The following is a 72,089-nucleotide window of genomic DNA, read 5'->3' on the forward strand; positions in this document are numbered from 1 at the left end:
CTAGGAAGTTTTACCTCCTAGCCCCTCAACAAGCTGACTCCATTTTAGTTTCTTTGGAAAAAGATACAAATGAGTCTTGCGAAAGTGTGTTTAAACGCAGCCGTCGAGCCATCAGCATCAATAGAAAGTCAGCTGTTCCCAGTGCCATGCGCCCAGCGCCCATGACAGACAAGGGCTTGCATTCACATCCCCGCTTTATGTAAATGCTGACACACTGGTCACCCAGGACATGCTCAGGTAATGCTTTCACGGTCAGACTCCCAGGTGGCCTGTCACTTATTTTTGTAAGTTCGATCCGGTAGCACTACAAAAGCAGTAGAGTCATTGATATAAAGTAGAAGTAACAGAATCCAAAAATAAGAAAGACTCCCCCAAGTAGACAGGGTCAATCAGCAATAGAAGGTTTCTAATGCCAGCCTTAATAATGCAACTGTGTCCAGGTTGCCTTAAATTGGTTTTCCCTTCTCAATAATTAGCAAATGAAGAAAAACAGCTTATTGCCATCCTAACAGAAAGTTTTAATCTGTAAACTTTACCAGCAACGACTCATTAGTAACCTATTAGGAGCCAAAAGACTTGCCTAAAATATAATATAAATGGAATTTCCAATGAAGGTATAAACATTCTTCAACTAAACTCGAAGTCCCAAACCTCTGCATGGACGTTTATTCTTCAGAGCACAGTCATGAAGGTGGGACCCATCCAGCAATGGCCTGCCCTGAGCCAGCTGTTTCAGTGTAAGGTTTCTAAAGCTAAAATACAGATTAAGGAACAATCTCGTTGCTGCAAAGAGTTGCGGGAGACTCAAGTGTTCAGACAGGCCCCCCAGGAAGGCACTTGGGCTCTTGAGCAAAGAGCCCAAAGCACTGAAGTAATTCTGAAGGTTAACTACGTGTCTGAAAATTATCTAAAGGCCCCGCAGAGCAACACAAGGGACTTTGAAAGAATGTGCTTTCTTATGAAATCTGAATTTCTTTTCTTAGAGAAAGTAAAATGATCTATTTTCTACTTTTAGTCTGATTGCACTTCAAAGGTCAAAAGTATCAGCAAGAATAAAAGTTCCTGGGAACAAACTGCTCCCTCAGTTTAAGAACCTCAGCAAAACCCGTGTCAGAGCCGGGACCTAGAATTCGGCAAAAGCGTGGGCTTCTTTGTCTTCTGCACAGTCCCTTCCTCAGACGCCCACATCTCTTAGCTCTACCCCTCCGCCCCCTGCCAGGTGCCCCTCCCACTCCCCTCGTCCTTTCCCAGCCCTGGCTCAGATCCCTGGGTCTCCCCATCTAGATGGCCACGTCCCCACTCTGTCCTGCCCTCTGCCCCTGGCTGCCCTCTGTGCCGTCATGCATGGGAAGTCACTTCCCGCCTTTGGCCTGAGGCCGCTCCTCTCTGGAGTGGAGGCACTCAGGTCCCGTAGAAGGTTTCTCTCAGCATCAGGATTTATGAGTCTGTCCGTGGGCTATGAGACCTGTGATTCCATCTTCTCCTCTCAGACGGGCACTTTGGGTTCCATTCATTCTTGATGACTCCTCTGTGGCCTGCACTCCACACTTTGCTCTCACTCTGTCCATCGACAGAAGGCCGCCTTCTCCCCACTCCCACCTCCAACCACAAAACCCTCTGTGCTTGGAGGCTGTTCTCAGGTGACCCCTTCTCTTATCCGACGACATTTCCACCCATCTCTTTTCCTCTAAACCAACGTGACACTTCATCATTGTCTCCCTTATGAAATATACATTCTGTCTTGCCTATGTTAGGCTTGTCCTATACCCCGAAGTAGACTGTAAGCTTCTTGAAGGCTATGTCTCTCTCCTCTCTCTACGTATCTCCTCCTAAACCAGCAATGCCTTCAAGGCAGTAAGCACTGAGGGAGTATTTGTTGAATTGGTTTCGTTTAATTCAGTTTTTAACTGAATCAAGCAAAGGGTGTCACAAGCTTGCTTTTATAACTAAAGAAAGCACAGTTGTGCCACTGTCGACGGTCTCTGGGGCTTGCAGGGAGTACACAGGGAGAATCCTCAGAAGCCAGCTGACTGTTGGTCAGACCAGGTGCAAGTTGGGAAAAATTCTATCGTGAATGAGGAAAATAAAATGCACAGTGGAAAAGAATACCAACATTCTTGCAAGTGAATCTTAAAGTATTATTTTTACAAAGAAAACAAGGATTATTTCTGTTCCCTTGTTGACTAGTTTGTATGTTCTTCCTACAGATACTTTCAGAAAAAGACCTATTGTTTGTTTTTCTCCGTGCTGACACAGTATCCATTGTTTATAACTGTAATCATAGCACACATAGTTGAAAATGTGGGATTGGGGACAAGCTGTATTTCCCCCTCTGGTTCTTTAGACAGTGAATGCTGTGTTATCTCTTATCATAGCTCTTTTGTCAAACATTGAGTGATTATTCTCCCCAGACAAATTTGTAGTTTGTTATCAACTGTAAAAATGTCTTTTTTGCCTTGTTTTTAAACATTTAAACTTTGGTATGTATGTCTCAAGATGGGCGTGAATTAAGGTGTTTATTTCATTTCAAATACTTTTTTATAACGGCATATAAAGCTAGATTTCTCCAGCATGTATGGATTATACGGAGCTATACTGAGATTTGATGAAAATGTATTTTATTTTAGTGTGTTGGTACCTTTTTAGGAAAATGGTTATGCCTGTCGGTTCCCAGGTCAGGTGTGTTGAGAATATTTGTCAAGAGGTAGACAGGCTCAAACATCTGTAACTTTCTGCAGCAGGTGGCTGTCTCTAGATTTCCTGCTGCACAAAGGACCTGACACACTTCCTCCCTCCTGGGATCCGCATTTTTCCAAATGCCCAAGACTACTTCCTATTCTATAATGCACAAACCTGATCCCAAAGCCTGGGAGAAAGAAAACATCTTTTTTTTCACATAATCAAGAGGAGCTCTTTGTTTTTCCTAGTTTAAAAACTTACAGTGTTGCTTGATATGACATTTGAATGCTTTAATTCAAATGAATACTTATAACAATGCAATAAAATATATTTCCAGCACATTTGGCATGGAGCTTCGGGGCAATTTAAAAATATTCATTTTTTAAGTTGGTTGTGGGATCTACACAAAGTCTTAATGTGCCGCTTTAGATTTTTATGAATATCAAATTATAGCATATATTATGCCGCTCTAGCCATTTCCACAAAGCTTCGCTTAGATTGAGGGTATAAAAAACGATTGTCAGTCTTTCAAATGCCTGAGGAAAACGCTCCTGTTTTGTCCTCGATTTGTTTATGAGGACTGATTTGAACTTCTGAGACAATGTGAGGAGTCAGGGTCGAAGTCCATACTTTTACCTTTTTCAACGTGGATTGCTCTAAATTCTCATACAAAGTGTGGAAAACTCTTGACAAGGCAGTTCTCCCCAGGGATTCGGAGACAGACAATGCTTAGGAATCTAGATATTGTGCCCAAAACGTGCAAAATGAAGTTGTCCTTGAGAACCAGAAGGAAAACTCCAAAGAGGGATGCGGACGCACGGGCTTTTGGCTGAGGAATTTCAGTTTTTTTACTTTGTATTATTTAATTTGATGACTTTTCCTCAAAGATAATTTTTAAAAATTGTGCCAGCACATCATATTTTGAAAGCATTCCTACAATATTTCAAATTAAAATGTATTTTAAATGTTGTGCGTATTCTAAACATGTTCGAAAAAATCAGAGACTTTCTCAAATCCACTTTGGATAAGGAGACTGTTTCTTTTTTTTTTTTAAACATCTTTATTGGAGTATAATTGCTTCACAATGTTGTGTTAGTTTCTGCTTTATAACAAAGTGAATCAGTTATACATATACATATATCCCCATATCTCCTCCCTCTTGCGTCTCCCTCCCACCCTCCCAGGTGGTCACAAAGCACCGAGATGATCTCCCTGTGCTATGCAGCTGCTTCCCACTAGCTATCTGTTTTACATGTGGTAGTTTATATATGTCCATGCCACTCTCTCACTTCATCCCAGCTTAACCTGCCCCCTCCCCGTGTCCTCAAGTCCATTCTCTAAGTCTGCATCTTTATTCCTGTCGTGCCCCTAGGTTCATCAGAACCATTTTTTTTTTTTTAAGATTCCATATATACGTGTTAGCATACGGTATTTGTCTTTCTCTTTCTGACTTACTTCACTCTGTAGGACAGACTCTAGGTCCATCCACCTCACTACAAATAACTCAATTTCGTTTCTTTTTATGGCGGAATAATACTCCATTGTATATATGTAGCAGAGTTGCTTAATACTAGTCAGATTGGACAACAGATCAGGCCACCTGCGGTTGGGATTCTGCCTCCAGCTTCACTTTCCCTTAAGGTGTCAGATTAGCCTTCTTTCTGTATAGACAGATTCCATGGTTGGTGTCCATAGTGAGCTGCGTTTTTCCTTTTGGTGTCCCAAAACTTGGGTTTCTAGTATCTAGCTCTCTCTCCCTCTCTCCCTCTCTTCTTCTCTCCCTCCCTTCATGTCTTTGTCTTTATTTCAGTCTTTCTTTCCCACAGCAGGGCCCCCAGGGACTCCCAGACACCTCCAGGCTGGTGGTTCTCCGGTTTTGGGGTCCTCTCAGCCACATGCTGCCTGCCCATCACGTGGTCATTGCTGACGGTTGTTCTTTGGCCTGGACGGAGGGCAGCCTGAGTTTGCACAATGTTTGGTTGTCATAGAGGCATACCTATACTGAAGAGGCTGGTGGGTTTTTTTAGGCCATGTTTGCTTCGCTCATCCAAAGAGCCTATTTGTAAAGACATCAATGTCCAAGTAGTCTGGAGTTACTAAAATGAGTCATGGGAATTAAGATGCGCATATGCCTACGTGGCCACTGGGAGCTAGGCTGACTATTCAGAATCAAGCACGCCCTGCCTCACTTTTAGTCTCCTTGTTCTTTACTCTGCTTCTCTCCTCTCTCTCTTTTTTTTTCTTTTTTTTTTGCGGTACGCGGGCCTCTCACTGCTATGGCCTCTCCCATTGCGGAGCACAGGCTCCGGACGCGCAGGCTCAGCGGCCATGGCTCACGGGCCCAGCCGCTCCGCGGCATGTGGGATCTTCCCGGATTGGGGCACGAACCCGTGTCCACTGCATCGGCAGGCGGACTCGCAACCACTGCGCCACCAGGGAAGCCCTCTCCTCCCTTTTTACCTCCTTCATCCCTCCCTCCTCTCTCCATACCTACACTTCATTGTCCTCAATGCACATTGTAGGCGTTGGAGATATTTCAAGTGTTTGTCCTCTAAATTAATGCCTGCTGGCTGCTGAACCATGTCCCCACCATGAGCCTTCTCTCCTGAGACTGGTCCTCTCCAACTCACGTCTTGATAGGGAGTCGACCTCCAGAGGGAGTCCACTTCTACTCCCCCTCAGCCCTCACTGTGTTCAAAATGAGGCAACGTTTCAAAGGTAACAATCAAAGCACAATAAAGACGGTATTCAAGAATGCGTTGGTCCCCTCAACCCCACACAGATGACTGAATGACATTTGATTGTTTTCATATTTCCCTGTAGTCAGCTACAAGTTGTGTTGGCTAACTGTTGCTTTGCTTTGTAATTCCTTAAGTCTCAACACAACCTTGAAGCCATTCAATCCAAAGAGAGTGCTGCTAAAGAAAATTTTAACTGCATACACCACTCTACCCACATTCGTGAGGCTGTCCCTTGAGTCTGGCTGTGCTTGCGTCACAGACTTAACCACGAAATCTATTTAGACATGTGACCAATGAAGAAAGGCATTGAACGGCCCTCCTCTGCCCGCCTTTCCGTGCCCTTACTACACAGTCTCTTCAATGCCGTGAAACTTCCTTCTTCTGGTCCACAAAATATTTCCCCCCTATTTCCTGGAAGTATACTTTAGAAACAATTTTATGGTGAGCAGGAATAATAGGGGACTCCTATTATTAGACCAGTGCTACATGTAGCTCAACAGCTGAGGAGAATTATTTTAAGAAAAACCTGACTATCAAAAACCCTGAGGCCTGCACTCCCTTCCCTCTGTTCTACACTTCCCTTTGCCGCCATTTTGACCTTATTATATTTCTTTAAATGATAGAGACAGATGATAGATAGATAGATAGATAGATACAGATAGGTGACAGGCAGGCATATAGATAGGCAGACAGATATTCAGACAGGTTGATAGATAGACAGAAAGGTGGTTTGGAAAATGGTAGAAAATATAAATGGGAAAGATGAGAAAGGGAGAAAACTGAAGTAGATAAAAATAAATTGAATTTGTGGTTATTTTACTGAAACCTTAAAAAACTTGAACCTAAAATCATCAACAGTTTCCTTTCCACCAGAAAAAAGAAATACATATCTAATTAGTGGGTATTTAATCTTTTTCACAGTAAGAAACTTTTCCTTCAAATACAGTTGTAACCGCTTTTCCGTTAGCGCTAATCAATTCCCATCTATGTGAAAATTTTTGGTGCTTTCAGCTGTACAAATCTATTTTGAAATCACCTTTGGCTATAAAGGAGAAAAAAATACCATCTGTAAATGCTTTTGTCCAGAGGTGTATCATCAAAATAGAGTTCCAGTCACCTCTGTCCTTATGACACTGGTGGCTATTTTCTATTCTTATTTTAAATTTCTTCTCCTAATCTTCCATTTTAAGGGAGCAGTTCAGAGCAAGGGCTATCTTATCTTTCAAAGGAACATAGAACTAGCCACATCCAAATGAAATTTAAAAGAATAGCTCTCCAGTCCATGTGAGATGCACAAATCAAAAAATGCAAAGTTGTGTGTCATATAAAGCATTTCGAAACTTACAATACACAGCATAAGGATGTAAGGCTTTATTATTATTGCAGGGGAAGAGGTTTCTAGATATGGATTTTCTGTACGACTTTCTTCTTTTCCATGCTAATATGTGCTAATATCTTGAGGGAAATTGGAATTAATGGAAATTTTTTTATCCAGTAATATACCTTCCTCATTGAAATAGCCATTTGAAGCTGGTCTTTCAATGTAGCACATGTTTTAACCAAATGAGAGGAATTACTTATTCATGAAAATGATTTTCAGATTTTTAGTATAATTCACACTACCTGTTTTGATTGTGAAAAATGTTGTTTTGCTAGTATAGTGAGTCAAGATAGCTCAGTAGTTAGAAAATATTATCTTCAGAGTTAGGTCATTCGTTAATCATTCATTCAAAACACAGTATCAAATACCTAGATGGTCATAAAAAAATAAATCAGAGTACCATCTTCACAGTGCTTAGCATGCACCAGGCACTTGCTCTGAGCTTCCTTCCTCTTTTTACATTTATTTGATTTATATGATTTATCGCATAATCTTCACAGCTCTATGAAGGGGATAGCATTGCTATCCTCACTTTACAAATGATGAAAGTAAGGCCCAGAGATGTTAAGTAACTTGCCCAAGGTCACACATCTAGGCAGCCTGGCACCAGAGTCCCCGTTCTTAATCATTTTACTGCAGGAATTGTGTGACTTGCCCACTAGTGAATCCCAGCATCTGCCACACTGGACGGCAGTAAGAAGGGCTTAATAACCCTGTGTTGAAGGAATAAATAAATCCACACCAATAATGTTAAATACATTCGGTTCTGAGCGCTTAAAGAATAAGAGTGATGAGATGTTCCCTGCCCTCAACTAAATTGCAGTCTGGTCCTGGCAGTTGGAACCAGCAATTCTAATTCACTGTCATCAGGCTTTCAACTGGAGCAAAGGCTCCAAAGCCACATTCTAAGTGAAAAGCAGTATTGTTTCCATTCCTTCATGGCTCATCACAACCTTATGATGGAAATGATGAGGAAACTGAGGCATCGGGCGATTAAAGATCTAGGTCATGGTCACACAGGGAGAAAGTGGCAGGTCCAAGATTCAAACCCAAGCAGTGTAGCCCGAAAGGCCTCACCTTGAACCGTCAAGCCTGGGGCCGCTCTGGCACCTAATACCATCTTGGGGAAGAGAAGTGCAGTGTGGAGAGCAGTGGGATAAAGAAGGTGGCCAGACTGAAACGTCACTGCGGAAGGATGCAGGAGGTGCAGTTCTCGTCCCCTGAACTCCTCCCAGAACTCATCTCCTCTTTGGCCCCCGAGCTGATCACCGTTCCGTGTGATTCTTCAGCTTGTCATGTACGTTCGTCATGTACGTTCATATGTATATACGTATATTCACACACAGAGATATAGAGACATATCTATATGCACATATAAAGTTAGGGATACATATGGATTAGAGGTAACGTATATCTATATTACTATATTCCTGTATATAGTAATATTTATACGTTTCAAATGTTATTAAGTGGCATTATAGTATGTGCATCTTTCTGAGAGACTTGCCTAAGGACACAAAACATTTGGCCATTAAAGAATAGATAATGACAGTGATCATTTTTTAACATTAATATGTTATCAGAGATATTGATGCTTGGAAGAGCAGAAAGAGAAGAAATTTGCGTTGATAAAGACTAAGAACCAGAGGAATCTTCTGCTCATCTGCCTCTGTTTCCAGTTCTGAGTCTGCATATAATTTTTATTTTTAAAAAATGGAAAAAAAATGAGACAACTATTTTTTTCCTACTATGGAGAAGGAAAAGTCCCAGGCCTGCTAGCTCCCTAGAACCTCTGGCATCACCTGAGAAGGGAGTTTCTCTCCCAGAGCAAAACCACACTCTGGGGCAGAGGCACCTCCTCAGGATGAGACCCCCCAGGACTCGCACATGCACCTGTCCGCGTGTCCACGTGATGTGTGATCCCGTGATCTATAACGTTTGCTTGACCTCACTCTAAGGCAAACAGCATTAACCTTGGACTTGAAACGCCAAGGGTATGAACGTGGGCACGTGTCACATACTTCCAAGTTCATGCATACTTTCCGAACAACACACAGCCATGAGTAGGAGAGGGAAAAGGATTGAATTTCATGAGCAGCATTCCAGATGTATTGATAGAACTGCAGCAAGAATCTTTTCTCTAAGCAACGTCAAATTTTAACCTTTTAGTGCTCAAAGTGAGGACGCCTGATAAACCAATGACAACTAAACACCTCCATGGTTTTAACATTCTTTTATGATCCTTGTTTTGAATAGCTCTTTAATAGGGTGGCCAACCATCCCAGTTTGCTCAGGACTGAGAAGTTTCCCAGGACACAGGCCTTTCATGGCTAAACTTGGGATGGATGGTCCGCCCGTTCTTATATTTCATTGCCCTGGGATGCCCTTCTTCACCTGCTCTCCTGAGCGACCTGACACCGAAACTGGCCCACTCCCAGCTCCCAGAACCCAGGGTCTGGGATGAATCAGCAGAATGTGGGCCCCGCCTCTCAGCGGTTTCCTGTCCTCTGGGTTCTCTCTGGACTTTTCTAACCCTCCTGTAAGCAGGCTTTCGTATGTTTTGTAGAGTATGCATTTTCTATAAATGATATTTATTATTTTTACCTTATAATTTGTAATAATTATAAGGAAAGTTAAAGAGACAAAAACGTATGGGAAGATACTTTTAAAGCAGCATTAAGAAAATATGAATACTTTAATAAAATTAGTGAAAACTTTAAACTTACAAAAAGGATTTTTCACAAACTCATGTTCCACGTCGTTAGAGTACATATATTTTATTAATTCTTAGTAGTACATAGAAATTTTAAAAGGAATCAGGAAATCTAGCCTATCGATAGTTTCACAACTGGGTCTTTCTTAGTCGTATGGTCTACAGACATTCATTTATGTCCCAATCTCTTAAAGAAATGGAATTGTAGAGGATACAGTGGAGTAGAACCCCCCCTCAGCTCCTCATTGGGAGCCGCATGGGGGTCTAGCTGTGTAGGGAGGCTCTCCCCTTGACCTTCAGGCCTGGGGTGGGATTAGACCACTCAGCTCACTAACTCCTTTCTTGTCCACCTCCTTCCCCAGTTCAACTCAACAAACATTTACTGGCTGCTACAGGTCCTTGGGGAGACAGGAACTCCTTTCTTGTCCACCTCCTTCCCCAGTTCAACTCAACAAACATTTACTGGCTGCTACAGGTCCTTGGGGAGACAGGAACAAGCCAAGGCCTCACACTTGGGCACAGTGCCTGAGCTTGCGGGGCCCACTTGCCAGACTCAGCCCTATCATGCCACCTGTGTAACCTGGGACCAGTTAATCTATCTGTTCTGTTTTCACATTTGTAAGATGGGATGTTAACCTACCTCGAGGGGGCTCTACAGGGGTCAAATGTCTGCAAAGGCCCCTATGGACCCAAATCATGTTACAACTGTTAGTCGCTATTTCTACTCTTTTCTAATTAAGGAGCCTCTGGTTCACTGGGGGAGGCAGATGTGCCTACGAAACTACGCAGGGGGCAAGCCAGAAGCACTGGAGTCTGGTGGTAACTGGGAGTCCTAACTGGGAGGCTTCCCAGAGGTGGGATTAAGGCTGGACTTTGCGGGACAGGAAGAGTTAGAATAGCCAGCAAAAGGAGAGGCATCCAGGCGAGGGAACGAACCTCGTGAGCAGATGTGGGGATTTCAGCCAGCCTGCGAGGAGGCTGGGAGGCAGCTGGACAGATGGGTCTGTAGCTCAGAAGACAGGCGTGGACGAGGGAGACGGTGAGGAACGCTGTCTGCGTGGACCCCACGCCAGGGCTCAGGTGGGAGGTGCGTAAGGAGAGAAGCGGGAGGCGAGAGCTCCGAGCGCCCGCTGCCTGACAGTTAGACGTAACTAGTAACTAAGGAATAAGAATCAAGTCTGTCTGCATGGGCAGCCTCATGCGGTGTACGATCGGAGTCCCTCTCCAGCCCCAATGCGCTGCCATTTATGTCCTCCACTGCTGTTAAAAAGCTATATGAATATATATGTGTATATGTGTATGTACATTATAGATTCAGTTTCATTCCTATGTTTTCCCACATTCTGCCAGCAGTAATAGAACAAGTTACATAAATTGCCACCAACTGTCAAATTTTCAGAATTCTCCATTCTCAGAGTTCAAAGAGAAGTAGTTGTAATGATGGTTTTCATATTGAAATGAGAAAGAGTAAGCTAAGCTAACCTAGAGAGGCTTCTAGCAAGTAAAGCTTGGATTGACTCCCAGCCTGCAATTTAAGCAATTCATATCAAAAAATGAAATACAAATATGCAACTTTGCCTAAATCTCATGAATAATTGAGAAAAGGCCTCGGTAAGTACTTTTGTCTGGGGCTGTGAATAAAGAATCCTAAAGGAGTGGTTAAGAGGCCAGGATCCCAAATCCGACTGCGAGAGTTCATCCATGGGCACCTTTTCATCTCTCGTCTGTTTGATGGGCTGTGGAGTGAAATCTCCAAATGGAAGAATCTGGGGAGTCACAAAGTCTTGGGGTGCCCATGGGGATAAGCACCTTCTGACGCCTGTTTGCCACAACTGGGAACCCCAGGGTGGGTGGGTAACTGTCATTCCTCGTCTCCCTCTGCCCCTCCCTCCTGCCGACCCAGGATTGTCACTCGCTCAAAACCAGTTGATTAAACAACAATTTGAGATGAAGGAAACACCCTCACTGTGGATCAAACGCATCTTTTCTGAAGATTTATTTTGATGAGGAAAGAAACTGTTTGCCTCAGGTCTTTGGTTGATGCTTTTCCTCCTGCATTTCATTAGCTCATATGACAACTGTTTCAGTGTCCATCGCACTTCCAGGGCCTAAAGGAGAAGTTAGTTCTGTTCCTTCTGAAACCGTAGGGCAGTTCTGTTCCTTCTGAAACCGAGTGGCAGACTCTGGGCTCACGAACATACTTGTGTCACCAACTTGTCAGAAAGGGCCGCAGGTGGTATACCAACACTGCTGTGGTCCTGGAGCTTCATAAGACTAATTATTTTGAAAATAAAATGAAGAAAAGTTACCTGTCCATTAGGTGCTGCGTGCAAGAGCTCTTCCTTGTTAATGCAGGTCGCTTCAAATGACGGGGTGCACACCTTCTGCAGTGCTCACCAGTCATATTGGGATGCGGTTGTTTGCGGCGTTTCATACCTGAGTGAGGTGTGATCATGTTTTAATTAGTCCCTGTAAGGCGAAAATAGACTGCATGTGCAAATAGTTAAAAACAAATGTCTGTGTTCATGATAAATAGTGATTTCTAAGAAAAATGATGATTAAGTTTTAAGCGAACTAAAATTATGGAGTGGTATCTAATTTGAATTCTGTGATAGCTTGGGGAGTTTCCCATCCCTAAAGGGTAGTTTCGTTTTTGTGGTTTCATTCGTAGGCACTCGGGAGCACAGGCAATAACTGTGTTTGCATGTATTTGTAAAAAGTTGTGACATAGGACTGTTAACATTAGGTTGGCCTCAAGATAATAATCCTCTAGAAGAATTTATATATTTTAATAGATAATTGATAGATTATTGGTGTTTCAAGTTCTTTTATTATAAATTCTGATCCACCTTTGTGTTATCATAGTATTCAATTTTCCCTAAGATTATATGTATCAATACAAAAATTCTCATCTTTTCCCCTTGGATTAACATTTTCTGCATGTGCATTTTTTTATATGTATAGGTGAAAATGTTGACAGAGATGAAATACCCCATCTGTGAACCACACCCTCTTTTCTTCTTCCTTGCCCCTACCAATCACATGTGGGACACTAGGAACCTGGGGCAGTAATGCATGAAACATCTAGGAACCAGGAGATACTGAACCAGGTGATAGGAAGATCCTAAAGCCAAAAAACCGTGGCAGGCTATTAGTAGTTAAAAAAGGAGGAAGAAGAAGATTATTAACATGCCAAAGAGGAGGAGAGAAAAGAGGGATGGAGGGATTTATAAAGAGGAGGGATATATAAGGAAAACACAATGTTTTTTCAGACCCTTGGAGAGGTGTATAATTGAGGGAATGTACCAAAGGAAAAAGTTATGTTTTTCCTGTCCCTTAAGTTTTCCAAAAAGAAGCTATGTCACAAGTAATTTCAAATCCAGATCTGGTTGAATTCCTATGCAGAGAAAGAAATGCAAAATAAATTCTTAACTTAGGAAGTTACACTGAGAGAAGGTGCTAATATCTACTTTTGTTATTTCCGATTTGTGAAATGTCACACTCATTTTTTTTTTTAACTAATGTTATTATGCATATTCAGTTTACTGTCAGCTCGTTTGGGTTTGTGTCGAATGTTTCTCCAGGATTTTATGCTTTTCTTTCACAAATTGTAAATATTTGTCAACGTATCAATGTTCTGACTGTTTAAAAAAAAAAAGCTTTGTAAAAAGTGAGAAATTTCTTTAAATGAAAAAAATTTTTTACCAACGTAAGAACACACATTTCCTATAAACTATTGTCTAAATAGTATTTATTGCCGACTAAGAAAGCAGGTTGTCCTTTTTAAAAAGCATTCTGTGCTCTCATCCTTTTATTTATAATTTAGAATAAGGTTAGTCTCTCAGCTGAAATGAAAATAATGACCACTGCCTATTGTCTTTGCTAGATGAAACAGGTGATGCCCAGGGTTTCAAAAAATCTGAAAACAACAAATGTTCAATGAGCAAAGAAATGAATGTGTAAGACCTAAAATTTGCAACATGTGAATAAACCTCAAGAAATACTAAAATCCATTGTCATTCTGGAAAAAAATCCTTTGTTTACATTTTCGCTCATTGTATATCTGACACTTCCTCTAAATTCCAACTCCCTTCTGTTTACACATCGAAACAATCACATAGAAGCCCAGTTATACATTTTTTTCTTATTTTCTGACTCCCCACTACCTAATGCATAGATGGTAGCCTGATCCATTTTTATATTAGATTAAAATGCATGCAACTAATTTTTCTACAAAATTAAAATATAAGACTGTCAGGATCCATAACTGTCTCTTTGAATAAGGTGGAATAACCTAGTACCCATAGCCTTACTTTTGCAATAAAATTATGAATCATTGTTCACAAATATTCGGTGCAATAGAATACCAAGTGAGACTTGACTGTCTTAGAAAAGGCAAGCCTCTCAATCTGTGGATACCATATGGATGTCGCTGAGAAGGAGTTGGGGCTTGGGCTGCAAAGCTGTCAGGCATTGGAGAGCATATGGAAGTGGCCTGTTTGGGGCCACAGACTGTCGATGGTGCTTCCTTTTCTCTTCACAGTTGTGTAACATATTGCCACTGTCTACATAGCATAACTTAATAGCCAATTTGAATTGCATTGTAGTTAAACTGGTGTTATCCTGATCGTAAGCTAGCTTATATCGCATAATTTAGTCCAAAGTTTATTTCTGCTTTATTTACTCAATAAAGCAAATACTCTAAAGAATTGAAATAACTTCTATTCATAGGCTATTTCTGAGCTTTTTTTTTTTCTTTTCTAATCTTTTCTTTTCCTAAGGCATAATATGGTCCATTCCATCAAGACAGTATGAAGGTGATGGTGATAGTGGTGGTTTTTCACAGTATATAAATTAAAAAAAGAAAACAGCAGAGAACAAAACTGAAGCTAAATGTTTCTTTTTAAAAAGAATGTTAGAAAGACAAATATCATATGATATCAATTATATGTGGAATCTAAAAAAATGATACAAATGAAATTATTTACAAAACAGAAACAGACTCACAGACTTAGAAAACAAACTTAGGGTTACCAAAGCGGAAAGGTGGGGGGAGGGATAATTAGGAGTTTGGGATTAACATATACACACTACTATAAGTAGAATAGATAATCAACAAGGACCTACTGTGTAGCACAGGGAACTCTACTCAATACTCTGTAATAACCTATATGGGAAAAGAATCTGAAAAAGAATAGATATATGTGTATGTATAACTAAATCACTTTGCTGTATACCTGAAACTAACACATTGTAAATCAACTATACTCCGATATAAAATAAAAATTTAAAAATAAAATGTTGGAAAACCAAAAATAAATAAATTTTAAAAATTACCTGTTTATATAAAAAATAAAATAAATTTAGCTTCAAAAATAAAAATAAATAAATAAAATAAAAAATAAATAAAAAGAATGTTAGAGTATGTTAAACATTAGAATCCTCTCTATATTAATTAATAAGTTGGGTCAAAAAACAAACAAATCGTACATTTTATTTAGCTAATTTTGGCATGCTGTTGGCTTCTAAACTGTTTGGGCTGATCATACCCTTGGATTTCATCTTTTTGATATAGATTCCTAGGTTTTTATTGCATTGACTCCCAAAAAGAATACTACACTATTACGTATAATCCAAAAATATATATATCCTCTTTGTGTGGAATAAAATGTGAACTAACTTGGAGAAAGGAACGGTTCTAGACATGTATTTCATTAATATAAATATCCACCTCACACTGTGTGAACTAGCACCTCTTAGAATTGATGTTACAACGTTAGTAGGAGAAAAAGAAGAAAAATCACCTTTGTATTAAAAATATTTGTCTAATGTTAAATAAAAGCACCTTAACTAATGTGAGAGGATATTTTTCTCCTAATTTATTACAATTTTCCCCTTTTGTACTACACTTCCTTTTAAAGATCTAATAGGAGTGGCTAGGCAAGCTGTATTTGAGAGGAGCTACAAATAGAAGCACAAGTCAAAGTAGTCTATAGCCTAGCACCCAAATTCATTTACTAAATAAGGTTGTGAGCAATATTAGGTACATTTTTTTGACACCTTTCCCTGTTGACAAGGAGCTGGGTATACGTAGTAAAGGAAGTACACAGAGAACTATTGTTAGCATTTATCAGCAAATGTGATGAGTGGCCCTGAAATAGAGCATCTTATCAGTATTAATGTGACAACCACCTCACTGTGAAAGTGGAACTTTGAGAGGAACCAGAAGATGGATTTTGGTGGGCAAGGTTGAAAGTAGTTGTAAGTTGATCTAGCATTTTGTATTTCATTAATCAATTCCTAAATCTGTAAAAAAAAAAAAAAAAAAAAAACTACAGTGAGTGGGTGGGTATAAAGTAGAGGTTGAATGGTACAAACAACAAATAACTGTTAATATTGACAGGTTATGGTACAGGGATTACCTAATTTCACAGATGAGGATAGCACAAAATGAGATAACTACTACATAATGTTTATTCTAAAGGAATATTATGACTTTACTGAGTTTTTCAATTTCCTTCATATTGATTTTTTTCATAATGTGTGAAATAAACATGGATAAACCTAGTTAATACTTGAACAAGGTTCCAATACATTCAAACTATAATTTGATATGAAGCATATGACACAAAGGAAATATCGTATTTTAAATTAACAACTGAAAACTGTCTGAGGCTATTTCATATGTCTAAAAAACATAAACCTTCACATTCGTTATTTTTCTTGAAAAAGCCACTGTGACTCAGCAGTAAACCAAGTCTAAGACAGTCTGTTAAAATCAACACTCCATTCCACAGCCAATGCATGCAGTCCTTGGTCCAAGCCACCTAAAATTCTCGAAGAACATCAGACTGTTTCTGTTGGGAGACCTATTCTCGGCCAGATGCTTTGTTTTTTGTTTGTTTTTTTAAGTTATTAATTAATTTATTTATTTTTGGCTGTGTTGGGTCGTCGTTTCTGTGTGAGGGCTTTCTCTAGTTGCAGCAAGTGGGGGCCACTCTCCATCGCGGTGCGCGGGCCTCTCACTGTCGCGGCCTCTCTTGTTGCGGAGCGCAGGCTCAGTAGTTGTGGCTCACGGGCCCAGCTGCTCTGCGGCATGTGGGATCTTCCCAGACCAGGGCTCAAACCCGTGTCCCCTGCATTGGCAGGCAGATTCTCAGCCACTGCGCCACCAGGGAAGCCCCAGATGCTTTGTTAATGTAACTACTGGCAATGTCTCCACTGTGAAATGTGCTTGTGATGCCCATGAGTCATAGCTAATTCTTCCATATTTAAAAAAAAAGATACTATTAAAGATAACAGAGCAGTCAGATGAGTCAACAGACAATTATGATGAGACTGTAAAGGAAGGCCAGCATAATGTATTAATTTGCTGTTCTTAATGGACTTTCTCTGGGACCCACATATATTTTTCTCAAGTATTTATAGAAGAACTATTGAAGAAGTTTAAATATTTTTATACCAAAGTCCTATTCATTCCATAATGTACAATATCATTCTAGAAGGTAATATAATGCCAAGTACTCAGTGGTCTACAATAACTACTGAACATGAGGACGGAAAATATCCACTGGAGAGTCTTCATTAAAAATATCTCCACCAAGAATAAAGGAGAGACCACCAGAGCCCTAGACATGGACTTGGAAGGTCTGGCCCCCAGCTGAGTGAATCCATTTCTGAAGGCTGAGGGCAGTAAACTCCAAGCATTAGTTTCCCTGTCTGCATCACGTGGATGAAATCTACTGCAGAGGTATGTTGAGGGGATTAAATTGGTTAGTGTATATTAAAGTAGCCATTAAATGACTGGATTCAAGAGTAGATTCTCAGTGAAATATGTATCTGTTGCCTTTACTTATGCTGAGTATAAGACAATATCAGTTCATGGTGCACCCAGTTTGTTATACTGAGGGTCACAACCCTGAATTTTTAAAAAAGAATTTCCTCCTTAGAATAACGCCAAATGTAAAACATATTAAATAAGAAACGGCAGGCTGTTTAAGTCAGTGAACCATGTCTGGGGGGAAAAGAAGGTGTTTCATTTCAGGAGTCCAAATGCTAACCCTGTCACCTCTTCTGACCCTGGGCAGTTCTATGCCTTATTTAATCAGACTGTAAACAGCCCTCAAGCTGCTTACGATGTAACAATGTCTTCCTTCAAGTAACACTGACTTAATAAAAGTCTTTATTACTTCATTGGAGCCTTGTTTGATGATACTAAGTTTTTTCTCTTAGGCTTGCATGATAGGTTCTAATCGCAGACCTTTCTCTCTTTAAAAAAATCCCTTTGGCTGTTAACAGTGTCATTATGACAGCAACACTTAAAGCTGACCTTTTTGTGACAGAGGTAGAAATTCTTCTCCAGGCAACGTGGTGATTCTTAAATGCTTATGTGCGAATTGTCCAACCACCTCGCCTTTTGCAGGAACATTTCATAACCCTGTGTGTACTCTTCTATCGTTGGTTTAATGAAAACATTAATGCTTGGTTTCAGTAATATTTTCCACATAGTAGAGTCCATTTTATAGATTAGATGAACAGACACCTAAGGTCAATTGTTTTAAAACTTACCATGATGATCAAAATGTTTTTCCTTATCCTATCCACCAGTAACACAGACATGTAAGGCTTACATTCACAGGTAACTTTTATTCATGAGAATTTACACTTTTACCATATTTGATTGATTATTTTCATAACTTAAATCTAGGCATTATGTCTATATAATGGAACTTAAAAGAAAAGTCTTTGGACAAGAACAAATTTGCCGTGATTTTCAGTATTTAAATCAGTTGCACGTAATAAAATAACTCATGAAAACATTTTACTTAATATGGCTATCTATTACAATAAAAGGTGGTTTCCTAGCTCCTTCCCCCAGGAAACAGTTACTATGTATGAGCAGTTGAAATGGCTGAGCCTCTTGGCTTTGCAGTCCTCTCAAGTTTGCTTGGGAAATAGGGAAATAAGCAAACAGGAGCTGCAGGACGAGAGAGTATTTCCTCTTCCAATGATTCCGTCCAAGCCACTAGGTAAGGCCCAGCACAGTCAGCATCCACCTGCTCTGGGAGGAGCCATGGTCCAGAGAGAGGTGTCGGAGCCCGAGAAGAGTGGGAAGGACACCCACATGGTGGGAAACAATGCCAATGGCCCTGCAAAGGGGATTGGAACACAGAGTGACAAGAAGGGTATTGTGCCAAAGGAGCAGTGGGGTGCAGGGCAAGGGTGGCAGTGGAGACTGGTTACATGCAGGGGTGGAGCAAATAGGTAAATACAAAAAGGTCAGGGCTTCCCTGGTGGCACAGTGGTTGAGAGTCCACCTGCCAATGCCGGAGACACGGGTTCGTGCCCCGGTCCGGGAAGATCCCACATGCCGCGGAGCGGCTGGGCCCGTGAGCCATGGCCGCTGAGCCTGCGCGTCCGGAGCCTGTGCTCCGCAACGGGAGAGGCCACAGCAGTGAGAGGCCCGCGTACCGCAAAAAAAAAAAAAAGGGCAGTGGGAGCAGAGGAAGGTAAAAAAAAATGGAAAGATAGACAATTAGAATGTACCCTGTGCTGTTGGATTAGATTTAGAGATAGTGGTGTGAACTCAGATTTTTCAATATACATAAAGATAGATATAGAAATAAATGTGGTTGTAGCGATGTGGGTGTGCCTATAGCACTGGCCACTGAGAGGCCTGGGGGTAGTGGCACCGCAAAAGCAGTGAGCACAACTAGTACCTAGATTTTGGATTTTAAATACCGTTTTCCCCAAAAAGGAAGCAATGCTCCTTAGAGTAATGGCTGGAGTAACGGCTGATTCCAGGACTAAGGCAGGGAAAGTACAAGATGAGTAATAAAGAGAGAGAGAGAGAAGGAAGGAGGCAGGAACAGAGAGAGGGAAGGAGGGAGAAAGAAACAGAAGAAGGAGCTTAAGGAAAAACGGAACATGTGCAAGGGACCCAGATGCCTGCTTGAAAGGGCCCTCACTTGCCAACCTAGGAACAAATAGAGCATCAAAATAAATAATGGTATTAAAATGAAGTATAGCCCAATGGGAAAAAATAGGAATTAATGAATTTATACTAATATACATAAATACGTGAATAAAAGTTTGACAAGGATCTGTATTTTACATAATCTCAAGAATCTCCCCACAAAATACCACCAAAGAGAAGAAGAGTAACTTTACCATGGAGATGCTTGGCAGGCACTACCTTAATCAAAGTTAACATGACCCTAAGGGGACAAATCAAAGTCATATGCCACCTGATAGAAGGCAGTGTGGTAGCCTTGCCAAAATGTAAAGTCTGAATCTAATCATTAGGAAATATTAGACAAACCCAAATTGAGGAACATTTTACAAAGTAGCTCGTCTGTAATCTTTATAAATGTCAAGGTCATGAACGTCAGGGAAAACCGAAGAACTCTTCCAGGCTGAAGGAGAATAAGGAGACATCAAAATTAAATACAACATGTGATTCTGCATTGGATCATTTGTTATAAGGAATGTCATTGGGACAACTGGAAACATTTAAATGGAGTTGAGGATTAGATGGTATTAATGTTTCAAGGTAGTTTCCTGATTTCGGTGCGTTATTGTGGTTATGTAGGAGAATGTTCTTGTTTAGGAATATACACTAAAATATCAATATTTGGGGGTATTTCTTTTGTGGTGAGTGGGGTTGAGTATCTCTTCATATGATTACTGGCCACGTGTATTTATTTTCTTATAGAGTCGCTGTTTACACTCTTTGCTCATTTTTTAAAATTGTTTTGGTTGTCTCTTATTGATAGGTATGAGCTTTTTGTAAATTAAGAAAATTAGCCCTTTGTCAGTTATATGCATTGCATATATCCACACTTCAAATTTACAGATAAATTCACTCATCCTTTCTTCTAGAACATTAAGGGGGTTTGCTTAGTTTTGTTTTTACATTTAAATCTTTGTTCTACCTGGAATGTATGTGGATGTAAACAAAGAGATTAAGACCCAGCTGTGTGTTTTATCAAATGGTAAGTCAATTGACCCAACATCATATAAAAAATAGCCTCTCTTTTCTTCACCTTTGAAACACAGCCTTTATCACAATCTATAAATTCCCACCTTATTTGGATCTAGTTTTGGGCTCAATTCTTTTCTTAACTGTTACCTCTTGAGTACTAAACTGTTTTCATTATTAAAGCTTAGTAATATGTTTAATAGAGCATGATCCTCTCTTTGCTCTGTCCAGTACAGTAGCAACTCACCACACTGAGTCCTTGAAATGTGGCTTGTGTGACTGGGAGTGGAATTTTTATTTTTTGCATTTTAATTAATTTATATTTCAAAAAATCCCTTGTGGCTACTGGCTACCATATTGGATGGCCAAGTTTTAATATCATATAAGGCTAGTCCCTAGTTACTAACCTTCTTTCCAGAATTTGCTAGGCTATTCTCACATGTTTATTTTTCCTTATCTTTTTCCTCTCATAAGAAAAATAGATTTTCTGGTTGTCCAGAAAAAGTCACATTAAATTTATAAGACATTTCAAGTAGAATTGTTAGACTTAGGGTATTATATCATCAAGCCTTCCTTTTCAGTCCTTCAGCAGAGTTTTAAAGTTTTCTTTATATAATATTTAAGTTCTCACTTAAGTCATTCATAGGTGTTTTCTCTTATTTTGTTTGGTTGTTTTGTTCTGTTTTGTTCTGTTTCATTTGTTTGCTTTCTTCCATTTCTTTTACTGTATTTTCTCATTGATAATTATTTATACATAGTACACTTGCTGTATGTATATTTGTAGTCTGATAGAATTATCTTATTTATAATAGTTTTGGGGTGATTTGCTTTGTATTTTCTGGTTATTAATCATAAAATTTGCAAATGGTAGCAATAACTCTTCCTTCCAGTATTTATACTTTTTACTTATTTCTCTCATTTAACATCATTGGCTACTATTTCAATAACAGTTTTAAACAGTTGTAGCAACGGTCAGCATCCTTGTCTTGTTTCAGATTCTTAATAGGAATATGTTTAGTGTTTTATCTTTAAACTGAATGCTGGCTTAAGAAACTATCAATTCTTACCTAACCAACAGTTTTTAACATCAGACATGGATATTGATGTTTTCAAAATTCCTCGTTTGGTATCTCCTATATAATTTATATTATTTCCCTCCTTTACCTTTTAATATACTACTATAAATTAATTAGACCCATTTATAATTTTCTTATTGTTCCACCCATACATTCAGGAAATAAATACCACTTAGCTGAGGTGTATTTTTCTTTCAGTGAACTGCTATATCTCTTTAATAATTACTTTAAGATTTTGTAATATTTTGAATAATTATCTAATTTAGAGCTATTTCTATCAAGGTTTTTTTTTAATTTAATTTAATATTTTTACATAGAAGATTCTTATTAGTCATCAATTTTACATACATCAGTGTATACATGTCAATCCCAATCACCCAATTCATCCCACCACCACCAACCCCTGCCCCTCTCCCCACCCCCCCCGCTTTTCCCCCTTGGTGTCCATACGTTTGTTCTCTACATCTGTGTCTCTATTTCTGCCCTGCAAACCAGTTCATCTGTACAATTTTTCTAGGTTCCACATATATGCGTTAATATACAATATTTGGTTTTCTCTTTCTGACTTACTTCACTCTTTATGACAGTCTCTAGATCCATCCACGTCTCAACAAATGACCCAATTTCATTCTTTTTTATGGCTGAGTAATATTCCATTTTATATATATGAACCACATCTTTATCCATTCGTCTGTCAATGGGCATCTAGTTTGCTTCCATGACCTGGCTATTGTAAATAGTGCTGCAATGAACATTGGGGTGCATGTGTCTCTTTGAATTATGGTTTTCTCTGGGTATATGCCCAGTAGTGGGATTGCTGGATCATATGGTAACTCTACTTTTAGTTTTATAAGGAACCTCCATACTCTTCTCCATAGTGGCTGTATCAATTTACATTCCCACCAACAGTGCCAGAGGGTTCCCTTTTCTCCACACCCTCTCCAGCATTTGTTGTTTGTAGATTTTCTGCTGATGGCCATTCTAACTGGTGTGAGGTGATACCTCATTGTAGTTTTGATTTGCATTTCTCTAATGATTAGTGATGCTGAGGAGCTTTTTATGTGCTTCTTGGCCATCTGTATGTCTTCTTTGGAGAAATGTCTATTTAGGTCTTCTGCCTATTTTTGGATGGGGTTGTTTGTTTTTTTAATATTGAGCTGCATGAGCTATTTATATATTTTGGAGATTAATCCTTTGTCACTTGATTCGTTTGCAAACTTTTTCTCCCATTCTGAGGGTTGTCTTTTCATCTTGTTTATGGTTTCCTTTGCTGTGCTAAAGCTTTTAAGTTTCATTAGGTCCCATTTGTTTAGTTTTGTTTTTATTTCCGTTACTCTAAGAGGTGGATCAAAAAAGATATTGCTGTGATTTATGTCAAAGAGTGTTCTTCCTATGTTTTTCTCTAAGAGTTTTATAGTGTCCGGTCTTACATTTAGGTCTCTAATCCATTTTGAGTTTATTTTTGTGTATGGTGTTAGGGAGTGTTCTAATTTCATTCTTTTACATGTAGCTGGCCAGTTTTCCCAGCACCACTTATTGAAGAGACTGTCTTTTCTCCATTGTATATCCTTGACTCCTTTGTCATAGATTAGTTGACCATAGGTGCGTGGGTTTATCTCTGGGCTTTCTATCTTGTTCCATTGCTCTATGTTTCTGTTTTTGGGCCAGTACCATATTGTCTCGATTATACTGCAGCTTTGTAGTATAGTCTGAAGTCAGGGAGTCTGATTCCTCCAGCTCCCTTTTTTCCCCTCAAGATTGCTTTGGCTATTCGGGGTCATTTGTGTCTCCATACAAATTTTAAGATTTTTTGTTCTAGTTCCATAAAAAATGCCATTGGTAATTTGATAGGGATTGCATTGAATCTGTAGATTGCTTTGGGTAGTATAGTCATTTTGACAATATTGATTCTTCCATTCCAAGAACATGGTTTATTTCTCCATCTGTTGGTATCATCTTTAATTTCTTTCATCAGTGTCTTATAGTTTTCTGCATACAAGTCTTTTGTCTCCCTAGGTAGGTTTATTCCTAGGTATTTTATTCTTTTTGTTGCACTGGTAAATGGGAGTGTTTCCTTAATTTCTCTTTCAGATTGTTCATCATTAGTGTATAGGAATGCAAGAGATTTCTGTGCATTAATTTTGTGTCCTGCAACTTTACCAAACTCATCGATTAGCTCTAGTAGTTTTCTGGTGGCATCTTTAGGATTCTCTATGTATAGTATCATGTCATCTGCAAACAGTGACAGTTTTACTTCTTCTTTTCCAATTTGTATTCCTTTTATTTCTTTTTCTTCTCTGATTGCCATGGCTAGGAGTTCCAAAACTACGTTGAATAATAGTGGTGAGAGTGGACATCCTTGTCTTGTTCCTGATCTTAGAGGAAATGCTTTCAGTTTTTCACCATTGAGAATGATGTTTGCTGTGGGTTTGTTGTATATTTATTATGTTTATTATTATATTTATTTATTATATATATATTTATTTATTATTATATTTATTATATATGTTTATTATGTTGAGAAGATTCCCACTATGCCCACTTTCTGGTGAGTTTTTATCATAAATGGGTGTTGAATTTTGTCTAAAGCTTTTTCTGCATATATTGAGATAATCATATGGTTTTTATTCTTCAACTTGTTAATATGGTGTATCACATTGATTGATTTGCATATATTGAATAATCCTTGCATTCCTGGGATAAACCCCACTTGATCATGCTGTATGAGCCTTTTAATGTGTTGTTGGATTCTGTTTGCTAGTATTTTGTTGAGGATTTTTGCATCTATATTCATCAGTGATATTGGTCTGTAATTTTCTTTTTTTGTAGTATCTTTGTCTGGTTTTGGTATCAGGGTGATGATGACCTCATAGAATGAGGAGTTTGGGAGTGTCCCTTCCTCCACAACTTTTTGGAAGAGTTTGAGAAGGATGGGTGTTAGCTCTTCTCTAAATAGAATTCACCTGTGAAGCCATCTGGTCCTTGACTTTTGTTTGTTGGAAGATTTTTTTTCTTTTTTTTTTTTTTGCAGTACGTGGGCATCTCACTGTTGTGGCCTCTCCCACTGCAGAGCACAGGCTCCGGACGCACACGCCCAGCAGCCATGGCTCACGGGCCCAGCCGCTCTGCGGCATGTGGGATCTTCCCGGACCAGGGCACGAACCCATGTCCCCTGCATCAGCAGGCGGACTCTCAACAACTGTGCCACCAGGGAAGCCCTGGAAGATTTTTACTCACAGTTTCAATCTCATTACTTGTGATTGGTCTGTTCATATTTTCTATTTCTTCCTGGTTCAGTCTTGGAAGGTTATACCTTTCTAAGAATTTGTCCATTTCTTCTAGGTTGTCCATTTTATTGGCATCGAGTTGCTTGTAGTAGTCTCTTAGGATGCTTTGTATTTCTGCGGTGTCTGTTGTAACGTCTCCTTTTTCATTCTTAATTTTATTGATATGAGTCCTCTCCCTCTTTTTCTTGATCAGTCTGGCTAAAGCTTTATCAATTTTGTTTATCTTCTCAAAGAACCAGCTCTTAGTTTTATTGATCTTTGCTATTGTTTTCTTTGTTTCTATTTCATTTATTTCTGCTCTGATCTTTATGATTTCTTTCCTTCTGCTAACTTTGGGTTTTGTTTGTTCTTCTTTCTCTAGTTCCTTTAGGTTTAAGGTTAAATTTTTTATTTGAGATTTTTCTTGTTTCTTGAGGTAGGCTTGTATAGCTATAAACTTCCTTCTTAGAACTGCTTTTGCTGCATCCCATAGGTTTTGGATCATTGTGTTTTCATTGTCATTTGTCTCTAGGTATTTTTTGATTTCCTCTTTGATTTCTTCAGTGATCTCTTGGTTATTTAGTAGCGTATTGTTTAGCTTCCATGTTTGTGTTTTTTCCCTGTAATTCATTTCTAATCTCATAGCATTGAGGTCAGAAAAGATGTTTGATATGATTTCAATTTTCTTAAATTTACTGAGGCTTGATTTGTGATCCAAGATGTGATCTACCCTGGAGAATGTTCCGTGTGCACTTGAGAAGAAAATATAATCTGCTGTTTTTGGATGGAATGTCGTATAAATATCAATTAAATCTATCTGGTCTATTGTGTCATTTAAAGCTTCTGTTTCTTTATTAATTTTCTGTTTGGATGATCTGTCCATTGGTGTAAGTGAGGTGTTAAAGTCCCCCAATATTATTTTGTTACTGTCGATTTCCTCTTTTAGAGCTGTTAGCAGTTGCCTTATGTATTGAGGTGCTCCTATGTTGGGTGCATATATATTTATAGTTGTTATACCTTCCTCTTGGATTGATTGATTCTTTGATCATTATGTAGTGTCCTTCCTTGTCTCTTGTAACATTCTTTATTTTAAAGTCTATTTTATCTGATATGAGTATTGCTACTCCAGCTTTCTTCTGATTTCCCTTTGCATGGACTATCTTTTTCCATCCCCTCACTTTCAGTCTTTATGTGTCCCTAGGTCTGAAGTGGATCTCTTGTAGACAGCATATATATGGGTCTTGTTTTTGTATCCATTCAGCAAGCCTGTGTCTTTTGGTTGGAGCATTTAACCCATTCACGTTTAAGGTAATTATTGATATGTATCTTCCTGTGACCATTTTCTTAATTGTTTTGGGTTTGTTTTTGTAGGTCCTTGTCTTCTCTTGTGTTTCCCACTTAGAGAAGTTCCTTTACCATTTGTTGTAGAGCTGGTTTGGTGGTGCTGAAGTCTCTTAGCTTTTGCTTGTCTGTAAAGCTTTTGATTTCTCCATCGAATCTGAATGAGATCCTTACCGGGTAGAGTAATCTTGGCTGTAGGTTCTTCCCTTTCATCACTTTAAGTATATAATGCCACTCCCTTCTGGCTTGTAGAGTTTCTGCTGAGAAATCAGCTGTTAACCTTATGGGGGTTCCCTTGTATGTTATTTGTCGTTTTTCCCTTGCTGCTTTCAGTAATTTTTCTTTGTCTTTAATTTTTGTCAATTTGATTTCTATGTGTCTCGGCGTGTTTCTCCTTGGGTTTATCCTGTATGGGGCTCTCTGCTCTTCCTGGACTTGGGTGGCTAGTTCCTTTCCCATATTAGGGACGTTTTTGACTCTAATCTCTTCAAATATTTTCTTGGGTGTTTTCTCTCTCTCTCTTGTCCTTCTGGGACCCCTATAATGCGAACATTGTTGCATTTAATGTTGTCCCAGAGGTCTCTTAGGCTGTCTTCATTTCTTTTCATTCTTTTATCTTTATTCTGTTCCACAGCAGTGAATTCCACCATTCTGTCTTCCAGGTCACTTATTCATTCTTCTGCCTCAGATATTCTGCTATTGATTCCTTCTAGTGTAGTTTTCGTTGCAGTTATTGTATTGTTCATCTCTGTTTGTTTGTTCTTTAATTCTTCTAGGTCTTTGTTAAACATTTCTTGCATCTTCTCGATCTTTGCCTCCATTCTTTTTCCCAAGTCCTGGATCGTCTTCACTATCACTATTCTGAATTCTTTTTCTGGAAGGTTGCCTATCTCCACTTCATTTAGTTGTTTTTCTGGGGTTTTATCTTGTTCCTTCATCTGGTACATAGCCCTCTGCCTTTTCATCTTGTCTATCTTTCTGTGAATGTGGTTTTTGTTCCACAGGCTGCAGGATTGTAGTTCTTCTTGCCTCTGCTGTCTGCCCTCTGGTGGATGAGGCTGCTAGTGTTGGGGGATCTCCTGCAGAGGCGGGGGGTGTCTCTGTCTCACCGTGAGCACAAGGACACTGCCAGCAGAAGTTCTGGGAAACACACCCCAGCGTGAGCCCTCCCAGAGTCCGCCACCAGACGCACCAAGGAGCCTGGGTAGGCTCCAGTGTTGGGTCGCCTCAGGCCAAACAACCAACCTCTATCAAGTTTTGATATCAGTGGAATGCTATCATCATTTAACAAAAGGGTTGCAGAGGCTTCTTTCTTTTAATAAAGTTTAAATAGGATGAAGTAGGGAAATAACAGTTCCATGGAAAGTTGAATTAACTTCTAAAGCCACCTGGGTATGGCATAGTTTTAAAGGTCATTTATTAATAGCTTTAATAACTTTATTCATTGTTATGAGTCTGTTTTCTGTCTCTTCTGGAGTCTATTTCAGTAGATTCGATTTCCTTTGCTAGGTAGATTTCAATGACATTAACCTAGAGCTGAATTCAGAAAGAGAATGTTTAAGGGAAATTGGATGATTTCAGTTGTAGGTATATTGCCTGGATGATGTTTATGGGACATCAACGTGGAAACAGCCATTAAGCAAGTAGAATTCATGTCTTAGGGATATTTATGAGAGATCTGGGCTGGAAAGGTAGCCACCTGCATGGCCATGTTGGTTTAATGAGATCACCCAAGGAAAACAAAGAAATGAAGAGAAAATGCTCATTGAGGGAACCCTGCAGACACAAAGATTTAACTGGGTAAGACAGAGCTGGCTCTTATAAAAAGAGCAAGGAGCCAGTTTTCTTACCATTTGCACTGAAGGAACAGAACACTGCAGACAACATGGAACTCAACTTTGGGAGCAGCAGAAGGGTATCTCTTCACCAATGGATGAGAGAATACAGGGCAGAGAGAGCTGGAAACTGAGGGACTTCATATTATCAAGGAAACTGATGTAGAAGACCTTAGACCAAAACCTGATGGAGGATGGGGCAGCAGAGAACCATGTGACTGTCAGATTCACGAGACTGCCTTCAAGAAAAAAGGGGAAGAAAATGAAGAGGAACAAAAACTCAGGCAAGATTTTTAGGGAAATATTAATAAATGCTTGGGAATGCTATAATTAATGTAGAGCTGAGCTAGCTGAGAAGTATTGATATAAAAAGAAATCTAAAATGCAAATTAGAGCTTAGTGGTTTAAGAAAATCAAAGTTGAGTCTGACTGCTTCAGAGATTCCTCCACAAACACCATTTACCCACCCTCCACTCTCCCCAGCACATGTGCACACTCACACATACACACTCACACATGTGCACACATGCACACACACACAGTGATACTTTATAATAATGTGAGACTCAGGACTGGCACCATCTGCAGTCCAACTTATTTTAATCAATTTTACTCAGGACACCATCTTCCAAGAACAAAACCACCTATTGTTTAACGTTCTGCTGTTATTAACCAGCACTACAACTTTACAATATTCAATCTACTTGCTTTCAACTTTCCTCATTTAATTAAATCCTTCAACAATCCATGTAAAAACAATGATCATTTCTATTTGCTGCAACTACAGAATTTGGTTCCCCATGAGGAGCTTTGAAATACCCACTAGCATTCCACTAACACGACTGTGCAAACGAATCTTCACAATTTCATTCAAAACTTACTTGAGCCCTAAAAGGACTGGACTCAGGGCACAAGTGTGAAGGGACAGCCACAGGGCTTGGTGGTGGAGGGTAGGGTCACTGAGTAAGGTCTAACCCTCCCTGCAGAAGTTATAGGGGTGCAGCCATATGGTTCTAGGTATAATGCCGGAAAGGGTAAACAAACTCCCAGCCCCAAATGGCAGCTCAGACTCAGGAAGTGCACCCACCCACAGCAGGAGGCAGCCCTAAAAAAGTAGGAAACAGGAGTGGGAGGGCATGGGCCGATCTTTGTGGATATCAGACTCAGTACAAGGAGGCCTGGATGCAGGGAGGAGCCCAGTCATAAATCAAAACTACACCAATTCCATTACAATTCCATTACCAGCTCAACTAGGCAACAAGCTTTCTACATATCCCTGGGGAATTCGTATTTGCACTCTCTTAGGTAACTGTTTCATTCCTCATTCTCTGCTAATGAATTAGCTTCTTATTTTCCTAAGAAAATAGAAGCTTCAGGAGAACTACCACACCCTCCCACCAAAAAAAAGTATACTGTATATCAACTTACCTACACCAGTAGCCATCTATCTTGCTTTCCTTCCTCTTACGGCAGACCCAGTACTCTCTGTACAGTTATCTAAAGCCAGCCCCTCAAGTTGTACTGCAATCCATGCTCTCTCATCTACCCGAGAATTTTATTTCTGTGATTCCACTTTCTACTGCATTTGTCATGTTTTAAAAATTCCTTGTTACCCCATATTTTTTTGTCTTTCACACCATTTCTGTTTTTCTCTTCAACAAAACTCCTCCATCGTCTTGTCCACGCTTTCTGTATCCACTTCCTCAACACCTGACTCCATTCCCTCCACAGCCCACTCAATGACTCTTTATCTCCTTTGCCACATTAAGATATATCTTGTCCAGTCCCTGAGAGCCTCCATCTTGCCAAAAAGTCATTTCCTGTCCTCATCTCACTCAAATGCTCAGCGACTAACAGGTCCACCCACCTTGATGCAGCCTTCGTGGATTCCAGGGCTAGAGGCTCCCAATGTCCCTCCCAGCTCATTGGTCCCTCCCCCATTCTCTGTGCTGGCTCCTCGTACCTGTGCAGGCCACAGCACTCAGGACTCAGGCCATCTCTTTTCCAGCTGTACTCTCGAAACACCTGTGCTTTCTGGGGTCACTTGGCAATGTCTGGAGACACTTTTGTCACAACTGGGGGAAATGCTGCAGGCATCTGGTGTGTCAAGGGTAGGGAAGCTGCTGTAAACATCCTACAAGGCACCGGACAGCCCTCCACAGCAGAGACTTATTGGCACAAAATATCAATAGTGCTTGTTCTGTTGAGAAACCCTGTTCTATTACATGGCTTTAAATCATTTTACATACAGATGACTGAATCCAAGATTTATATGTTCAGGGACTTCCATGGCGGCCCAATGGTTAAGACTCCGTGCTTCCACTGCAGGGGGCATGGGTTCAATCCCTAGTCAGGAAACTAAAATCCTGTATGCCGCACGAGGTACGACTAAATAAATAAATAAACAAAAGATTTACATAAATGTTCAGCCCTAACCACCCTTCCAGTTTGTATGAACACCCATCCACTCATTACGCTCATTTGGACATCTAAATAGGGGACACAAAAGTAACCTTCAACACACAACTCTTTATTTCTCTCCCCAAATCCACTCTTCTTTGGTCATTTCTATCTCAATCATAATAATAATAGTTAAAATGTACTGAGTCCTTACCAAATGCCAGATACCATCCTAAGGGCTTATCTGGATTATTTGATTTAATCCTCACATCATCCCTCAGAAGTAAAGTTCATTATTACCCCGTTTTTGAGAAAGGCAAATTTAAGCTTAGAGATGGACACCACCAGTCACATGACTGAGTGTGCTGCCAGGGTGCAGGAGATGGACTCTGTGTCAATAAGAAGAATGTGTGAACAAAAGTTTTGCCCTGAAAATAATGAAGAAGGGGTAGAATTGACAGCAATCCTAAAATTGCTGAGGCATTTGTCCAGTCTGTCCTGGAAAGAAAATTAAGAAACTTGAACCACTAAGAATGTGGGCTTTGCAAAAACACATATCGACATCAGATAAATAAGGAAACACTTATAAATGTTAGCATTTATAAATGACTAGGTCCAGACTGCATGCATCCTAAGTAATTCAGAGAATTGACTGTCACACCTTAAATGTTACTTTTGAAAAATCAGGTAGAGTTGAAGTAATATCAGCATGCCATAGATAAAGTTACCAATTATTGAGCTCAAAAAGGAAAAATAAATGAGACTGTAATATTATTAGGATAATTTGACTTAATGTTGCCTTAAATAACTTGCCTTAAATAATTTGACCTGTTGCCTTAAATAACTACCAATTAACTTTTACTAAAAAATTTAGTAGGTATGGTATGTGCATATCATACATAAAAAAATAGAAGTAAAATAAATGATTATTAAGAATAAATTAAAATATTAAGCATAAAAATGAATTCTATTGAGAAGGCAGTTGCTGAGTGCCCACTGCAGACAGCATTCTGGGCATGACATGGGCCAAGGAGAAATTCCAGGAGGAATGTAACAGAGTCCCTGCTCTCAGGAAGCTTACAGTCTGGTGAGGAAGGTAAATCACTCCAACTGCAAAGAACAAAGAAAAAGTCAATCCTGTAAGGAAGTGTAAATAAAGGGTTATAGGAGGACTTAATTTTGGAAGAAGGAAAGGGAAGGAGAAGACCGTCAGAAGCAGCTTGGGGAGGGGAGTTTCCATCCTTTACACTGACTTCACTTTAAATGGCAAATTGGATTAAAAATTATGATAAACCATATAAGATTTCAGGCTAATTTGCTTGTGGCATACCAAAAAACCCATGACTTCCTGCTGTTCTAATGAGTTAGAACTTGAAGATGCACCAAATATTCATAAAGTGAGGCTAACAAGAGGACTGTGAGCCATTACTAATAATGTCCCTCGTGAGCAAGCTGGGCTGTCAGCCCATCATAGTCATAGGACGTGCCCTGGGCTATGCTGGCGATAGAGGAAATAGCTTTATAGTGACCGAAACTGCAGTGCTTTAACACCCAGGTCTTCAAAAACATTGACTTTTACACCCAGACTCTCATGTACATTTGCAAGAAGACTGGCCAAGATGGGTGAGCCAGCTAGTGCCAGAGAGATGAAACGCCCATCCTGCAGAAAGGACTAACCTAGAACTTGGTTCCTCTCATCAGAATGACACAACCTGCCAGAGTTTATAATTAAGGCTAAGCTAATAAGATATATTCAAATTGGAGCAACTAATTTCAGCTTAGAAAAATAGCACACTAATATATTTTTTTTAATTAACATTAAGATTCATAAGGAGAGGCTGTGATTGTGGAAAAATACAATGAAGATCAAAACAAGCATCAGTACAAAATTTAGAAATGTAACCAAAAGGAGCGATTTTAAAAATATAGAGAGAAAAAGCAATTGTTTACTGTTTCTAGTGTGGATATTAGTTAAAAAGGAAATGATTTTTTTCAAGCTACCACTAATGGTTCTGACATAAGCCTTTGTCCACCTCAAAATTTGACTAGTTCTCCTAGCAATGAATTCTTCAAGTGAGAGATAGTAGGAGAACTTTTGGAATCAAAGTGTAGGCTGAGTGCCTGAGCCCAGAGGGTGATTGTTTTTATTGAAGTATAGTTGATTTACCATGTTGTGTACAGCCAAGTAATTTAGTCTTATATATATATATATATATATTTACATACATATATTTTTATATACATATATAATATACATATTATATATATGAATATAGTTCCCTGTGCTATACAGGAGGACCTTGTTGTTTATCTATTTTATATATAGTAATGTATCTGCTAATCCCAAACTCCTAACTTGTCCCTCCCCCAACCCTTCTCCCCTTTCGTAACCATAAGTTTGTTTTCTATCTCTGTAAGTCTGTTTCTGTTTTGTAAATAAGTTCATTTATATCATAGTTTAGATTCTACATATAAGTGATATATGATATTTGTCTTTCTCTGTCTGACTTACTTCACTTAGTAGATAATCTCTAGGTCCATCCATGTTGCTGCAAATGGCAATATTTCATTCTCTTTTATGGCTGACTAATATTCCATTATATATATGTACCATATCATCTTTATCCATTCATCTGTTGATGGACACTTAGGTTGCTTCCATGTCTTGGCTATTGTAAATAGTGCTGCTATGAATATTGGGTTGCACGTATCTTTTCGAATTAGAGTTATTTTCTTTTTCAGATATATACCCAAGAGTGGGATTGCTGGATCACATGGCAACTCTATTTTTAGTTTTTTAAGGAATCTCCATACTGTCTTCCGTAGTGGCTGCACCAATTTACATTCCCACCAACAGTGTTAGAGGGTTCCTTTTTCTCCTCACCCTCTCTAGAATTTGTTATTTGTAGACTTTTTAATGATGGCCATTTTGAGTGGTGTGAGGTGGTACCTCATTGTAGTGTTGATTTGCATTTCTCTAATAATTACCAATGTTGAGCATCTTTTCATGTGCCTATTAGCTGCCCAGATGGTGACTTTAATCTGTGTCTGAAACATATTGAATAGACAGTGCTGCTGGTGGTTGATGCATTTTCTTCAAGCAGACCAGTCTTAAAAGCAAAAAGGAGAGAAAGTGCTGAAAGTAGACCCAGGAGAGTGCCTGGTGCACAGCGGACGCTCCACACTTGCTGGATTAACTAATTAACTCAAACTCAGGATCGCAGCCAGCTTATGATAAAAGGATTACCGTAGCACACCTAGTCTATGAAAACATGGTGTGATTAGTAAACCATTTTTATACCAAAGATTTCCTTTTTATGGAAAAAGCACAATCATGTATTTAAAAAGTTTGGATATGCTGGAGAAATAAAGGAACCAAAGTAAAAAGACATAATTATTTTTATAAAATTTCCCCAAATAAAAATTTCAACTGAAAATTTTTTTTAATCTCTTTAAATTAGAATAAATATGGATTGGAATAATTCTCTAGGAAAGTGGCCTCCATTTAAACATGCTAAAAATAAATCATATAGGCCATGGAATGTGTCTAGTTATTTTTTTCATTCTACTTGCCTTGAAATTTAATATCTATTCAAATACTCGAAACACTGTCTGAAATATGTTTTTCAAATGGGTAATTCGCTTTCTCCCTGGAACATAAACAAGGGGGAAGGGGATTACTAATTCTGAGAAAGCTGACTCTTCATTTGGTGTTTTGTTTATTAAAATATTAAATCTCACCACACTAAAAGTGCTAAATTTTATGTCTCAATTTAAAAGTGTTTGCAAAACCCTTTTTAAACACTGATTTTTCTGCTTCTTGGAGCACTCGGATTGCACCTCACAGTTTGCTTGCCAGAATCATCATTTTATGGTCTAGAAAGGAATCATCTTTGGGCTTTGCTCCAGATTTTAGGCTTGAGTTACCAGAGCCTCAGCACCACACCTTATTAATAGTCAAATATCATAATTTTTCCTTTAATCAATTTCATGACTTTTTTAAAAAAGGTATAGTTGATGTACAATATTGTGTTAGTTTCAGGTGCACTTCGTAGTGATTTGACATTTGCATACATAATGAAATGATCATCAGGAGGACTAGGAACTATCTGTCCCCATGTAATAAAGTTATTATAATATTATTAACCATATTCCTTTTGCTGTATATTACATCCCCATGGCTTATTTATTTTATAACTGGAGGTTTTTACCTCTTAATCCCCTTCACCTATTTTACCCGCCCACCCAACCCACTTCTCTCTTGTAATCATCCATTTGTTCTCTGTATCTGTGATTTTGTTTTCATTTTGTTTTGTCTGTTTTTGTTTTTTAGATTCCACATGTACATGAAATCATATGGTATTTGTCCTTCTCTGTCTTATTTAATTTAGTGTAATACCCTCTAGATCCAACCATTTTGTCACAAGCTCCAAGATTTCATTTTTTCTTATGTCTGAGTAATATTCCACTGTATATATATATATATATATATATATATATATATATATATATACCACATCTTCTTTATCCATTGAACTATTGATGGACAGATAGGTTGATTCCATATCTTGGCTACTGTAAATAAAGCTGCAATGAACATTAAAATACATATATCTTTTTGAGTTAATGTTTTTGTTTTCTTTGGTTAAACACCCAGACGTGAAATTGCTTGATCAGTTCTATTTTTAATTTTTTGAGGAACCTCCATACTGTTTTCCATAGTAGATACACCAATTTACATTCCCACCAACAGTACATAAGGGTTCCTTTTTCTCCACATCTTTGTCAATACTTTTTATTTGTTCTTTTTGATGATAACCATTCTGACAGGTATGATGCTCATTGTGGTTTTGATTTGCATTTCCCTGATGATTGAGCACTTTTCATGTGTCTGTTGGCCATCTATATGTCTTCTTTGGAAAAATGACTATTCAAGTCTTCTGCCCATTTTTTAATCAGGTTTTTTTTTATGTTAAATTGTATGCTGTTTTTGTGTAATGTATTTTGGATATTAACCCCTTATTGGATACATTGTTTACAAATATCTCCTCCCACTCAGCTGCCTTTTTGTTTTGTTGATAATTTTCTTTGCTGTGCAAAAACTTTTTTGTTTAATGTAGCCTGATTTGTTTATTTTTGCTTTTGTTTCCCTTGCCTCAGGAGACAGACCCAAAAAAATATTGTTAAACTTATGTCAAACAGCATACTGCCTATGGTTTCTTCTAGGAGTTTTTATGGTTTCAGGTCTTATATTTAAGCCTTTAATCAATTTTGAGCTTATTTTTTATATGGTGTGAGAAAGTAGTTCAGTTTGATTTTTTTTCCATGTAACTGTCCAGTTTTCCTGAACAACTAATTGAAGAAGCTGTCTTTTCCCCATTCTATATACTTACCTCCTTTGTTGTAGACTAATTAACCACATAAACATGGGTTTATTTCTGGGCTCTCTATTGTGTTCCATTGATCTATGTGTTTTTGTGCCAGTACCACGTTGTTTTGATTACTGTAGCTTCACAGTGTAGTTTGAAACCAGAGGGCATAATACCTCCAACTTTGTTCTTCTTTCTCAAGATTGTTTTGGCTGTTTGGGGTCTTCTGTGTTTCCACACAAATTTTAGAATTACTTGTTCTATTTCTGTTAAAAATGCCGTTGGTATTTTCATAGGGATTGCATTGAATCTGTAGATTGCCTTGGGTAGTATGGTCATTTTAACAATATTAATTCTTCCACTACGTGGGCATGGTATATCTTTCCATTTTTTGTATCATCTTAAATTTCTTTCATCACTATCTTATAGTTTTCAGAGTAGAAGTCTTTTACCTCTTTGGTTAGATTCATTTGTAGGTATTTTATTCTTTTTGATGCAGTTGCAAACGGGATTGTTTTCTTAATTTCTCTTTCTAATAGTTTGTTGTTAGTGTATGGAAACACAACAGATTTCTGTATATTATATTTGTATCCTAAAACTTTACTAGATTCACTTATTAGGTCTAATAATTTTTTGGTGGTTTCATTATGATTTTCTCTATATAGTATCATGTCATCTTCAAACAGTGACAGTTTTTCTTTTCCAATTTGGATTCCTTTTATTTAATTTTTTTCTGATTGCTGCAGTTAGGACTTCCAATTCTAGGTTGAATAAAGGTGGTGAGAGTGGGCATCCTTGTCTTGTTCCTGATCTGAGAGGAAATGCTTTCACCTTTTCACCATTGAGTATGATGTTGGCTGTGGGCTTGCAATATATGGCCTTTATTATGTTAAGGTATGTTTCCTCTATCCCCACTTTCTGGAGAGTTTTTATCATAAACAGAGATTGAATTTGCTCAAAAGCTTTTTCTGCATCTATAGAGATGGTCATGTTTTAATTCTTCATTTGTTAATGAGGTGTAGCACATTGATTGAAAAAAAACCAAAAAAATCAATTTATCATATGTTTAAGTTGTCAGAAAAAGCTTCCTGGGGGATCTAATCTTTGATTTAGGCTCTGAAAGGTAGTATTTGGAGAGCAGAGGAGATAAATGGAGTGTCCCTTTGTCAGGAGAAGAAGTCCATGAGAGAAGTCTGAAAAGCAGTCAGGAATGTGGTAGGTAAGATGGGGAAGGGGGAGTGGAGGTAAATATTCTGTAATGTGCACACACAGCTGAGAAGACCCAGGCAAAGGCAAGACCCTCACCACAACCCAGAAGACGGAGACCCCAGGCAGGGCTGCTATGGTTGCTCCCATGGCTGCTGGCAAAGGGAGTAGCAAGGATTTGAGGAAACCAACAACATGAGCCAGCCAGCGGCAGACCAGAATACATGGGGCAGATTTTCTTCCTGCCCACAGCTCTATCCATACTCCAGAGTTACTTCTTGCTGCCTTTTTAATCCCTTTCCTTCAACGACTAACTTTTGTCCTGTCCTATTAACCCTCACAGCCATGCCAGTGAATGCGCTCATAGCACAAAGGGAATCATAGACCATGTCATGTCATTAACATCCTGCCTGATCCTGGTCAGGGTTTCCTGACCACACTCTCCATAAAGCAGTGGGCAGTCTGCACTTGTACAGAATGCAGGAGAGTCACACTGCTGTTATGACTACATTTTTGCATGCTTTGTTCCCCTGCATTGATGGCACAGTTCGACACAGATTTATTAGCGCTTTTCAGGTCATGACAACTATGAATCCAGTTCAACTTAAACTGTGCAACTCAGTAAAGTGTGTCTTCAGAAGGTCTGGCTGGAAGAGACTAGTAATCCTTGACGCACTTCATCCCTTCCACAGGACTAGCATTCAACTGCATGACTCAATTGCCTTCCTTTATCATTGTTTTTTTTTTAACTTCTGCATCCTCTTCCCTTCTTGAAACTACCCACACCTACTTCTGCTGTGCTTCCTAGATCAACCCAAGGATTGGGGTGTTGACAGAAGGGGGCAAAGAGCAGAGAAAAAATAGACATAGTCATACTTACTCAAGCCCTTAAGAGAACCTGGGAGAAATTTGTCTCTGCGATTGGACAAGTGAAACAAGCTCTCTGCCCTTGTCGCAGTTTGTGCTCAGAGTTACCTGTACCAAGGAGGGGGGCAAGATGCCCCCCTAGTTCTCTAACACATTGTCGTGTCCCCCCATACCCTTGGCAGATACCGTTCGTCAGTCATAGCCCCTTACCGTGAACTGGGATCGTTTCAGAATCATTTGACAACTGTCAAAGTTGGCCGCAGGATAAAAACTATTTTCCCTCTCTGAGCTGGGACCTTATACATGCAAGAGCCTCCCTAGACCACTGGCTGCAAGACTGGCCGTAGCCCAGCCTAAGCATGCTGAGCATACCATTCTGCCTGAGAGCAAACCCTCGCTTCACCCGGTTGGAGTTGGCATGAAGTTGGTGTTACGTCATACTGCATATGCAGCCATTTCCTCTGCAGTATACATTGAAATGGATAGATGATTATTTGGAACAAATGAAATAAACTTTCTACTTTGTAGACTTCTTGAAGCAGGACCCTTACTTGCCCAGACTCATTCATGCCAGCTCTGCTGTCACAGCCAACCCCTACTAATCGAGGCGGCATTCGACAAACATCACAGACCCATGAAAAGGGCGTGCCCCAAGGTTGGTGACTAAGCCTAGGCCGATGCGGTTATGTTCATTGCAAGAAAATTTATGACTAGGAGGAAACATAAGGGAAGAAGACGAGAGTCACGTTTTACAGTAGAGGAATGTTCCCTGCCCTGGGTGTGATTGTCCGCTGGGGCTGCAGCTCCAGGACTCCTCTGCTGTCTGACAAGGAGCCCCAGGTCCCCAGCTGAGCATTCTTCTGCTGTAGTGGCTCTTGGCTACAGCCTGTGGGTACAAGGAAAACCCACCTCTTGTCCCCCTAGGCGGCAAGAAAGGAAGGAAAACGGGAGCAAAAGAGGAAGGAGGGACAAAAGGAGTGGAAGGAAAAAAGGAACAAAATCAGGAAGGAACAAGGTGGGAAAGATGGGGGAATGAGCAGAGGAATGAGAATGGCAGAAGGAAAGAGGCTTTGGGTCCCTTGCATTGTTTCTGGAATCACACACTTAAATGTTTGAAAGCTATGCGTTTCCTAAAGGTTCAGTAAGGAAAATGAGTTGTTTCCCAGGGACCAGAGAGATGAGGAAGCCTGGTCAGGAAAAGCCGGCAGTAGGAAGAGACAGACAATTGCCCGGAGGTACCAGAGCAGGAAAACAGTCCAGTAAGACTTGGGAACAGACCAAGTTAATGAAGTTTTCCCTTCAGGAGCTTTCCTCCCATCTAGAGGCCCTGAGCCCTGCACAGCTGGCCCCTCCACCTCGCCTCCAAAGGTCTCCACCAGCCCTTAGCCTCTCCTGATCTGTTCTTCCAGCTGAAACCCTGCCTGCAGCAGCAGGGTCACATCCCCGTGGAGGGATGCAGCTGAGGCATCCCTGCTCATCCAGTCCAGCCAGGGTGGCAAAGGATGTCTCCTGGGGAGAGATGGTCTCAGAAATGAAACTGGGACTTCAGAAGCATTTTCCTGCTAGACTTTTATGATGTGCAGTGATGTTACCTATATAACACGATCAGCAGGGCTTTCGGTCCACATGAAAGTATCTCTGGCACTTTTTTCACATCAATATCATTATATGTCCTCTCAAATTTTGATCTTGACTGACTCATGATAGAAGTAGCTTTTTGCTACTATCCCTATCCTTGATGTCCTCACCTACTTGCTGTGTTTATACATGCTTCTTAGGAGACTTAAATAATTTAGAGACAAAGCTGGAGGTGGATGGATGAATGGATGGATGGACTGATTGATAAACGGAAGCAAAGAGTATGCCTGCCAATCAAAATGGGAAAATGGAGAAGGAATCCAGGAGAAGAAGGGCTACAAGAGGCATTTTACAGTTTACCTAAACATGAATTTAAAGAAAGAGAGAGAAATTAGAATAGCATTGAAGTTCAGATATGTTGTTTTCTAAATTACTTTGAGTAGGTTAAATGACTTTTGCATGCTACATCAATGAAATAACTACCCTGTGTTTCATCGTGTGAGAAAATACAAAATGAGCTCAAGAAAAATGGAAAGTTTTTTAATATAGAGCTGACAAAGGATTAGGATAGTCGAAGCGACCATTAAGGAGGCCAGACACAGCACTCCAAGTAAGAGACGGCAGGGGCTGCAACACCTTAGTGACAGGGGAGATAGAGAGACTTGGAAATCTTTGAAAAATATTTAAGAAATATAAAGTACATATCTTAATAGTAAAGAATTGTGTGAGAGAGAGGAATGGGTTGAAGATGAAAATAAAATTCTGAAGTGGCAAACATGGGATGAGAAGCCAGTTTGTAGGAGAGAGAGAAATAACAAGTTGCATTTTGATTCATGAAGATTTCACCATCTGGGGGCCATCCCAATGGAAATGTTCCCTAAATAATTGGACATTTGGGTTTGGAACTCAATTTTGTTCGTGCCTGGTAGGAAATAATAGATTTAAGGGTCTTGGGTTGTGGAGGACGATTGGAGTCATTAATGGAGGAGATGGTCCATAGAAAGCAGTGAGTGAGGGGGGAAGTGAAGTCTAGGGTTCAGTCCTGAGTGACACCAATGTTTAAGGGACAGAGAGCTCAAAGGAGACCAAGAAGGCACAGCCAAAGAAGTAGGAGAGGAACTAGGAGAGTTTGCTTTACGGAAGCCAAAAGAAGAATGCGTTTAAAGAAAGAGGGGATAGTCAAAATTTTCTCTTGCAGGCAAAATAAAGACAGAAAAATGTCCATTGAAGTGAGCAACAATTCTTGCTCTTGGGGAGAGCAGTTTTCATAGAGAGGAAGACCAGAAGCCAGAATCCAATACGTAAAAAAATAAGTGAGTTTAGGAAGAGAACAAGCGTAGGCAACTCTTTCAAGAAACTAGCTTGTGAAGGGGATACAGTGGTGCCAAATTGTGGTAAAGTTTTGGGTATAGGGAGACACTTGTTGCTTGTCTTAAAATGAAAAGACATGACCATGTTAAAATGAAAAAAGATAAAAGTGCCACGAAACTGAATATGCAAAAGAGAAAGGAAATAGTCTATTGGATGACGCCCCTGAGGAGGCGTGAAGGCATGGCTGGAAGTCCATAACGGAAGACTTTGCCTGAGGTGAGGAGGGGTTCACCTCTTCCATCTTAACAGGAGTTAAGAGAGTGGAATGGATGTTTATGGCCCGGTCTGAGCATTTTAGAAGTACTATATTTCCTGTTGCTCTGTAATATATCCAAGACCTATATTTTCTCTTTTACAGGTTATATTCTAATGATAATCTTGACGCATATAAGAGTATGTTCCATTAATAAAGCATTGTATAACCTACTGGAGACAGAGGCTCAACTAAAATAAATTCCTAATTTCCCCATTGTACGTTGCTGCCCTCCATGAAAACACATTATAGCCATAAAATATCATATGAGTAGGAGGGGGTAGTTTAGTGGTTAGAAAATTTATGCCTCAAGAGTATGATTCTCTTTTACTTCTATAGTATGAAATATCTACTGCCAAATTCCTCAAGATGCTTCTTCTTCAAGAAGGGGTTTCCTTATTGCCATCCCATGCCGTTTGTCCTCTGTGTCAGTATCCGTAAACCAGCAAGGAAATGGCGTGCCTAAAATTCAACCGCTTACCCGGGCCTAAGAGAAATTATCAGAAATATTGTTCACTTCCGCTTACATATTTCTCTCTGGAAAATGTTCTCAGTTTCATGAGGTTGTAATATCTATATTATAGAAATTTGTTTTTAAGTTTTCAGAATTTCCTTACTATCCTCCAAGGAGATCCTTAAAGTGTACAGTTTCCTTCTTAAATTTGGCCCTTGGCAAGCCAACTTATAGTTTGGTTTGGTATTTTATTAATGTCAAATATTGCTTATAAAGGAGAGGCTTTAGGAAAACCTGCAAACTTTCTGTTTTCCCAAAGGTTACTTGTTATAGAACTAATCTCAAGCACTTATTTATCTACAAATATCTGTAATTCTGCCTATATCAGGGCAATAATGGCTAAAAGATACTTCGGAACTATGGTGGAATATACCACACAGAGTACCCTGCAAATGTCAGTGCTTAATGATGTCGAAGTGGAACCATTGTTACACTGCCATCTACCAAAGCACGTCCGTTTTTCTTCAAACCAGAATGTAGTTTTACCCCCAGCTGGGTTTCCTAAACATCACTGCCCTTCTTCATTCCTTCTGGCACCATCTTGAGCTCACCTTCTGCCACATACTCTTAGTTATCGGTCATTGTGACTTATTTATGTACATTTATGCTTTTCTAGCTTCCTTCCCCTTTTGGAAATTAATCTTTGTGATGGAAGTAACTAAAGTAAATCTCTTCTTTGTATTCCCAAGCATAGGTGTTTCTTGAGCACTCCATAAATATTTGTCTACTACCAGTGGTTGAAGAAGATGTAGTCTTCCATAGATGCAAACGAAATTCATGCCACTTTCTAACTTGGATTGATTGGTAGTATGGCTATGTTACACAAGATTCTTTGCTCCCCCCCCCCACTCAGGTGAATAAAGGGTCGTGATCAATTGAAAATGTCTACTTTAGCGACTGTGTGGGTAGTGAGAGTATGCAAACCTATACCGAGTATTTTTTTTTTTTTTTTTTTTTTTTTGCGGTACGCGGGCCTCTCACTGTTGCGGCCTCTCCCGTTGCGGAGCACAGGCTCCGGACGCGCAGGCTCAGTGGCCATGGCTCACGGGCCCAGCTGCTCTGCGGCATGTGGGATCTTCCCGGACCAGGGCACGAACCCGTGTCCCCTGCATCGGCAGGCGGACTCTCAACCACTGCACCACCAGGGAAGCCCTATGCCGAGTATTTGCCAGCTGTCTTTGAGGGGGCATTGAATGGCTGGTGGATTGTGGATAAAAGGGTTTGGGGATACAATAATGTGTAGACATTTCCTCTAATGAGTTAGCATGATGAATTTCATCAACCTTAGATATATGATGTGTGTTTGTTTCGTTGATTGGTGGGTTTTTGCTTGGGGAGGAGTTAGCTTTCATCTCTTTAGTCTGACGCTATAATTTTTGGTCACATGGTTGTTTCATAAAACTATACATATTGAGATTCCATGTATCCTGGTTTATAGTTTTTTTATTTTTTGATAGCTACAATCTTATATAAATGGATTTCTGCCTTAGTATTTTCTGTAGAAACATTTTCTACCAATGTAGCTAATTTGACTAAATGTATGAAATAGGGAGAAAAATCTAGCTTTAGTTCCTTTTTTCTTTTGCTTGAGCTAAACAAAAATGCTCAACTTTTGTTGAGAATGAATGTAAGGCCAACAGTAACATTATTCAAAAAGTAATAATGTTCTTTAAAGACAAAGTAAGTTGGAGTGGTCTCTTTGTCATCCCGGTTACTGTCTCTAAAGCCACATTTCTGTTCTCAAAAGATAGTTCCTGTGAAAAGAAATTGAAGTGCCATAAATTACATTAGTGTAAGGTCACAAATTAATCACTTTATAACCTATTTTCCCTTGAAAACTCTTTCTTTGTAGAACTTCTAGCACAAAATTGCTCATACTATTTAATTTAACACGTTATTCCTTCATGTTTTGCGTGGTATTCTAAGTCAAGTCATTGGGAAAAGACCGTAGTTGCCAGCTACCATTGACCTCTTTGACATCAATGAGAAGATGCTTTATTTATATTTTCGAGTGTTGTTTATTCCTGCCACAAAATACGTGCATTTTATATGCTGCTAAAATCCCTTGGGCCTTTCACTGATCACTTAAATACAGGAGATGTGTTAAGTACAGCTGTGGAAGGTGGTCTTACCAAACCTTTTTTTTTTCTTTTTTTTTTTTTTTTGCTGTACGCGGGCCTCTCACTGCTGTGGCCTCTCCCATTGCGGAGCACAGGCTCTGGACGCGCAGGCTCAGCGGCCATGGCTCACGGGCCCAGCCGCTATGCGGTATGTGGGATCTTCCCAGACTGGGGCACGAACCTATGTCCCCTGCATCAGCAGGCAGACTCTCAACCACTGCGCCACCAGGGAAGCCCCTTACCAAACCTTTTATGTAAGATTGCAATTGTATTATATTTCCTTTCTGGTTAACTGAAAAAGAAAACTGTGTAAACTAACATCAGAATTAATTTTATTCCACAGTTGAATTTATGACCAAAATGTTAACATTCTTACTATTTAAGAATGTATTGTGAGAATTCCCTGGTGGCCCAGTGGTTAACATCCCGCACTCTCACTGCCAAGGGCCAGGGTTCGATCCCTGGTTGGGGAACTAAAATCCCACAAGCCGTGCGGCGCAGCCAAAAAAAAAGAATGTATTGTATTTTGAATGTATTGTATTTTAAATGAAACAGACTCTCCACTGTGTCCTTTTTTATTCCAGTATACTTCATACAAAAATAGGTATTCGTCTAGGAAAATGTTTCGACAGGTGAGTTTTAGGTAAAAGAGTAAATAACTAAATTCAATTGATTCCAGAATGCAAAACTCACCTCTTGCATGGAGACAATTATTGGTGCTAGTTTGATTGGCTCTATCACTTACAACAATATCACATTTGGGGGGGAGAATTCAAACACCAGGGCAGAGCAGAATTTGGATCTAGTCTATGTGAGAGGAAATCTTTGTAAAGTGCTGGCATAATGAAGGGAGAAGTGATTGGACATGGATTTTTTCTGCTGTCATTCTGGTCTGAAGAAGCCTTTTCATCCCAGTGTACCACTGGGCACATTAGCCAGTCGACTGCTGATGGACTCGGAACAAAGAGGAAACACCTTCAACACCCATCATCAAGGATTTTCACAGTCTCAATTCTCATACTTTGAATAACTCTTCTTCAAGTTCAACTGACTTTAATCTTAGTTTTTCTCAGTGCTATAGAATAGGTAGACTTTGCAAAAAATCTCTCATGTAAGAAGGTCCCCCAAAATATTGTCTCTTCTGTGTTTCTACCAGTCTTTCTTCTTTGTCCTTCATATGTCAATTAACTCATCTCATACTTCAACATCACTTTTGATGTGTCATCAAGAGGTTGTGTTTGTGTCTGTATCCCCAACAACTGGCCTAGTGGTGAGCACATAGCATGTGGTAAATACATGTTTATTAAAAGAGTTGAAAGAAAGCTTTTCTAATGTCAGATCCAAATCTCATCATCTAGATAAATTACTTTAAATAAGGCACTATTTTTTAAAATATTTTCCTCATCTGTAAAATGAGGCTAATAATATCCTCTATCTGGGTTGCTGTGACGACCAAATAAAATAATGGTTGAGATGCAAGATATCGTTATTTTTCTAGCCTTCACCTAAAGGAAGTTCTGTCAAGATGTTCTAAGTGTCTGACTGGTATACAACTGTGCATTCTGTTGGCATTCAACAGATACTTACTGCCTGCTGGAATAAATCTTCCTCTTTTATTATAATCTTCTTAAGGCACTCGCCTGCTCTCTTGGTTTCAAGGACTACCTTTACAAGAGGACTCCAAGATCTATACTTCAGTGTTTGATCACTAACATCTCCCCAGAATCATGTGTGTAAGAATGATCTCTGTCAGGATTATAGCCAAGAATCTCTAGTTGGACACCTTGCTTCTTTTAACTGCTAAAATTAAATGTCTCTCCCATCAATTCTTTATCCTTCTTACCATTACGAGATGAAATGCAGACAGCCCAAAGGTCATCACTCTCTCCCATTTTTACACACACACTCGCAGCCACCCACACACATAAACACACACGCTTGTGAGACAGCGGTGGTTCCAAGTTGGCTAAATTAAGGGCTTTTGCTAGGCTTTTGTTTGGCAGGTAGGATACTGATGAGGATTGGAGAGAGCTGCCTGCAAGGAGGAATCACTAGAAAAGGATTTGGGTGAGGGAGGAGGTGTGTTAAGGGAGTTGCTCAAGGGCAAAGGAAGCTGTGATGAGAAGAGGAAATTTTTTTAAAGAGCACAGATATTTTCAGAAATTTAGGAAAACTTTGGCTCTTTAAGCTACAAACGCTCTACCACCCTCCTTGTGAAGCCTTCCATAAAATCCATAAATTAAATATGCAATGCTACTTTTGGAATTGAATTTGGGGTCTATAAGTAAAGGCAGGATGAGATTAGGGGTGACCATTGAGGCCGGGTCATACACATCGGGTTGCCTTTCTGACAGAATCCATTGCTTCTCTGTCCCGTGACGTGCTCGGTAGATCATCTGTGATTCTGCTCCCCCCTCTGGCTCCATTCCGCCACTGTAATATTGCTCCTATCCTGCCCTCTTTGGTCTGTGTTCTCAGTTTGATTCTGATTAATAACCCTAAACACCTCTTTTTCTCATCTTTGCTCCTCTTATGATTTTAGGCACTCTCAAGTTCTGAGCTTTTTAGATGTACAGCCTAGAACCCTTTGTTCATTTATCCAACAACTCCTTCCGGGCAGTCCTGGCGGGTGGTGCCACCTGGGAGGTGCAGAGCAAAAGGCTCAGGGTGCCAACCAACAGTCCTGCTCCCAGATCCCAGCTCTGCCCCTACCGGTTGAGTGACTTTGAGCAAGTTACTTCCCTTAGATAAACTGGTACTAGCACACGTTTTCTTCATAGTCTATAAGTTGGGTCGTCTCCAGTTGTTCCTTTTTCATGTAAGTATTTGTGTTCCAGAAAGATCTCTCATGACATCTATTTGAAATTTTACAGAAGAAAAAGTTAGATTACTTTTTAATGTTCTCTAATTGCTCGTGAAAGGCAACTTAAAAAGTCTTTGATATATTTGCCAATCTTTCTTCAATTCTTAATGGAAATTACATGGGAAATTGATGTTTAATATTTTTAAGCATGTTTTCTAGTCATTGAAAAGATTTTACGTGCCATGTATATTTCATTAACTCAATCAAAAGAGAAAAAGGATGACAGAGCTAGTGTTGAAATTTAATAGTTTCATTTAAGTTTATGTGTTCTTATTGGGGGGAAATCAATAAAATATCCAACTGGACAGTTATATTTTTGATACAATCTCACTTTATCTTCTCAAGCCTTTACTAGATTTTCACATGAAGGAAACCAGAAAGTATTATAGGTTAGAATACAAAACAAAAAAGTCTTTAACTTTATCATCATTCCAACTTTTAACAACAACAACAACAAAATGCGTGTGTGTGTACAATGTACAGTTTATCCACGATCATTTGGCCAGTACCATATGGGGATGATGTATCCGAGGCTCCAGGCACCTTCCTCATGTGGCTCCCAGCCTTACATGACATGGGAAGAGGGACTGTTGGGCTGGGTAGGGCACAAAGAGGGACAAGCCAGCAGCTAGAAAGTCAGGGCAGTCAGCGGATCATCCCCAGAACTGGCCAGATCTGGGAAAAGAGCTAGAAACCACCATAAAGTTGGTCTGGGTGGCATAGTAATCTGAGTTAAGGTGGGTGTTTATGTGTTTTTAATTAGAGTGAGGTGAGGGGTTGGATTCCAGCCACAGTCAGGAATAGGGAAGCAGGGTAAATGTGTGGGTAGAAGTTAGAGACAACACATAAACCCAGAGATGAGGGTGGTGGGGACAGAGGAGCAGAAAACCTTGATCCTAAGGTGAGGCTCAGCCCCCATCAGGAATTTCTGACATTCATAGCCATTTGTGAATAAAGCTGGCAGGAAAGGGAGTAAAGGGGAGATGTGAGAGCAGATTCTGACTTGGGAATAACAATGTTATTGCCAAATTGGTTTACCCAAGTTTAAGAGATTTCTTTTTTTACCAATTATGTTAGCCAAAACTCTAAAAAAGATTTTGACTTCTCTTTGAGTTGTAATTTGTGGCTGTTTTCATCCATGCAACAAAAGAAGTAGAATCAAAATCAGAAAATTAAATTAGGTTCACTCACAGCCACAGATCTTTTCTCCTGCCCTATGGGAGCTACTGAGTCAAAATTTCATCTTACTTCTCCTTACAGCATTTTTAGTGCAACCTGATGAATTGTACTAAAAGCTAATCACTAACAGATATATCAGCACAATTATTCTATTAATTAATGTCACTGTGTGTTGTATATATAACCAATGCAAATTATTTAACAGAGCAACTTTTTTCCCCCATGCATTCCTCAGTATAATTCAGATGCATTTGGAAAGTACCACTTGGTAACTGGTAGATTGTAATCATTGTAGCATTTTCCTCTTGATTTATAGGGCTCAATTATCTTTCTTCAGTTATATGAAATGTCTCTTCTAATAAAAAACCAGAGACAGTATTTTTAGCACCAGACACAGAACAGAGATGTGGTAGTATCAAATTTTCCTATGATTTAGCAAACATTTACAAATAAGGAAAGTTAGGATTGCTCATCCAGTATGTTTTGGCCTCAGAGGATTCAGTTAATAAAGTAACTGTAGAAAAATTAAATATGGATAAGCCACAGCACCTTTAGAATACTTAACAGATTCCCGAGTTGTATCATTTATTGCACGAAATGTTCTCAGGCTACAAGCGAATTCAGAAGATGATGTCTCTCAACGTTACAGGGAGTTACTTCTTTTGTGTTCAAATGAGGTCAGCCCTACACTAACATTTAATGGGCTTCAATCATGAATTGCAAATTACAGTTGAAATGAGCATTGTCTTGCTGATATTCTAGTCTGAAAACAATTGTCTTTTTCCCTACCAATACAATGCATACTTGATTACGTGGGGTGTTTGGGTTATTTTTTCATAACAGGCCACTATTTGTTTGAATAAATGAATTAACCCAGGAAAACCAGCTACGGTCCTGACCCGAGCTTGACTTTTCTCTGTACTGAGGTGTGGTCCTGGAGCTGTTGTTTATACAGTGTATTTAGTGGTTGGTGCCATTGGTTCTACCATGAGTTTGGAAGTCAAGGCCCTATTATTAAACAAATGTCCCTAACACCCAAGTCTCATTCAGCTCCACAGCTGGCTATAGCTGACACTGCCACACACAGTCACTGCGAGGACCTAAGTTCCACGGGGAAAGGGAATCAGCATGTGCCTGGCACAAAGATATGCTTTCAGTAAAAATCTGTTAAAGTTTGGGAGCGTTCTTGTGGACTATGCACTTGACTTACACAGTAATACCCAAGGCTGTGTTATGTACCCACAATTAACTTCTTAGGCGTTTTTCTTTTAAATTATACTTTTAAGCTTATTAAAAAATGAAATTCAACTGAGTAAATTTTAAAGACCTTATTGGCTTTAGTCAACAATTTATAAATTGGACAGTGTCCCATCTAGCTAGAAAGCAGCTCTGAAAACCTGTACTAAATGAAAGCCTTTATAGGCAGAAGCGCACAGGAAAAGAAGGTTTCTAACAAAAAGTGGATTATTTCAGGCATGGTCACCTTCCTGTGGGGGATGGAAGGAGTCTATCAGGAAGATTCCCTCACCAGTGCTGACCAGGCAATTCCAGACTGACTGATTAAAGGTTACATTCCTGGGAGAGGCAGAAACTGCAGTTAGGTTAGGTATTAAGTCTTGGTTTGCTGACATGAGGCTTAGCACAAGTGACTCCATTTGGGGCCTGTTTCTTTTTTGACAATCCTCCCTTTTGATCAGTCTCAGCCTAACTGAGAGATGTGATCAAAACTTAAACTCTCAGTTACTGCCCTGTAGTTCTCACAGATTTTACTGATCCTCAGTGCGATCCTGACCTCACAGGTCAGGATGGTTTTTGTTGAACCTCTGTGGTATTCACAGTTCACGACTTCAGGCTTGCAGTATTCTAGTTGGTAATTCTCTTCATTCCTTTCTGGTGTCCCAGTCTTAGAGAGATCATTTCCTTGATGGTTAGTGGCTGCAAACATGCATTAAAAGCCTTTGAGAGAATACAGTGCACCAGAGGAACTACTCTGACCATAAGCAGGGTAATTCCCAGTGTCTGGAGCACACGCCAGACCCATGGTCCCCAAGACCCAAATCAATCAAATCAAATAAGTCAAGCGAAGACTGCCTCAAAGGAGTCATCCATTTCAGCCAGGTGAATTGCTCAGTGATCTCACGCAACGGAGTTTCAACCTCCCCAGGAGTATTAACTCAGATGCAGCAGATGGTGTTGGCCACACAAAGACTCCTCCTTGCTCAGCTAAAAGACAAGGGCTATCCTACTATCAAGAACAACTTTGTCCAGAGAGTCTAAGGATTTTCGTTGAGCAGCTATTGTCTTAGCAATGGATTCTGCAATATTTTCAAGAATAAAGGAGAAGTTCCTTGATCACATTTTCTCATTTACATTACCAGGGAGGTAGGGATCTGCCAAAGGAAGCAAATCCTGAATCACGAGTGCCTTCTAGTAGGTCCTTTCTAAATCAACAACGTAAATTCAGGGGAGTAGGTCAGTGAGGTATCTTTAGTTCATTGTGAACAGTTAAGGGCACAGTTAGATAACCTAAGAGGCATTGTCTGGTTATACACCAGCTGTCTAGGCCTTCATAGGCCCAAAGAGAGTGATAACCACCACGGAGACTGGCACAAACTCCACTCCCACGAAGGAGGTACTATTAATGGATTTATTCACAGGGATCATTGCCTCTGCCTGTTCAAGCCAGGGTCCATTAGGTTTTCAGCATATTCTGGAGATAAACCTCCTAGCCTGAAATAGACAGTTGTTCTAAATACCTTACAAAAATGGGTGCTGCTGGTGAGATCTTTTTGTGATTGGGGTCATATCTGATTTGGATAATCCTAAGAACATGAAGGTACAAATGTATGAATTGTGGGTAGTAAATGGAAATACCCTTTTTCATTTCTACAGTATGACCTATCAACAAACAAGATTAGACCAGTAGTAGTAACAGAGTTATCTTGTAAATCAGGACAGGGTGTCACAAAATGAGACATTATTACCTCACAGTCATGGGGCTCATCTTCATCAGGCAGAGCCAGTAACCTAACAGATTAAGAACACTGTAACGTTAAAGATGCAAATTAGGTGATGAAAGCAGAAGGATCTCATGGGAGGTAAATGTGTTTGCAGAGAAATGTTGACTCAATTCAGAATTAAGAAGACTTTGGACAGCATGTGGAGTTTGTAAATAAATGTCATTTCCTAGGGTTAAATCCACTGAGGCTTCCACTAACTTTGCAGCTGCAGCTATAGCCTTGAGGCAGCTGGTGTAGGCTCGAGCTACTGAATCAAGCTGCCCACTATAATAGGCAATAGGCTTATGCTTTTTACCATGTTCTTGTGTGAGATTGCCTGGGCTTGGTTATCTCTCTCTGTGCACAAACACGGTGAAAGATTTTGAAGATTTAGGTAGCCCGAGGGCAGGTGGTTCTTGCAATGCTTGTTTTAGTCCCATAAAGGCCTGCTCGTGTTTATCTTCCCAAGGAAGGGGTGCAGGGACTGAAATGTTACAAGTTCTTAGACAGGGGAAGACAGTAGAGAAAAATTAGGAAGCTATAGTCTACAATAACCAGCCAGGCTTAGGAAGCCGTGAAGCTGTTGCTTCGTTGTTGGCCTAGGACAATCTTGGATCAGTTTAATTCCTTTCGGAGACAGCTAGATACCTTCACTACTTAGATTATGACCTAGGTAGTGAACAGCATCTAGAGATCATTGTAATTTTTCCTTAGAGACTTTATGTCCTTTTTCAGCTAACTGTTGCAGCAAATAAATGGAATCTTTTATGGATGCCTCTTTGGTAACTGAGGACAGCAAGAGATCATCTACGTATTGTAAAAGGGTCAATGTCCCAGGAACTGGAGGGCACTTACATCTTGGTGGAGCACTTGGAAGAAATAAGAAGGGGCCTCAGTGAACCCTTGAGGCACAACTGTCCAGGTGTATATTGATTGTTCCGAGTAAAGGTAAATAGATATGAGCAAGTTGTATGCAACCTGAAATGCTGTAGGAAGAGAGCTTCCGGAAGGGCTTTAAAGTCTGCAAGATTCATCTTGCTTTTGTTTGTGTGTTTGAATAATAGACCAATCAGTGCAGGCAGGGAAGATTCTAGGGATGGCTTTTAAAAGATCAGTTGCTATTTTGTGAGCTTTTTCTGGTCCATGAGGGGACCATGTTGAAGACTGAGGATCTTGGGTTTCATTCTAAGGGTTACACCATTCTGCTGCCCGTGTTCATTTTGAACTTCACCGTGTTCTGCCAGCCTGTGCACAAGCTGATAAGGAACTGGCAGCCTGGGGTCCTAGCCCTGGACAATGATTCTAAATCCTTCCGAAAGCTTTTAGGGACCCTCCTTGGGTTTAGGAAACTCTTTAACTATGGCCCTTAGTTCAGTCTTTGACCAAGGAGTGAAATACCTGAGGAGTATCTCCTGCAACCTCGGGTGGTTTTATTTTAAAAGGCGAACTGTATAATTGTCTCTTCAGAGTGGAAAGGCAGTTCAGAGGATTCAGAGAATGTGAGTACTCAGGTAAAGGGGGATAGAGAGAAGCAGTAGGGGTCGTATCATTCTTATTGTCTTTTGTTTTAGGTAGCTCCTTTAAGTTTTATTAGCCTTTAATTTTTCATTCGCCTTTTGCAACAAATTTTTCCATGAGGCTATTTTGGAATCTTGAAGAAGCCTTTTGAAAGCTTCTGCATACCAACGAAAATAGGTATGCCATTCTGTTTGTTTAATTCGGGAACCCTGGCTTTCAAGTGCACTTTTAAATGAACCATCTTGTCTAATGGAAATGTTCCCCATAATGGCCATTGTAATTCTAGGTTGTTTTTTAGTAAGATTTTGCCATTTTTGTGGATATTAAAGCTTCCAAGACCATGGTTCTTAGCCATAAGATAAGCAGGTGTGCCAGAAGGTGGCACACTTGACTCTCTGGAGTTAAGGACCCCATTCTTTTTCAGCTAAGTCTTTGTGTCTCTTGGAGCCAAACTGGTACCTCAACCTTCTGCTGAGTTGGGGATTGTGTAGTGTTTGACAGTACTTCATTGCATGGAACTTTTCTTGAGGTCAGCTGGTTACCTAGTGTCAATCTAACTCATTCTGTGACCAACTTATCCTAACATAAGAGTCTTAGAGTTAGGTGGTAAATGCTTTAATGGCTTTTAAGTGCTTAATCTGTGCCCACCAATTTTTTGCAGTTTTTTGGCTTTTGAGATTGCCATCAGCAATAGTCTTTACCTCATGTGCACTTTAGCACACCAGCAGTAACCGAAGAGCTGTTACTGTGGACTGGCCAAGAGAAGGTCCTGTGCCCACCACCAGCAATTCCCATAGAACTAGAGACTAGAGAAAGGATTGTACCAGCAGATCTCAACAAATGAGGACTTCAGACTGGGGTTCAACACAACAGGGAACTGCAGACTGAACTAACAGCAGTTCCCAACATCGAATCTGGGGGCTAAATCAAGAGCTGGGGTTTCCAGTCAAATGGGGAATTGTGGATTGAACCAAGGGCTAGGAACTTGGGTTCTGAGTGGAACTGGCTACTAGCTCAAACTGACCTGCCCTGGACTGGAAACCCAATTATATCGGGAGCTCAGAACCGAGAGGAACTTACCATGGCCCTCAGAAATGGCGAGAAAGAGAACTCTAAAAGATTTACAGGTACCATGCCTGAGTTTCTTTTGTCCCAAAGCCACCAACAGTCTTTCTGATCCCACCTCTGCCACCAAATCTGTTAAAATACAAAATTCAACTGTGTAAACTTTAAAGATCTTCTTGGCTTTACTCAATAATTTATAGCTAAGGCAGCATCCCATCTAGCAGCTGAAAACAACAACAATAACAACACAATCTCTACAGAGCTTCTGAAACAAAAGGCTTTTATAGGCAGAAGGGGATGAGAAAAGGAAGTTTCTAACAAACAGTGGATTGTTTCAGGCAAGGTTACCTTCCTATTGAGGATGGAAGGGGTCTATCAGGTAGCTTACCTAACTAGTGCTGACCAGGTAATTTCAGATTGACTGGTTAAAGGTTATATTCCTGCGAGAGGTGGAAACTGCAATTGGTTAGGTATTAGGTCTTGGTTTTGCTGATGTGGGGTTGAGCATAGATGAGTCCACTTTGGGGCTGCTATCTCTTTTTTAACAAGCTCTCAAATCTCTTTCTGTGTTTGTCCAGAGAAATAGGTCTTTTTATCTGTAAGGCTGAATAGATAGTTGCAATCTATGTGCGCACATCATAGAGGCAGGTGGGATGGTGGGCCACCACCTCAGCTCTTCCTCCCTGGGTTCCTAATCACCATCTAACCCACCCCAGTGGTCTCCTCCAAGTTCTGGACCTGGTCGTGTCTGTTCATCCTAAGATAGCTACAGATCTCTTTCTTAGAGACCAAGAAAATTTGAGGGACTTCCCTGGCGGTCCAGTGGCTAAGACATTGCCTTCCTTGGGACTTCCCTGGTGGCACAGTGGTTAAGAATCCACCAGCCAATGCACGGGACACGGGTTCAATCCCTGGTCCAGGATGATCCCACATGCCATGGAGCAACTAACACCATGTGCCACAACTACAGAACCTGCGCTCTAGAGCCCATGAGCCACAACTACTGAGCCCATGTGCTGCAACTACTGAAGCCCACGCACTGCAACTACTGAAGCCCTCGCGCCTAGAGCCCATGCTCCGCAACAAGAGAAGCTACCAAAATGAGAAGCCTGCACACCGTAATGAAGAGTAGCCCCCACTTACCTCAACTAGAGAAAGCCCACACACAAGGAAGACCCAACTCAGCCAAAAAAAAAAAGAAAAGACTTCACCTCCAATTCAGGGGGTGTGGGTTCAATCCCTGGTCGGGGAGCTAAGATCCCACATGCCTCACAGCCAAAACAGCAAAAAAATGTAAAGCAGAAGCAATATTATAACAAATTCAATAAAGACTTTAAAAATCATCCACATCAAAAAAAAATCTTAAGAGAAAAAGGAAATTTGAGTCATATCTTGAAATGCTAACCTGTTTGAAATTTCGTTATATCTAATTTAGAAGATAAACAATTGTCTTAATTGTTAATATTTTAAAAAATAAAGAGAGATTTAATCTGGGCGCCCAAGGCCCAGCTTCTGAGAATTAGTAACTGAAGTGACAGGACCTGCCTCACGCTCATTCAAGACTCGTGAATGAGGCTCAAGGCTAAAGTCTGTATAAAAACGAAACGTAGTCAAACAGAGCAAAGCAAACGCAAACGTTAATTAATACCTGAGTATTTAACAAAGCATTCTTACATTTGTAGTGTCTAATTTGACTATACTTGAGACTTTTTTCTGTAATGTTTTTGTCCACATCTGTGTGTTCATTCAGTGATTAACAAACATTAATGCTTTTAGTGTCATGTGTGATTGTCAAATAAGATCAGAGTGTCCTAATCTTGAATATATTTTCCATTTCATTTTATAGAACAAGAAAGGGCAGTTCATTTAATACCATGCTTTCAAATTATTTTCAGTCAGTTGTTTTTTTCTGAACGGAAAATTCCTTTCTTAGATCTCTTCCTTAATTTTTTCAGATACATTTAGTTTTAGTTGAGCTGATTTATGGAACGTTTCCATATGAGCTTAATCAAGGATCTATCCTTGAATCATCTAGTATTTTCTGTAATATTCTGTAATATTGCTCCAAGGGGACTTAAAATGTGCACATTTTAGATACTGAAAATACACTGCAGTGCCTTGCTCTTGTAAAAATGATTTAAGAGCCCCTCTGTCATAGGAATAACCTGCCTTCCTTTGTCATGTGCTTCCATTTACAAAAGAAATTCCTTGCTGTTTATGTTATGTTTTTAGAAAAGAATGCCCAGCACTGACTATATTTCATCCCACAAGGTCCCATTTGATCAGTTCAAGAGCAATGAGGCTGAATCCAACCCTGGAAATTAAAAGTCCAACAGACTATCGTGACTTTAAGTATCTAATTTAAGACAACATGAAATACTGCTTTGGTTCTCAACACATCTATCCTGTAAAGATACCGACTCATTCAGTAGCCAAACTAATTCTTCATTTTGATCTAATCTTTTGGGATAGTAAAAGTGAACAGTGCTAAGATCAAAGTGTTTTTCAAACACTGATGGTGCCAGAACTTGAGAGTTTAAAGTTGGCAAACAAAAGTATTTTAGCCGCTGAGAAATTGCGGAGCTATTAAAAAATTGTGGAGGTTTTAACAGAGGAAAATAAATTCTGTCATGTTTCCCTTTTTTAGTAACCCAGCTGCAAAGAAGCTAATTGCCCTCTGTGTGAGTGACGGAGGTGGGCAAGACTTCCTTTCTTTCTGCCATTTTCTATTATCATCTTGAAAAGTCTGATCTTTGTCAGTTTCTACTTCCCAGACTAAACTCTCCAACAAATAATATTAATTTCAAACATTTCACAAATTTATAATTAATTCAAAACTAAGAGATTATAGCAATAATTTTTACCTGAGGATGTCCCGCATATGTTCAGTAGTAGATTATTACAGCTTTATCTTTTAAAGTCTACTTTGGGAGCAACTTTTTAACTTAAATCAATTCTATACTGTAAACTATTGCTGTTTCAGAAATATATAATTCTATCTGAATTATAGTTATAGCCTAAAGCTAAACTTAATGTAGCAGATTGTCAGACTGGCTGCATTTAATATTAATCTGGAAGGACTCTAGCTAAATATGACTTTGTTCATTCAAAAAATAATCAGTCTACCAGGACCAGGCATCTCTATACAGGTTTGGATAACCACATGTTAATATAGTTGTTTAAGGAAAACGGAATGAATCAGAGAGTTAAGAGAATTCTACCCTCAGTCCCCTTCTATTCTTTCTCAGTGTTCATTTCCTTGGTGACCTCATTCAGTCTCACAGCAGTCCACACCGTCTATACATTGACGCCCATACTTGACCCTGCTCCAGCCTCTACTCTGAGCTTCTAACTCCTATGTCCAGCTTCCTAATCAACAACTGCTCTTGGATGTCCAGTAGGCATTTCACTGAACACATTCAAAACAACTCTTGACTTGGCCCTGGACATCTTCTGCCCCCATCTAAGTAAAAGGTCCACCATCCACCCACTTACCAAGAATTGTAGAGTCATCCTGCAGCCTTCATTTCCTTTACCTCCTACATCCACATTCTACAGTAACAAATCAGTGCTCTACCTTTTTCTCTTGCTAAATCTGGTTCCTTCTCAGTCCTTCCCCATAACCTCTCACCTGCATTGCTGCAACAGCTTCTAAGATGTCCCTCTGTTCCCACTACAGTCCATTCTCTATTCAGTAGCCAGGGTCTCTTTCTCAACGTTAAATGAGATTTTGTCACTCCCTTGCTTAAAATCCTCAAGGACATCCCACTGCATTTAGAATAAATTTGTCCTTCTCACTGCATACAAGACATAACACCTTCTGGCCCTTATCTCCTGCATCTCCTCATCTTAGTCAATATTCACTATTCAACATCCTCCACTCCCACCAGATGTTTTACTGTTCTTCAAACACACCAAGTTTGCACCTGCCTCAGGACATTTGCACTTGCTCCTCCCTCTGCCTGGAACACTCTTGTGCTGCTTCTATACATGGTTCCTTTTTCCTCTTTGTTCAGACTGCTGTTCAAATGCCCCCTCCTCATAGAGGCGTTCTTTGACCACCCTATCTAAAATAGTGATCCAGACCTACAGGTTGGCTGCAACACACTCCCCCGTGCTGTGTTTTATTTTCTTCCTATTTAAAGGCATCTGAAATATATATTCAATAGTACTTATAATACAAACGTATAGAATATTTATATAGCTGTTTGCTTGCTAATTGTAAGATTCAGCCAACTAAAATGCCAGCATCATGAGAACAAGGGCTTAGACTTCTCAGTGTTGGATTTTGCTTATTCCCAGAAGCTACTCAATAAATATTTTTGAATTATTAAGCAAAGTTAAGAGCCATTACTTACATAAAAATACTCAGTATTTACACATATTTTTTTCTACAAAGGATTTGAAACAGCTTTAAGCAAAAACAGACAATAAAATTAAAAAATAGAAACTTAGCACCAAAAACAAACAGCTAAAAAATAATAATAATAGAGTAAGATGGTCCATTAAAACATTATCATGAGAAGGTAGGAAAGTAGAAATTATACTGTGCTTTAAGAGAACAAAACTTTTCCTAAGGTTGAATTCTAAATGGAAGTTCTCTAGCAAGTTATTTTTGTGGCCTCTCCCATTGCAGAGCACAGGCTCCGGATGCGCAGGCTCAGAGGCCATGGCTCACGGGCCCAGCCGCTCCGTGGCATGTGGGATCTTCCCAGACCGGGGCACGAACCCGTGTCCCCTGCATCGGCAGGCAGATTCTCAACCACTGCGCCACCAGGGAAGCCCTCTAGCAAGTTTTCACACAGTAAAGGGCAATGTCCACAGCAATATTTGTAAAGCAGATGCAATGGTCCTTTTCAAATGGCTGTTTCTTTGATAATGGCCAAGGGCCCAAATTAAAATGCAATAGAATGAAGGGGAATCATTAAGGGGCTGAGTTAATATGCACCAAGAATATAATATTCTGGTAGCCTTACTTGAACCAAGAAATGACTTTCATCTGGAAGATTCACCTAATAACATAGCATTGTTTATTGCTAGGAATTACGGTGATTTCAGTAAAACCAAGTTGCTAAATTATTGTCATTATGGACATTCTGTCGTATATATTGTGCAATTCGAGCTGCCCTAGTGTAGTGCTAAACCAGAAATCTGCTTCAAGTGACACTGAGCATTCCTGTGGCAACAGTTTGATCAGGCCCCATGAGCACTCTTAGTTCTCAAAACACTACTTCTGGAGAGTCCTCACTGAGCCTCAGGTTAAGGCGGCAGTCACTCCTGTTAGGGTCCCCTCAGTAATGAATGGTCTTTAACAAACATCAACAGGCAGCTGCAACTGCACCACTGCAGTTCCCTGGCCACCAGCCATGTCCCAGCTCCTCAGTAAACAAGCAAGCATTTATCACCTTTCCCAGGGAGGCCCCTGCCCCCAGCTCCAATCAGATTCAAGAAAAATTCTTCCTTACTTTTCCCCTAAGAAATTGGGTGTTTTTTTACATGTTAAAACCAGAGTCCTTTTAAAGGTAAGATTCTGTAACGTTGGCAAAAGGTGGAAACACATTTTAGTGTTTAAGGGCCCATCGTCTCTCCTTCCAGCAACAGCAGACATCCTGGTAGAGCCAAGGCCGTTTTTCCTCTTCTGAGAACCATCTCCAAGAGACGCTACCTCTACTCCCCAAAACACACACACACGCACACGCACACGCACACGCACAGAATGGCCGCCAGTGTCTTCAACACTTCCCACCGCTTGGCAAAGGGCAATGAGATGATGGCAAGACAGACACATGCAGTGCCAGGCAGAGAGGTTTTTGAACCCTGCAGGGATGGGGTGAGGAGACTGTCATAGTCATGTGCCCCCCGAGAAAAATATTCCCTTTTATTTCTCATTCAGCTGTCGCTGAGGGTCAGAGCGCGCATTGGTAATCGCTATTGTTCATAGAGTCCCTTGTGGTTCACAGCTGGATGACACCCTTCATGAAAAGCTGATTGTGTCGCCTTTACTCAGCACCCTTTCATAATAGCCAGTGTTTTGTTTTCTTACTGCAGATACTTTGTGGGAAAAAAAAAAAAAAAGGTTTTTGCTACCACATCCCTCAATTATTCTAATATTTACCATTAATAGAAATATTCACTCATGATGTAAACACACTATTCCGAGCAGCAAAGTACCTTCCTTAATGTAAGTCATCTAACGGCTTATGTGAGCGACATGCTGCGGCAGTAATCACTGATCCCCTGTCCTATGAAGCCCCAGAATTCCCAATTTCCAACAGAAGTCCGAATCTAATCCAAAAACCTATTTGACATCTTACAACGATTAGATTTTCTAATAGTCTTGAATAAGCAAGAGCATGTATTCGTTTCCGGAGAAAGGGCATGGCCCTCTGCCACTTTAAAACAAAACTGAGAATCTGGCTTGTTCTCAAAGAGACCAGTACCTAGGAAGTCACTTGAATTTTCTGCTTTTAGTGTTTTCTTAGCCATAATAGAAAACGAAACATGTTTATGAAAGAAAATAATTTTCTCCGGACACTTCCTTTCTGAAAATTGATGCTGTCTTGTGGCCTAGACATCGGACCCAGGGTCATTATAATCTTGCCTGTAGAATGGAAGTCATCCTCAAACTCAAATTTCTCATTAAAATCCAGCATTATGTAAGTGACATGACTAGTAGTTTCAAAAGATCTGAAAACATTAACAATTCTTCAAATATAGAAATTATCCATTTTCTTAGATGTACCCATTACCCACTTAGACATTGTTATATTCATTTGTTATATTTATTCAATTCGTTTGGGGCCAAAGGAGCTGAGAAGCTCATACTACTACTAGAAATCTTCAGCTGTGTTTATGACTAAAAAGGTCGCAAATTAATTTTGGTGATGGGCATGAGCCCTTTAGAAGAAGGATCCCCAGAGGCCAGAAATGGAACTGGCCCTCTTATCCTCCAGAGCATGCAGTGACCTGTTCACGTGCATGATTTGAGCAAATTATTGGATCCTGTAGGGCCAGACGCTGTCCGTGTGCTGAGGAGAGGGCCTGCCTGCCTGGCCGCAGACGTTTCTGTGCCGCGGGAGCTCGCCCAGGCAAGCGGGGCGCCGGCACGGGGGGCTGCCTCCTCGGTGCACACTGCAGTCCCAGTCAGAAAAGACTGTTGTTTAAATTGAAGAGAGTCTTTTGTGCCCAAACCACCATCCAACCTCTTTTGTTCTTCTCGAACGGGAAGTGACGCCAGCTGGCTGGTCTGAGGCGAGTCATCCGTACAAACGCTGGTCAGATGACACTCTCCTTCCTTCCCCATGTTTCGACCACAGGGAATGTCACTGTCAAGCCCCCCAGAAGGCAACATCTGGGACCACCCTTCCTTTGAATAACTGGTGGCGATCTTCCAAGCAGCCACAAGGTGGTAGACATATTTTCTAATCACTGCATTGTCCATCCCTGGAACCTACGGTTACCCCGTTTTTGCCCACTTACAATAAATCTGTCCCTTGTGCACAGTTAAATGACAGCTTATGAAGCAACACGAAATTCTGATAAATAAGAATAGAGAGACAGTAAGACAACGGGCTGCCCACTCAGTGCCTTCACCAAAATGTGCCGTAAGATTGAATTTGCATCATAGCCTTTGGAAAATGAGAAGTAAAAAACTGGAGACTTTTTGACACTGATTGCCTAGTAATGAGGCAGCCTGTAACAGTGCTTGGCTATAAACTGCTCGGCAGCTGAGGCGCCGAGGGGCCCCGTACACAGCCGCTTCGGCTCCTCTCCATGTAGCTGGAAGGAAGCACTGCATTTTACTACTTTTAAAAATCACAGGGCTTCCCTGGTGGCGCAGTGGTTGAGAGTCCTCCTGCCGATGCAGGGGACACGGGTTCGTGCCCTGGTCCGGGAAGATCCCACATGCCGCGGAGCGGCTGGGCCCGTGAGCCATGGCCGCTGAGCCTGCGCGTCCGGAGCCTGTGCTCCGCAACGGGAGAGGCCACAACAGTGAGAGGCCCGCGTACCGCAAAAAAAAAAAAAAAAAAAAAAAAAAAAAATCACAGATTTGGAAAAAGAACTGGAATAATAAAGCTTTTATTGTAACTTCCAAAACTTTAGCTCTGCACTTTTAGGGTTGTTGCATATTCTATATTCTATTGAGAAAGCATCCATGACCTTGTGGGTCACCATGATTTGGGACTTCAGTGGATCCTAAATGGATTCACCAATATTTAGTCAGAACCTTTGGGAGCCTACGTAGAAGAAACATTTGTTTGCTACGTGTCTTCAGTTTTAACAAATTTCTTGGCTACCCTCTTAGATTTTATTAATTTCCCTCCTTAGCCTTCTGCTTCATTGGCTACATAGTTCATGAGGTCAGCAACAGCAGGGCTACGTGTGAATAATCCCATTACTGGCCCCTTCTATACGCCGTCTTTGGGACCTCCCTAGATATACGGGTACAGAATACAAACGACAGCTCATTGTTGGCATGAATTCCATAGCACTCAGACTGTGAGGACATCAGAGACATAACCATTGAAAAATAATAAGCAGGTTTGTAACCATAGTTAGCTATTACTATAGGAGATGGTGAGACCAGGTAGGGAAATTTTATAGTTCACTACCTGGGTGACCTTGGGTCAATTACTCAGCTTCTTGGTGCTTCTTTAAATGGAATAATGATATAGTCATATTGACGACTATTATGATGATTAATTGATGAAGGTTTAATGAGACAAGGCATGTCCTTGGTATAATACAGCTAAGCGCCATGTCTGTTCATAGGAAAACCTCATAACTGTTATGGTCATGAGGGATACTTCTCCAAACCACCAAGTGTGTTTCCTCGCCTGCGTCACAATAAGCCCATGAGTCAGGCAGCGTCCCACGCTACAGATGAAGAACCAAAGCTCAGAGACAAGTGACTTGTCGTCCTGGTGAAGGCCTCGATTGTACAAGTCCTCTCCTACCGTTATTAGTATACATTCGGTACATTATTGAATGTTCCACGAGCTTGTATTGACCACATGCCAGGCATCTGTCTCGGAACAAGGCGAGGCCCTACCTCCCTGGCATTTGGTCTCGAGGCTGGAGAGAGACAATAACAAGGAGACAAGTCGGGACCGTCACACGGAGAATGAAGAGCGTAGAAGTGACCAGGGGAGGGTGAAACTCTTCCTGGGAGGTGACGCTGGAGGTGAACGCTGAGTGAGGACAGGGACAGCATGAAGAGCCTGCGTGGAACCGTTCTAGGCGGAGGAACGTCACGGCAAAGGCCTGGGCAGAAACACCACCACTGGGGAAAAGCATGGGGCCGGCGCACTTGGAGGCTACAGGCGTGAGCGTTCGGAGTTGGAGAAGATGGGAGAGGCTCTGTGAGAGCGAAGCAAGGGTTCTCTTTCGGGAGTGGCTGCCTGCTGCTGTGTTGAGCTGGCCTCTGCACGTGTGAGCCGGGGGCTCACGCGTCAGGGAGGGAGACACAGGTGGACGTCATCAGCCTGCGGACTGTGGCCTCACAGCACACATTTTACTCAGAGGGCGTCTGCACAGCGGAGGAAGGTGCAGCTCACCATTGTTTAAAAACTTGGAAACAACCTGGAGGAATTTTACGTGCTAGCATTTTATCATTAGTAATTTCGTAAAAATGATTATCCCTTCAAGTCCTCAAAATACAGGAGATAGCAAATAAAGAGATATGAGATATTCATAGTCCTGAAGAAATAAAGATGTGGTGCCAGGACAGGGACATGTGGGGCCTGGTGGGGACGGAAGGAACAGGTCCACCCGAGCGCTGACCGGGGCAGGAATGGGCAGTGAGCCTGGGCCCAGTCTGGGGGCCACGGTCGCGCCGGCTCGGTGCGCTGGCCGGACCTCCATCCTGCTGCCACTCCATGGAGGAAGGTTAAGGGTGCGAGAGTTGGCCTGAGCGGAGTCCCTTGTATTCTGCTCAGGTCATTTATCTGCCCTCAAGATAACAGCTGGAAGCCCAGCAGTAGGAACCTGGCGCCAGGCTTCTGGAGGCTTTGCACTGTCCCGGGGGCCCTGGGGCATGTGAGCCACACCCCCTCCACTCCTCACAGGGAAACGAGCGCAAAGGAGCCGCTAGTTAGAGCAGAGCCAGGATAAGAGCCTACATCTCTAAGACAGGTTTGAGAGCACAGAGGAAATGAGGGCCTTTTTTTCAGAGGAGCAGAGGTCCATTTTGAAGTCTATATAAACAAACATTGACAGCAGATAAACATAAATGTGGGCAAGTTTTATGACTGCCTGTGGTCCCTTTCATAGGTGAGCTGCTATAGATGAGATGAGATGAGATGTGTGGCTTTCCTCATAACAATTCTCGCCCAGTTCTCCTGTGACGCTGATGTGTGTGGAATGGTCGTTAAAGCCAGCTGATCTGTGCCGAGACTGGACCATTTCTCTGACCCCACTACCCCAAGGCTCTTCCCACAAAGCCAACCACGCACGCAGTGCCAGGACACACACAGCAGGCACAGGGAAAGAGAAGGGGGCAAGGCTTTGAATCCTTGACTGGTGCCATGAGGACCCTCCTCTGGAGGGTCACCACTTGGTACCAGTGACTTCAGTGGCCATGTTTGTGCCTCTGTTTCTTCCAGAACTTCATAACCCACTTCCTGTAAGTGGACCACATCAACACTTTATCCAAAGTTCCAATCTTTGTCTTTCTCCCATGGGTTTACTTTGTTAGTAAAAACTGGTGGACTAGAGGCTATGTAACTTCTTTAGCACCAAGTGTTTCGAAAATCAGAGAATCTAAAACATGAGGATCACTTAGAAGAAGATCAGATTGACTTCTTATAAATTAAAGGCATGAGAGAAGGATAGGGAGCCACCAAAACACTATTTTTCTTATATGCAGCTGGAAACATCACATAGATAAGCCACCTGTGTAAACTCTGTGACTACTATCTTTCTGCTCGTAAATTTTGGCTTAGAGATTGTTAACTAGATCGTCTATTTCTCGATGTGAGTGTGAAAAATAGATGAGCGTTTGTGATATTTCTAAGAAATAGAATTCTAGTAATAAAGTCAAACTGGTTGGAAACCAAAAGCATTTTAAAGTTCCAGAACAAATGTCTAAATGTCTATCTAAAATCTAGAGGATTGTAGGAGTACAAGGGGAATTGGATATTGTCTATCCACAGCCTCTTACTTTACAGGAGAGGAAACCGAGGCCCAAGGAGTTTTCACACTTCGTTTAAGGTCACACAAAGACAGCAGTAAGCTCAGACCTGGAACTGATGTTCTCCATCTCCTGGCCCATTACTTTCAACTGCATTCTCTGTTTATAAATACAATGCATGTTATCAGGGCCAGAAAATATTAGAGGAGATTAAGCAGCACAGAATTATCTTCCCTCACCAGGTGCCTTCCTAAGCCTGGAATTCTACTGTTAGATAAACCTATTTCCTAGTTGGTCTGCTGCTGAAATGGAAACGGAAATGGCCCTGCGGGCACAGGACAGGCTGCGTAGAGCTGAGGCAGCAGAAGAACCTAACTGTGCCTGGAGCCGGTGGTAACCCAGGATGGAGATGGAGGTGCGGTGGGCCAAGGAGGGACCCAGGAGGAAGGGAAGGGTGCAGAATGAGAGGGGAGAGCAGAGCGCCAGCAGCTCCCCTGCCCCCAGTTTGCTCGCTTCTGCCCCTCCACCGTGCATTGAGTCACTGGCAGCAAATTCAGTGCTGCCATTAGCAACTTTAAAATGCAAATTTAAAAAAATCTCACTCATCATGTAATATTTCTGATCCTAAGACTGACATCTGATGTTTTAGGAGGCTGCTTTGGAAAGAATTCTTTGTTGGTCTCAAAAGAATCCAAACCTCACTAATGACCAGAAAGATGTGCCTGAAGGAGAAATAAAACTGATGAAGGGGGCGAGGGGCAGGAAAAAAAGACCCTGAAATTGCTTCTGACTTGAGGAAAAAAGGCACAAATAGCCCCATTGAAGGAGAACTTTACAATTCCACCCTAAAAAATTCTCAACAAACTGACCTATTGTTATATGTTGTTTTGTGCGATTAATAGACAAAGCAATTGTTAAGCGAGCCTGGAGCTGTGGTCTCAGCGCTTAGTCCAGGCTCCTGGCTTGCACAGGGGTGGGCGCGGAGGGGCGTCGCAAGTGAGGCCGGCTCCCCGCTCTCCAGAAACACGTGAGCTGCTCCAGGGCTCCCAGGGCTCCTCAGTTCAGCGGCGACGACAGTCGAATTGATCCAAGGAGGACAGAGCGAGCAAGGCTGCTCTGGAATCAGCCCCTGGGCAGCGGTGCAGCACCTCCTCCCCCGCTGGGGGATGCTCCCCTCCCCGCGCCCTCGTCCCCACCCAAAGCCAGCGGTCTGTTTAGGAAGGGAGATGGTCCAGCGACATCCCGCACTGGAGCGGGATCCGGCCTGCTCTCCGCTGAGGTCTTTAAAGCACGAAACAGAGCAGCAGAGACCTTCAGCCTCGCTCTTCCTGGCGTCTCTTGTTCTCTTAATGCCTCCGTTTTCTAATCGACTCGTTAATTATGCAAACCACAGGCTTTCTAAAGCAGGTTCTCCATGACGTTTCAGAACGGGGTTTATGCAGCACAAAAGAAAGAACCTGTCACGCTGAGAAGTTAATGGTTAGCCTGAACTTAAACCCCTCATCAAGCGGGGAATGTGAAGGACCCTACGTCCAGGGCAACATCCAATTAAAATAACGCCTCTCCCCTGAGATGGGGTTTTGCCTCACTGCAGCTTTTAAATGCTGCACAAGCGGCCTTGTTACCATAGCTCAGTCAGGCTCAGGAAAAAATAGCCCAGGTAAGAGGCAGAAGAGGCTGAGGTCTAGGTGCTGGGGAAAGCAGCCTGGCCAGGCTGGGTGTCCCAAGATACTGCCAGGCTGTCCCAGCAGGTAGGCAGGTGACCCAAACCCAGTCACCTTCCATGCTCAGGACATGGCTGACGAGCAGCGGCCACTCCCATGTTTGCATTGAGGCACCTGACATGGTCCTCCAGGCCCAAAGGAGGTCTGGGCAGGAAGACAGCTTCCAGACAAGGAGCAAACACAAAGGCAAGAGGTCAGGCCAAAGGTCACCCCAGGAAGGAGAGACCTGGGACTTGGGAGCAACTTGATCACCTGGGAATGATCTCTAGTAACAACAGGTCCTGATTCTTAGTGGAGCTCAGGAGGCGTGATTGTACGAAAGTTTTAATTCTTAGTTAGTTGAATCTATCGCTATTAGCTTTGTGGCTTCCTCGATTGCTTCAATTCTTTAAAAGTTATTATCATTGGGGCTTCCCTGGTGGCGCAGTGGTTGAGAGTCCCCCTGCCGGTGCAGGGGACACGGGTTCGTGCCCCGGTCCGGGAAGATCCCACATGCCGTGGAGCGGCTGGGCCCGTGAGTCATGGCCGCTGAGCCTGCGCGTCCAGAGCCTGTGCTCCACAACGGGAGAGGCCACAACAGTGAGAGGCCCGTGTACCGCAAAAAAAAAAAAAAAAAAAAAAGGTTATTATCCTTCCAGAGACTCGTGTTCTACATTCTGCTAATTTTTCTATGAATTTTTAAACATATTTGACTATAATTTTCTTTTAGTACATAGGATAAGATGTGTATCTAAATTAATTTTTCTCTAATGTGCTATATTTGAAAATCAGATATCAATTAATCCTCCCCCACTGTTTTGTAATGCTTGCTTTACCATACATTAAATTCCTACTCATAATTTGGTCTGTTTGCATTCATTCAACAAACACACACTACAGACACTGTTCTGGGTGCTGGAGGTACAACAGTGAACAGCTCAGCCAAAATCTCTGAGCAGTTTTAGTTGGAGGAGACAACAAACAAATAAATAAACTATGTAATCTCTCAGATGGTTGTAAATTTTATAAAGAAAAATAAGGCAAAGAAGAGGAATAGAGAATTCCAGCCAGGGCGGGTGAGGTGCAATTTATAATCAGTTGATCAGAAAAGACCTCACCAAGATGGAAACGTGACAAAGATGGAAAGGGCTGATGGATGTGGGAGGGAACCGTGCTCCAGTTGACAGAAAGCAAGCGTGAAGGTCCTGAGGAAGTGGCATGTCCAGTATAGTCGCAGAGGCCAGGGCAGCTGGCGCAGCTGAGCGGAAGTGATGGGAAGTGGCTCCAAGGCCAGGAGGTTGGCAGTTCCGATAGAGCAGCCTGTGTGGGTGTTGACAGTGACCCTGAGTGAGATGGTGGATCCATTTCCTAGGGAAGTTGTGACAAATGGCCACAACTTGGTAGCCAAAAACAACAGAAATTGATCCTCTCCCAGGTGTGGAGGCCAAGAGTCTGAAGTCAAAGTGTCAGTCACGCTGGTTCGTTCTGGAGGCTCTGAGGGAGAATCTGTCCCAGGCCTCTCCCAGCTCTGGTGCTTGTGGGCAATCCTTGGTGTCCCTTGGCTTGTAGACCCATCCCTCCAATCTCTGCCTCCGTCCTCGTGTGGCCTCCCCTCCGTGTGTCTCTCAGCGTCTGTTCCTTGTCTGTCTCTTCTGAGGACAGTGGTCATTGGATTTAGGGCCCACCTGAAATCCAGGATGGTCTCGTATCCAGATCCTTAACTTGATTACATCTGCAAAGATCCTATTTCCACATGCACAGGTACCTTCTGGGGAGACGCAATTCAACCCACCATAGATGGGCAGCCGTTGGAGGGTCTTTGAACACAAGAGTGAAAAAATCTGGAATGTGTTAAAGGGAGTGCTCCGGCTGCTGTGTGGGTATGGGTAAGAGGGTCAGGGCAGAGGTAGAGACCAGCTAGGGGACTACCCTGGTTATCCAGGAGAGAGAGGGTTAGAAGTGGTGGAAGGAAGAGTTACATAAGATGTAGAATTCACCTTTATGTAGGGGGTTGGTTCTGATTCCTTAGTTCCTCTGATTTAAATTGCTATTTTTTGACCACTACCAAACTATTTCAATTGCTCTCTCTCTCTGTTTTTAATTGTCTGATAGAACTAATCTTCTCTTCTTCCTTTTCCTAGTAAGATTATATAAACCTCTTAATTTTCCTGAGACAGTATTTTGTCTTCTCATTCAAGAATATATATATATAGATAGATAGATAGATAGATAGATAGATAAACAGACATGTATCTGTCAATTTGTCTTTTATTATGTTTTTAAAAATGTTCTTTATAGCAACAACATATGCCTCAATAGGTTGATTCCCAAGAATTTCTCGTGAGGAAGGAGTTAATATTATAATCAGGACCTATACTTTTATTGTGTTGGCTGGTGGCTGCTCATAATTAGCAAGGCTATTAATTTTGGTACGTTTATTTCAGATATAGCATTTTTTGAATCATTTTATTAAACATGGTTAGTTTGCTGGTTCCTCTGCATATTCTGGTTTTCCATTTTGTTAAGTGCGAATAATGATCTTTTCTCTCTTCCCTTTATCATACCTCTTCGTTTTTTCATGTCTCATTGCATTAACCAGAGTTTTCAGAACACTATTAAGAAAGCATCCTTGTTCCAATTTTTAAACAGAATTTAATTTGTCTGTCCATTGAGCACAGTAAGGGCTCTCATTTTCCACGACTTTATCATGGTAGAGAAGTGGCCCCTATGCCTAATATTTTAATATTTTGAAGAACCTTGTTAAATGCTATCAGTTGTCTTTTAGGCATGTTATTTGTTTTAATTTAACCTGTTGACGTTGTGTATTGTACTGGCAAATGCTCTTATGTTGACTCCTGCTGCGCTGTGTCACATGTCTTCCAGAAGACTCCTTTATGTTGGCTTAGAGAACGATTTCAGTATACGTTTTCGCATTTCTTTGTTTCTTTTTATAATAGGGATCTGCTTTATTTTGGTGGCATCCTCATTAAAATCAATATTCTGGCATCATATTATAATATTTGTGATAATTATGGCACCTTGGGACAGGATCTTGGAAAACTGCCTACCAATAATTTTTTATTAAAAAAAAAAAGCTAGAGCTTCTGGAAAAAGCACTAGCTTTCGGTATCAACATCATTATCATAAAAATGTGTTTATGAAATGCTTCTAATAATTCCTAGTGCTTTGGTGCACCACACAATAGTTCTTGTCTCCTAGGAACTAATGACAACAATTTGCAGATTGCATAGTATTTTGCAGTCTGTAAACCATCTCCACATAGATTATCACAGGGCAGCATTAGTATGCCCATTTTTACAAATGAGGAATCCAAAACTGAGAAGATTAGGAATTTGCATGAGGTCATCCAATCAACCAGGACAGGTGAAGAGAGAACTTGAACTGAGGAGTTCTGATGCAAACCCAGAGCTCTTTCCAGTGCCCCACACCGGCTTACGGCGCATAGCAGCTCACTTAACATCTAGGACATTAAACAAAAGCGTGGGAGGTCATCGTATTCTATAGTAAGCCTGGGGCAATGACTTCTTTGGGGAGAGATTGAAAAGGCTCTTCTGAAAGTTCCGTGCTCCCCAAGGCTACTTCCCAGCTGTCATCCTGTCACCCTTGGGTAAACCCGTCCCTCCTTCAGTTCTGGCCTGTTAGGTGTGTCACCCTGTGCCCTCCTGATCTCTATGACCTGGGGACCCCCTCAGCTGCTGTCCCACACTGATTTTAGCATCTTGTTGCCAAGCTTCCTCTCCATCCCAGGTCCAGCATCTGAAGCCCTCTGAGACAACTCGTCCTGCTTCCTGATCTGTTCAGTTCCGTTCTGGTCATTTTGACATCACTCAGCCACCCAGGCCCATAGCCTCACTCTGAAGCTTGTCAGGACCTCTCCTCTGCAACACTGCCTCTCACCTGTCCCGAACTCTCCCACGTTGTCCTCATCTGTGCTGGTCCTTCCCTACCGGGCCGGGCCACATGGTTGGTCACCCACACTGAATGAGACTTTTCAATGGCCTCCCATTCATCTCCACTGCAGCTCTTAGGGGTTGAGGGATTGGAGAGCGGATGGGGCAGTAAAGTTGGGGCAGGAAGGAGAGCTAGAAATCTCTGAGGCACTATTTCATGCTGAGGTCCCATTGCCTGGAGAGCATAGCAGAGTTTCAAGTTGGAAGAGGGGCTTGCCTCTGTGTGTGTGTGTGTGTGTGTGTGTGTGTGTGTGTTTTAATAAATTTATTTATTTACTTTTGGCTGTGTTGGGTCTTGGTTGCGGCACACAGGCTTCTCATTGTGGTGGCTGCTCTGCTCGCGGAGCACGGGCTCTAGAGCGTGGGCTCAGTAGTTGTGGCTCACAGGCCCAGCTGCTCCGCAGCACGTGGGATCTTCCCTGACCAGGGCTCGAACCTGTGTCCTCTGCATTGGCAGGCGGATTCTTAACCACTGCGCCAGCAGGGAAGCCCCTGCCTGTGTGTTGCTGATGAATGTGCCCCCTCACTTATCCCGGGTGCCACAAGGTCATAATCTTGCACCACCCTCCATCTTACATCTCATCTCTCATCCCATCCCTTGGGTATTTTATGTGGCATTCTCCACGGCACTCCACTTCCTGCCGTCGCCGGCCATCATCCAGAACCTTGGTGGCCCCCTTGGCCAGCACTGCCCCGGGGCTGGGCTCTGTTTTGGTCTCCTGCCATCCGGCAGCACCTCGTTTCCTGACACAGGGAGCCCTCTTCTGCTCTCACATTGGTCCAAATTGGTTTGGTCCCTACTAGGCTTCAAAGCCAGCTCACAAAGAACAAGAAAGCAGTTAGTCTCTAACTCTGCAATCATTCAAAGTTCAGTCTTTAAAATGCAGAGATTTTTCTGCTTCATCTACCCACAGCTCAGCAACTGTATTTCTACAGCCATTGTTATTCTATTTCTGCTCCTAATTGCTATTATGGAAAACCGTGCGGAGCTGAAGCTTTGGGAGTTGCCAATCTGTGGGCTCCCTTCAAATGTAAATGCGTTATGCAAACGTCTTCTGAGGCTGAGAGTGGGATACTCTGTGGTCTTCCCTGGATTGCCACAGGAAAAGAATACTTTCTGGGATGGTGAGAACCAGAAGACTACACGCTCCCTCCTGATTTAAATGCGCACAGCCCTGAGATTGTTTTCTGTCTCCGACTTCCTCTCCCACTCCAGCAGCTGAATTTAAAATACTTGCTACAAAATGCTGTTTCCTGGGGTCACTGCAGCTTAACTGTTTCGTGGTCACGCCCTGTGGGGACACAAGCAGAACTTCCTTCCCCAAGGGGATCAGGATGATGTTGGCAAGGTAGACACTGTTAAGAGTCTAGGAACCTTGGGTTTTTTTAATATGGAAAATCCCCTCTGCAAATAATGCATTAAATTGGATCACTCACTGTGTTGTTAGCAAAACCTTGAAACATGGACACGGATGGAGATCTCACCATTCTGAGCAGAGTTCTAAGCCCGTGGAAAGCAGCCACTGAAAGTCAATTGAAATGTCCTCTTCCCGGGAGGTCACTGACGCTGGAACCTTGGTCGCATCCTCAGAACCTCCTTCCCCCTTCCAGGTGCTCCTGCTCTGGGTTCCTGTGCCTGGAGCTGCCCTCTCTGCCTTCTCTTGCCCTGACCTTGGCCTCCCTTCCATGGTGCCAGGCAGGCTCTTCTCACTGTCATCTCCCTCATACACATCTTTGCTGCTTCCCATCATCACCAGTAGCAATGTGGTCCAAAAGAACGTTCTCGGCTTCTGAATTAACAAGCCCTGAAACCCCTTAGGTAATCGACTTAATACTTACTCTGTGCTGTGCCAGGCACTCTTGTAAGCACGTGGTAGTATTTAATTTACTTACCTCCTTTGAATTTATCAGTAGCTTCTATGTTTAGTATCGTACATATTGGATATTTCCAAAATGGAGGGGAAAAGTT

This window comes from Delphinapterus leucas, chromosome 12 (assembly GCF_059928025.1).
Source record: "Delphinapterus leucas isolate spDelLeu-1000000601 "Yukka" chromosome 12, BTC_Dleu_Yukka2, whole genome shotgun sequence".
Classification (NCBI taxonomy): domain Eukaryota; kingdom Metazoa; phylum Chordata; class Mammalia; order Artiodactyla; family Monodontidae; genus Delphinapterus; species Delphinapterus leucas.